Source organism: Perca flavescens, chromosome 6, assembly GCF_004354835.1.
Source record: "Perca flavescens isolate YP-PL-M2 chromosome 6, PFLA_1.0, whole genome shotgun sequence".
Lineage (NCBI taxonomy): Eukaryota > Metazoa > Chordata > Actinopteri > Perciformes > Percidae > Perca > Perca flavescens.
The window spans coordinates 38,645,237-38,708,975 of NC_041336.1; the positions used below are offsets into that span (position 1 = coordinate 38,645,237).

Below are 63,739 nucleotides of genomic sequence, written 5' to 3' on the forward strand. Positions count from 1 at the left end.
TTTGAGCTTTATATAGTAGATTTCTTGCATAAAAAAGTCTCCGAAGTGAATTTAGTAACGAAACATTGCAGTGTCTGAAATATGAGACCTGCTGTGTCGTCTCCAATGAATGTGTATGTCACCCAATCAGCGCGCAGCTCATCTAAATATTCATGAGCATACCATATTTGGAAGAAAAGCTCTCGTTCCAAATAGGGCCAAAACACAGGGATGCATAAGGGCCCATAAAATAGCAACCGGGCAATTTTCAGCCCAACAAATGTTGCATACCCTATTAAGAGACCTTAAGGAACAGTGTGAAATACTCTATATAATCATTCTATCACCCCTTTAAGATACCAAAACTCCTCCGGTAGCCCCTCAAATAAATAACGAACAGTTCCTTAAGCTTAAGAATTGCTACAAGTTGTGATGCGAACACAGTGTATGTTGTAACACTTGTAGCCTGTGAATGTCCACATTTTTACCTGGGTATAAGAAAAAAACACACTGTCCAGAGTGTTCTAGTATTATGAAAGGATTTGCAAGGTGATTTTATTTATTTTTTTAGTTCTGTTCACAGTCAACTGTGTAGACCACACACATATTCAAGTGGAAGTAGAAATTATTGAATAATGTATACTGATTTTCTGTGACCCGCTGTGTGCTCTGTTAAAGCCCCCGCATTTCTGTAGTTCATTGGTTTAAAAAAAATGAGTACATGTTGCCAGTTTATTTGGTACACCTGTAGAATCATACCTTCATAAAGGTCATAATGTTCTGTTTTTGTTTTAGAAAGACATTTGTCCACCTCTTTTATGTTAATGAGGGTAGACAAAATGTTAAAAACACCTCTCAGTATAATGCAATACAGTTTAACAGCACCACCAACTACATCCTCCAAAACAGTTTCTGTAAAAACTGATTACTATTTACAACTCATTACAACCTTCATGAAGGTAGGATTTGTATTATACTGCATTTGTTATAGTTAGGCATACCTAATAAAGTGGCTCCTCAGTCTATATGCATCTAAATTGAAACAAAATTAAACACAATTCTGGTCGGGATCAAATCACAAATTCCCCTGCCAAAAACAGGAACAATGCAACAAAACTGAGTATTATCATAAAAAGATTCTGTCAATTTAAACAGTTGACACAATACATGCTAAAACACCTGGGCCTCTTATATAATGGCAGCTGATTGATTATATTTTATGATCTCTTTACTTATTAAGAAAGTGCTGAAAACTATGGAGTCATAGGAGTGCCATAAAAAAGAATAATTCTGTAGAAGAATAAGAAAATAAATCTGGAAATATAAAGAGAAATAAATAAAAGAATAAACAAATGTTGAAAAAAAATGACAAATAACAAAATTAATAATTATAAGGATAATGTTCATTTAGTTGTACATTTATTTCTGTATATTCCATTATATTTCTTTTATTTCTTTATTTTTGCATAACTTACTCTTACTATTTTTTAAATATTTGTTAATGTATATTTTTAAATAATTTCAAATTTTATACATAATTTATTTGTGTTTATCCCTTTTCTTTAACCTTATTCTTTTCCCTATTGCTTTTGCTTTATTTATTCTTCTTTATATTTCCACATTTATTTTGTTATTATATTACAGATGTATTATTTTTTATGGCACTCCTATGACTCCATCGTTACCATGATGCATTCCTAATATACATACTTGCAGATGTCATTTTCAGTGTTTCAGGCATTTATATCACTTACATAAATGTTCTTCTGCCTACCCTAAAGTAAAGCCAACTGCATTTAAAGGACAGGAACTGTCATACTTATGTCATTTATACTACAGTGGACATGTTTGCAAATGTAATTGTTTTTAGAGCTTCAGTAATTCCATTCATATTAATCTCTGCCAACATCCAACATGCTCCATCTCTCATTTATGCCAGTTAGTCAGCAGATACCACACGGTAAGCTTTACGCTCATGATGTGTAGGATGAAGCTCCAGCTCCAGTGTGTGTGTGTGTGTGTGTGTGTGTGTGTGTGTGTGTGTGTGTGCCTGTGTGTGTGCGTGTGTGTTTCTCCGCCTCTGTATTTGTGCTCGCCACTGTTTGTGTTTGTTTGGGGGCTGTGCGGCAAGTGAAGGTGAATTGCTGTGATTATGTGGCAGTAATTGAACAGGGATGGTGTGTTTAATTGAGTTGTTGTTTCCTGATGTTTCTCTGTAGTAGCAGGAGCCGCCGCGCTGACAGGTGCCTTGTCTCACCTCGCCAAGATGAGGTTTTTTTTAAATATATACCGTCACGTAGGCTTTGTTGTGTCTTTTTTAGCCATGTTTCTGTGTGTTTTGCCTTCATGGTGTTTGTAAGGCTGAAGGATGTGTGTGTGGGGGTTTTACTGTTTCAGCAGGTGGATGCAAGTGTGGGGTGTGTGTTGGAGCCATTTCATTGGCAATCAGCGCGTGTTGCTGGGGGTGGAAAGGTTTGTTTAAATGTGGCCTAATTGTTTCAGCTGTGTTGCGCACAGCAAGGTCACAGTTTTTTTTGACCGTGGTTACGTGTATGATAACGTGGTGGTAAGATTAAAAGAAGAATTATTATTTTGTTCTATTATTTTGCTGTTTACTTATAAATAAACGGATTGCCATATCCAACTTTAAGTTTGAACTCTTGGACAAGTTATTCATTGGCAATTGTTAGTTCAAAAACAACGCATCTACACCGATGCCACGCGTTAATTACCGACAAAACAAAGGAACAAATGTGCGCCAACAGTGTGTAAGATAGTTCTCTGAGCTCTGACAACTTATACATAATGTTTATGGATGTTTAGTTTTAAATGTGTGTGTGTGTGTGTGTGTGTGTGTGTGTGTGTGTGTGTGTGTGTGTAGGGGTACGACGGTGGGATTTTGTGCAAATGCAGCTTGTGTGTGTGTGTGTGTGTCTGTGTGTGTGTGTGTGTGTCTTTCTGTGTCTCTACCTGTCTGTCAAAGTGTGTTACAAGGACATATACGATCAATTATACACATATATTACTAGATAATATTCTACACCATTATTGTGCAAATAAAATTCAAAACAAAGACTACCAGTCTGGTACTTTTGATGATTAATGCAACCCTTTTGCATTCATTTCATTCATTTGATGTGTTTTTGAAAGATGTGTATGCAGACTTACTTGCATGTATGTGTATGTGTAAGATGTGTGTGTGAGACTATGCATGAACCCTTTTGTGTTTTCTTTCCTGGTCAGAAACCTTGTATCCATTTAAATTCATCAAAAGTCAACGCTATTGGTCACCATTCACATCTGTCTGTCGGTTTTACAAAATAATTGACAATGATTTTGTCTGACTTTGTAGGTAAAGAGCTCAATAAAATGTTTTGAGTGTTTTCATTTCCTGAAAAAAGTTTTTCAAGGTTTTTACCCGATGAAATGTTTGTGAGTCTGTACACAGAATGAATGAGTGTGTTGTGCATGCTTGTTTGTATGCATTTGTGTTTACTTACATGTTCCTCTATATCAGAATCTGCGTGTGTGGCGTGCGTGCGTGCGTGCGTGCTCTGTCTGATCTACCTTCTAGGTTCTATAGCCCAAATCAAATGGCAGGAAACATCTTCCTCCTCCTCTCGTACAATTTCTCCTCTCTTGTTGCTCCCCCACTCCCCCCCCCCTTAGCTCCTCGCTCCTTCTCTCCCCCCTTTCCTCCTGTCTCGCTCTCTGCCGAGGTGTTGTTACGTTCCTCCTCTTGAGCTCCAGTGATCTAAAGGCTTCAGTGTGTGCGTCTATATGTGTGCATCTGTGTGTGTTTGGTGACTGGTTGCTGATCTGAGCAACCCGGCGCTGCGCATTGTGGCGCAATTCACGGACGACGTCTCCAGATGAATGCCTCCATTCACAATTACAGCCTCTCCATTAGCCGCAGCCCCCGCCGCCTTGTTGTTGTCTTTTCTTCTTCTCTGCAAAAAAAAGAAAAAAAAAAGCAATTAAAGCTGGACAAAAACAAGCTGGAACACAAGCAGTGTACCTGGAAAAAGAAGACAAAAACAGCAAGGGAAGGGGTGTGCGAGTGTGTGTGGGGCGGTGATTCTTCAGTTGGGCTTCACACTACACCCTATCTCTGTTTTATGCTTGAAAAAATCCTCCTGGATTTATTAGAACATTCACGCATGAATGCAATCTCCTCTAAGAAACTCACACAACTACTCAATGTCGGATATATATTTTTGATTTTCCCATTGTGTTGTAAGTGTGCCTGTCTTACACTTTCATTCTTAAAAGGATCAGATTACTTCACAAGCATAGAAAGCTGAGGAAAGCCCCTCTAAAGTGAGCACATTTTGGTGCAGATCTTCTTGAAAGGGGCTAGTTTAGGATTAACACTTTGATATATGGTAAAGGTAAAACGTAAGGTTAGATGTGTGATTAAAAAAGTTTTATCACGGAACGGACTGTTTCTATATTTATTTAATTAGCCAAATACATTATGCAATGCTATGAATTGGAAACACATTTGTCTTCTTATTAAAGATATACTTATATATACTTATATAAAGTATTCTTGACATGATTTGTCTGTAAAGTGATGGTGTTACATTGTAAATGTCCTGAAATATTTTTTCACCACAACCTTCGGATTGAATGACCACAGTTGGTTTGTCATAAAACTAACAAGTTTCACTTTTTTATTTTGGTCTTCAAACATTTTATTTTGAATCCTTCACGTGGGGGCCATGTTTCACTAGTTGAATGATTTTAATGTAAAGAAGCAGCAGTAGAAAATGTTTGGTTTGCATTAGCAAAGTATTAAGTCATAACAGTTTCTTACTATAACACTACAGCTCTGATACAGCTGTAGAGTTGACATTGAGAATAGCAATGACATAAAACTACAAATAATAAAACTGGATTGCATTGTTTTCCTGTCAATCCCTCGTGTCACCAGGCAATTTGAATCTCACGCAGAAATGGCAGACCCCGCCACTATCAACAAAAACTACCATATAGAGGCTAAATTACAGAATGTAAATGCATTAAACAGCTTCTGCTGATCAAAAATTGTGTAAAAATACTAACAAATTCAAGAATTTTACATCAAGAAAAGTGACCCAGAAAGACGTGTCTGTTCATTTATTTAAAATGTTTTATTACACTAGCCTAGTAAATGTGTTTGGCAATATTTCAAACATTTACGCAAAATTGACTTGACATTTGGATGGAAATGTAGCTATTGAGGCAAACAGTGCCATGCACCGCTTTAACTGTAGTTCAATGCTTTCTTTCTTCTTTTTTTGCTTCAGAGGGACCCCTGCAGAGCATTGTGTCCATGGGGTCGCGTCACCCCGTCCCTCACAGGGGGGTGTACCACAGGGACCGTTACCAACCTCTGGACCTGATTCAATGGGTCTACCAAATGGAGAGAGACAGGAAGGTGCGGGCTGCTGATATTACTGTGCCAGCCAGACACAAGGTACAGTACTGTACACAGAGCAGGATCACACATGTTTCACACATATCACACACTGTGATTTACTGTTCCAATAAATCACTGGTGCCGCCTAATTTCCTATGGATTTCAATTTCCCCCTGGACATATCTGCATTGATCAACTTCAGGTGTAAGGATGTGCCAGGCGTCGCTCACTGTGACACTGAAGAATGGCTCGCAGATCTCTGCCATATGCGTGTGTGTGTGTGTGTGTGTGTGTGTGTGTGTGTGTGTGTGTGTGTGTGCCTGTGTGTGTGCGTGTGTGTTTCTCCGCCTCTGTATTTGTAAGGGTACGACGGTGGGATTTTGTGCAAATGCAGCGTTTCTGTTCTACGCTGTCGTCACCGCCGAGTCTTTAGGATACAAATTCTTGAGTCTGAGTAATAACATCTGAAAATGTCAGAATCAAACAGACAGAGACAGTTGAATGGGGAACTTGAGATAACGTTATTCTGATCATATCTGCTCATACACTGAGTCTAGGCCTGACTATGAGGAACAATCAAATATCACCAACTTCACAATCAACTTCACCAACAGTTGTTACTGCAGAAACGAGCAGGGTATAACTCCCCTTTGAAATTAGAGGACATTTTGTGGTCTACTGAATCACCTGTGAGCACAGTATCTGAACCGAAACAAATATAATTCCCTTTCAGACTAATAATGCATCCTCTCACAAGCATTAAAGCCTTCTATCTATGTCCTTTACGCTGCATTATGAGGCCAATTACAGCTCTGACAAAAGTGTCCAACAGTGACAACAGGTAGTTCTGTTTGTGTGCATGTTGCTGCCTGACATGTCCTTGCAGGGGTACACGGCCCCCGGGCCTCTAGATGACTTTTGAGCCGGTCTTAGGAGGCAACGACGAGGCCTGACAACCCCGAGTTCCTCCCCTAGAGGCAGATCTGAATGGATTGTAGAGGCAAGGAGGAGAAATAAATTGGAGAAAGGATAAATCGATGCTTGGCGGAGAGGCAAACAGACCTTCCAACCCCCGGCCCAGACACACACACACAACACATATACACACACACGTACCCACGGCGTGGCTTTTTTTCCTTGGGCTGTATTGGATTGGTATGCAGAGCCGAGAAGAGAGGCGCTCAGAAAAAGACTTGGCCTACAAATGATGTCCTTTGTTTGATCCACTAGGTTGGGGGGAAGGGGGGGTGGATGAGGAGGGTCGTCCCACAGAGACGGTGGAAGGGCTGGGAAACAAACATCTATGGATGTGAGCCTCTCTCTCTCTCTCTCTCTCCCTCTCCTTCCCTATGTCTCTCCCTCTCTCCCTGCCTCACTAACAGCTTCTCATCTAAAAGAGGAGAGAGAGATCAGATCCGGGAAAAGCTGGTTGTCATCTGTTTCCGTTGATGACTTAGAGGACAGAAAGGATATGGTGTAGATGTGTGTGCATTCCTTTGCTTGAATATATTATATATTATTATGTATTATACCAATCTGAAGGATATTTCCAGTTAAGTAACACTTGAATGTTGTTTTGGTCATCAATTAATTGCTAACATTAACACAGTGACGTTAATCAAAATGAACAAATCAGACAATCAAACAGATTTGTTATCTTATCATAACCCAAAACAACACAAATAAGGCCCAAGGTTCTACTTCACGACTCATTTGAGCATCATGCAACAACATTTTTGTATTCTAATCCTAAATCTCTGTGAGGCTTACGTACGAGTGTTACAAGTTGGATTCACCAAACTCTCTTAACTGCACAGACTTGATGTAAATCACTTGTTTCAACTTCCTCCTGTTCATGAGGAGGTGCATGTTCATGAGGTGTGAACATTATAATCAGCGCTATATAAGGCTGCCCGTTCCAAGAAGTATAATTTACAAAAATATCATGCAAGAGTAAAAAGAAAAACGTAATACAACCGAGCTTGAAGCCATGTTGTTGAAAATCAGCTAAAAAAACAAATGAAGTTGGGACAGTAGTAGTGTTAAGGGATCAGAAAATATAGGGGAATATGTGTGCAGCTGTCAGTGCTGTGTCATGGCAGAGCGGTAACAGAAGGACCGAAATGAAGAAAGATTGGTCTGACATAATGTTAGATGCCAAAAAACTTCTTGTTTAAGCAAATTGATTCATGGCTTTAATGGGAGACGGTCAGGGCAGGGGATGTGACAGTGAAGGATGAATGAGATAGTATTACTCCATTATAGGTGATGTTGCTTGCATAAAGACTCTGAGGTTTTTTTCTATATCTCAACAACTATTGGATGGATTGTTGTGAAATTTTCTACAGGCATTCACAGTCCATGGAGGATGAATCCTAATGATTGTGGTGATTCCCTAACTTTTCGTCTAGCACCACCAGCACGTCAAATGTTTCACTTCTCCTCAAAAGATTCAAATAATTTGGGTCATTAAATGCTAACTTAAAGCACCTTTTTCTTGTTTCTAGTCATTCAATTACTTCAGCCAAGTTAATGTGCATGAAGACCGATATCGCATTTTATGTTTGGCAAAATTTCAAACATTTGTGCAAATGTACTTGACATTTTAATGGAAACATAGCTAGCAAGGCAGTGACATGCTACGCTTCAACAGTAGTTCTGATGTAGTCAGGATCAATTGTAACTATACTTTGTGTTTAGTGTTAATTAGCAAATGCTATGTCAAACATGTTAAACAACATAGCTACTAAACAGCATGTTAGCATTGTCATTGTGAGTATGTTAGCATACTGATGTTAGCATTTAGCTCAAAGCACCGCTGTGTAGTAAAGCATCGCAGAGCTGCTAGCATGGCTGTAGACTCATAGTCTTTTATTTGTTTTTAAGTTGATTTTGGAAACATATTTAGAATCCAAACTCACTTTTTGCTCCATCACTCTCACCGTGTCTACACTCCACCACACTATTTCTATTGCTCCTATTTGGGAGACATACACTGTTCAGCTCTTCACCAACAACAGCATACCATGCCATTTATTTTAGCTTGGGAGTTCTCTTTTCGCTCCATGTCTTTTTATAGTTTTGCTGTTCATACTGCACTCCCCGCTGTGCTACTATTTTCATGAATGCTGTGAGAAATAATTGAAAGCACCGTGTACGGTGCCGTCTGTTGCAACGCTCCCACTTCCTCATGCCTTGTAAATACTGTGTCACTGAAGCCCCCGCTGTAAGCTGCCCGCTCGGGATTCCTCAAAACTCGGAGACATCAACACTCGCTGAAAACTTGAGCCAAAATGAACTTGTAACCAACGTCTGAAACCCGTGGACAGAGCCAGTTTTTGATTGATTTCAAATTCAGCTGTTTGTCCTTGTCTTTTTCCTTGAGAAAACAGGGTCGAATCTGATTTCTTCTGTTGTTTTTCCACTCATGACATCCATAAGGAGCAGAGGGAGGGGGGGTCAAAGGACTCACTTCCCCTGCTGCAAGTGATGCTGGTGTGAAGTGCAACAGATGGAGGACTTAACAAGAGCAAATAATGTACCACAACAACTATAAATAAATCATCACGTTTAAGAATCAGATTAAAGGGCCACTTCACAGATTTTACACATACAGTACGTACACGTAAAGTTTTGCTTATTAGTCATAGGGATTACCACTCAGCCTGAGCAAACAGATGTAAAATGTCTTCTGTCACTCTGGAAGAATTTTGTCTAGTCAGAAAAGAAAACAACCCCTGATGATGTCATAAGATTTGGGGTAGCCAATTTTTAACAGAAAGGCTACGTTACAAGACATACGTTACATGAAGTTTGAAAGGCGCGGGTGTTTAACAGGAAGAAGGTTGAATGAAAAGATTCTATTGGTTGCATTATGGGAAATGTAGTGTGTTTCTGGGGCTTGCCTAAATGTCGGCCTCTGCTGCTGACTTTGACTATTCTTCTTTGTTTTAAATCTTTATCTTGTGTGTCACCAAACTTAATAAAATAAATGCTGTATTCCAGCATTTATTTTATTATGTGCCTCTTTAATTTAATTACTGCAATGAATCCTGAAATTGTCTTTTGTAATCTTGGGTTCTATCCTCAGAAACAGGATGAAATCCATCTCTATACTATAATAGCTCTATACTACCTTATCATTTATTTAACACTAAATAATTGTTCCATCACCCAGATTCCTGGAGACTTAATGTTGGATAAGAAGACCCCCAACAAGCCCCTAAAGTCCAGAATGGCTTTCCAGGTAAGCTGCAGCACCACTCAAGTCCAGATACTGCACTCAAGTTTCCATCCCTAAAATCGGTAAAATGAATGTGTCATGTAACTGTTATGCGAATACTAGGAGGTAGTTTATTGAAATCAACTGTTGGTGGCGCTAATTTTCTTAAACCACTGCAGAAGAAGAGGGCGCAACCATAGGACGTAGTTAGAAGAGCGCCAGTCAAACCTGAAATGGCAGGAAACTATGTAGGAAAAGTGATAGCAGTATGGCATTCATGTTTGTTTCGTGTATTAATTCAAAGAATGTTACAGTCCCATCGCTCAACGCAGATTTCATCTGCCGCTATTTTGGGTTTCTCCAGTGGAGCCAAAGTTTGAGTGACGTTTACTTCACATGCTTCGTGTACTTGATTCAATTTGTCCCTTTTATTTTTTTAATGCTAAAATGTTTTCTAAATTGATTAATTATTTGTTATCATAAGTGATTAGACAGAGAGATTAATCAACCTTAATTAACCTTTCATCCTGTCAGTTTTTTCAACAAAAATTAAAATTTTTGACAATTCCCTAGTTCCAGCCTCTCAGCTGTGAGGATTTGCTGTGTTCCTTTGACTTGTGTGATAGCTGAGTATTTTTAGGTTTCAGATTATTGGTTGGTGTACAAAACAAGTAATTTGACATCATCACAGTTGGGCTTCAGGAAACGATCCCAGGCATTTTTCATTTTTTATAGACAGAAGGATTAATCAATGAATTGGAAAAATAACAAGATCAGCTGATTTTGAAAGTAATAGTTAGTTGCAGCCCTTGTTGCTTTTACTGTATGCTTCTACATTTTATTTCCTTTATATTACGTTTTCTCATTCACACTCATATTACTGTAATACTGTATCCAATGGTTACACCAGACAGATGTTGGACAGAAGTCCTCCACGGGGTCAGGACCCTCTGCCGTGAAGGAGCTTCATGAGACAAAGACCATCAGGGATACTGTGGACGGAGACAACAGGTCCTTACCGTCACAGATTCTCCAGCATGTCGCCAACAGTCAGCCTCTTCCGATCCAGCAGGAGGAGAGCGTGTGAGCTGGAAGGCACAGGGCAGCAGGCAAGGAACTGAAGAAACAAACACAGTGTGAACCACGGTTAAATAAAGACTTATTTTCCACAGCGCAGCAAGCCAATTGATCACAAATCAATTCCATGTACAATACTATGACGGTGTGGCCTCAGTGTCGGCACTCATTATTTATTTGGATTCCTAGCTTGGCTTTAAACCTAATCACTCTCCACAGAAACACGCACAAACATATAAATCTTTCCCCTAAAAAACAAATAGTCTCAAAAGCGCAGAAGTCTCTACACTCATCTTCCCCTCTTTGCTTTTTGGATGTTGCAAAGGTTGGTGAAAGATATGTTTGTCTTTTTCCACTTCATTGAAGGGTGAATTCAGCTCAGTGCAATAAGAAATGGATTAACCATTCATTAAAGGGGCTGTGTCACTCCTCATTGAGTTGGACAAATAGCAAATTAATTTCTAGCCGCCTAATTTCTCTCTGTTCTCCACTGAATTTCCGATAACGTTGAATTACTGATCACAGCCATGTGAACTCCCTCAACTTTTTATCAATTCATTAAAAATGTGTCACAGCGGAGAGATGCCACAGAGGGAATTCTCTCTCTTATTTCTGCATGCTTCCGTTACCACCACAACACTGTGTGCAAACAGAAATCAACTCATGGGTTTAATTGAAATTAGGATATTAAAAACACCACAAACCATTACAGACAGTGTTGGTAGGCAGGGGGGGGGAGTTACTTTGTTGCCATTTCAGAATCAGCCAGAAACTTTTATTACCAGGGCATCCCATAATGAAACAAAGAGTCAGTATTTCCAAATCAAGTGCAGGTCTGTAGGTAATGGTGTTTTGTAAAGTAGCAGTAGTGTATTGACAGGGCGGTATTGATGTTTCAATTAGAGCAGCGTTACATAGTGCCGCAGCATGGTAACACGGTGCGTCTCCCGCCATCTGCTATGCCTCCACGTCTGACGAACGAGGCACGTGGGGCTAATCGAGCCGCACATGAGCAATGGGACCGCAAGATCTATCTCACACACACACACACACACACACACACACACACACACACACACACACACTTATCCTATACGCACGTCCTTATGCAGAAAAATGGGGGGAAAGTCGAGGGAGAGCTCCTCAGCCCTGCTGTTTAAACAGCCTTCAGAAAGCCTGTGATTCCTCCCCTTCTCCCTTCACATGAGCCACAGGAGCAGCCAGCAGGTTATTTCCCTGACAAGGAAACCAGCAAACACGCCAGATGCACGCGTTAAAATTCTTCAAAAGCTCATCTGACGGGGAAAGACAAAAAAAGGGAACGGCTTCTGCCAGGTTTTCTCGTGCTGGGACGGTCTGAAATAACAGTGTGCATTATGCCTGGCGTTATTGCCTGCCAAACCACACGAATCAAAGACCTCATTGTGTGGATTACCTCGTTAATCTGTTGATGCCATTGAGTAGTATTGCAGGTGTTAATGTGCCAGGTTTTTCTCTCTCTCTCTCTCTCTCTCTCTCTCTCTCTCTCTCTCTCTCTCTCTCTCTTATTTGGGAGGTGTAGCGTTAGGTTGGTAATCTGCTTTAAATGCTTTCTGGGGAATGAGACACGCTGAAACGCCGCCAAGAGAACTCTGCTATTTTAAAGAGCTTTCTCTTAATACAGCACACAGAGGGCTGGCTGGCTGGCTGACTGACTGACTGACTGACTGACTGACTGAGGCTGCGGCGCTAATGCCAACGGGGACAAGCTAGTGAGCTACACGCCCCGCGCCACTTGTTGAAATATATGACTGTATGAATAATGAAAGAGGAAGAGGGAAGTGATATTGCTAAAGCAGTCCCACAATGACATCCATCACAGCGATGCCTCGTTGCTCTTCTTCCTCTGTTTCCTTCTGCAAAAAAAACGCCCAAGTTGTGTCTCTTTGGAGGAACTAACCAAAGCTCAGCTCTGTGCCTGAGCTGATTTTAGAGGTGAACTCCTAAGCCAAAAGAGAGAGAGAGATAAAGAGACAGAAAGAGAGAAAGACAGAGGGAAAAAACAGAAAGAGAGGTAATCCTCCCATTTTTCTGCTCCCCAGGGTGGTCTCTTCATCCAGGGCCTCAAAGAGGGACAGAATACACCTCCCCGCTACAATGGAGGGGACCCACAGGGGCTGTTGCTATCTGTGTATGTGTGTGTGTGTGTGTGTGTGTGTGTGTGTGTGTGTGTGTGTGTGTGTGTGTGTGTGTGTGTGTGTGTGTGGAGGTGCAGCTTTAAGCAGGCCTTTGAGTGGCCTAATTGCATTGGAATACAGCAGTCTGAGAGCTGGCTCAGATCACGGCGGGCTGCTGGAGGGGTTAGCGCCCGCACCTCAACAGCTACACTCAGCAAAAGAGCCCCGGCACAATGCACACAATTAATGCTCTCCCTCTCGTTAACTCTCTCCCCACTTTTTGTCCTCTTCTACTTTTCTCTCATTCTACTCCTTCTCACCCCCATATCTTAGTCTCTCTCCTCTCTTCTTCCCCCCTCCCTCCCGACCCAGTATGTAGTCACTCACCCACTGTATTAATCCTCCCATACAGCCTGTCAATCTCCCTCCCTTTGATGCACACAACAATTACAGTAAGGATGAAATGCGTGGGTCGGCTCTCGTTATGTAAGACTTGAGCTGAGCCTGCACAAGAATTATTGATATCTGAACGGCTAATCTGAAATAAAACCTCAACAACATGACATCTCTGTTATTACACAGCAGCAATGGATCTGCGCATGATTTAAAAGTATTAAATGTTTTATGTTTCATACTGTATATCTTGAATGTATATATTCCGCAGTGTACAATGCAAACTACTTTGTTATAACCCAGGATATCTTTAATTTCCAGGATACAATCTTTTAGATGAAAGGAGATTGGTACAGTTCTTTTGGTTTTTTGATTTGGTATCTGGTCTGGAATGAGACAAACAAGTCAAAGTTGAAAAAAAAAAAAACATCCAGTTAGTAATAATTGTTCCCATTAGACTGTAATAAACCAATAATGTTCTAACAGGGACTATTTTGTGTCTTTGAGGCACTAAACGCTAAATTGTTAAACATGTTATTGTACCTCATTGGATTATATCTCCTATTGTTATAGTCCAGCTATTTAATAGGGGCAAATACCTATTCATATAGTTAATTAGAAATGAAACAATTAGTTGATCGACAGAATTTATCTGCAACAATTTTAATAATTAAGTCATTTTTTAGGTCTAAGATTCAAGCTTCTCAAATGTGAAAATTTGCTGATATATGAATATCTTTGGGTTTGGGACTGTTGGTTGGACGCAAGCAATTAAAGATCCCCTCCAGACATGTTTTAGAACAAAAATACTGTGCTTGGAATAATAAGTGGTGTCCCATGTGTTTTTTCCACACACAAAAAACATTGAATTACCTCGTTAAGAAATCTTAAAATTACATCTAGTCTTTCTCCATCATTGGAAAACATACAGAAGCTAAAAATATGCCAATAGGTTTTTTTATTTGCAAACTTTACCAACAGAATTAGACACAGTATGTCTCCAACTTCACTGAAAAGTCTGTTCTCAGTGTATATGCTTCACGTTTCCACATCACTTTTGTGTAAGTTGCATATTGGACCATGACTGGCTCCAAACTAGTTGTGATGTCACAAAAATCTTCTCGAACATCCAGGCATTAAACTGAGATTCAAGGTGAGTTGAGAGAAACTTCCCTTCGGCAGATAAAAGCCGGTCAGACTCTGCACAGTGAAGCTCAAACATCCAAGCCAGGTAACAATAAGTAAAACACATTTTTGACTGGAGGGGGGACTTTAAATGTGTCATCTTGGGTTCTGGGAAATATGGACTGGCAATGTTCTCTGATTATATGATTAATTTAGTTAGTTGCAGCATTACAGTAATTTTGCAGGGCATTTTGTATAGAATCCTTCTAAAGTTATAACAAATGGACTATATTTCATATATATATATATATATATATTCAACATAAGTTACTGTATCTTCCTCCTACAGTAGACAGTGGACAGTTCATTATATGGGTTAATATAGTCAGACGGATAGCAGCCTCTTTACTTCTAGTTTGGACTCAACTGTCCTTGTCTTTAAATGGGGCTCAGTGGACTGTGTGTGTGGAACAATCAATGATTTAAAAAAATATCATATTCAACCAGCCCCTCCTTTGATTTTCTTTATTACGCGAGTCGTGTCTTAATAAAATCTAATTATTTCCGCTCACAGGACGCTTTCTGGTGAGAAATTGGCAGAGGGATGTGAGCTGATGTATGGGGAGACTGTCGCCTAATTAAAGCGTTAGAAATTGAATCCTTACAGCACACGGGTCATATAATTATCCTACTGTTAATTTAACGCTTACATTCTCGGCTGTTCATTTTTATTCCCTTAAATGTAGTTTGGCAGCGGCCCTCGGTGCTCAGCACTGTGTTTTTACTGTATGAGAGGAGGCAGCATGGCCCCTAACATTGGCCCCTCTGAGTGATTGAATAACTGAGGACCGTGCAGTCCAAATAACAAGGCTCGCATCATTTATGCATTGTTAAGCCATGTAATTGAAACGAGCCATAGTTTGCATATTACACCATTAAAATAATGTGCTTTGCGTTTCTCCCAACACGACTATTTAAGCCTGTGTGGCGATGTGGTAATTCCTTGAATTACAGCCTAATTACCACAATGTTCTTTTGATTTGGCCGATTTCAATGTTACGCCACAATAATGTTCAATATTACCAGAATGAATTACTGAGCCGTGCCTGGAAACTTTTCCTCGTATGACTTAAATCCTGGCAGCTTCATGTGCTATCAGTGCAGCTGGATTCACATCCATAAAGGATTATTAGCCTATGAAATGAAATCCATTAAAGGCCCAATCAGTAATACTTAATTGGAGAGCTTGAGTTATACATGGATAATAAGCATTTTGGGTTTCTCAGCTGATCATCATAGGCCTGGTTTATATCACTGTTTACAGATGTTTTAATGTAAACAGACCAACAACATCAGAAAACATTGCAGACTTATAATTACTGTTAAAAAGACCTCTCTGTTAATAATAAGTCATAACTATTTCCAACCTTATATTTAAAATGTTGGTACATTTTGGTTGCCAATTGGGCCTTCAATGGATGAATATAACATATTTCTTTCATATTCTATGCGTTTGATATACACTTTTCTGTCCCTATATTTCAAGATGGTTGCATTTGATATTTTATTCATGTTTGTTAGTAACATCAGAGATAAATATTGTCTATTTCGGCTACTTAAGCAGCATCAAGACAAAAGAAAAGTTGAAGAACAACTTAAATCAGTGTCATTAAAAATCCAATTTGGGTCACATAAAGCAGGGTTCGAGAACATTTTGTAATTAGCACTTCCCTTTGTTGTGTGCTCCTGTATTGTTCACAGTCCTCAGTCCGTACACATGACATGTGTCCCTGTGTGAACTTTCCGAATAAATTAACATGGCTAAGAATGATTTGTGGGTGTATATTCAGCGTAGCCTTTTCTGTTTTTACTGCACAGTTTGAATATTTTTTGTGAAAATATTTCTTTGATAATTGCTTTTCTTATTGCCTTTTAATTTTACTACTAGGTCCAAGTTATTAAATAACATGTTTTAATTAGTTTGAGTAATTTGCATAGTTTAGAAGTTATAAATTGTGGATATTGAAGAACTGTCTCCATTGATTTATAGGTTTAATTTGTGGCCAGTATGTATTACTTTATTTCTGGTGGATTGAATTGTTATAGGCCATACAGCGACCAAAAGTGCTTTTTAATTGCATCTATACAGTAGGAATTATTAATGCCTTCTAGTATTCAAAATTAAGGGACTGCATCAGAAGTTAGCAAGTTGAACATTTTTGAAGTTTTGTTTGTATTTTTTGGTGTTCACACAGTTTGCTTTATTTCACTGCAGTGTGAGGAGCAGCTTTGAGGACAGACAGAATCTCTCTCATCTTTTTCACTTCTTCTAGTCCTTTCTCTCTCTCTCTCTCTCTCTCTCTCTCTCTCTCTCTCTCTCTCTCTCTCAGAGCCCTGTGCTCTTTACCCCTCCCTCCTTTATCCCTGCAAAGGCTTTGTCCCAGCAGCAGAGAGCCTCTCTAAATAGAGGCCTTTAGATAGTCTAGGAACAGGGGGTGGGGGGGGCGTGGGGGGGCAGCAGCGACGCGACTGCTGTTTTTTCATTTACCTCTCCCTATGGCAACCAGCAGCGGTCGGCCAGGAATGTCCCCTCTCTGGACAAAGTCCTGGTCCCTGAAGCTGACACTTGGGGGACGACAGCTGGGACGGGATGGAAAGCTGCCCTCCCTGCCCCGGACTGGAGGCCTGAGTCTGGGCTTAATCCTGCTTTTCACTTAGGTCTGTCCTCACTTTACAGCCAGAGGAGCTTTTCACACACCATAAACTCTAAAATAGTTGTATATATAGACCTGAAAATAACTTTGAAATCTCTTTGGGGGATGTAAAGAATCCTTAAAAGGCTTTCAATACCTTTACACCCTGTTCTAAGGATCCCACATAGATGCTTTACAGCACTGTAAACAGCTGCTTAGGAGCACATGAAATGCTTCAAACTTAAACAATTTGGGAACCATATAAATGGTGTGTTTCAGTGTTTAAAAAAGAAACTCTTTTAAGTCATTCAAGCTATATATAGAATCTTAACTTCAATCCAATGACCCTCCTTTTTCTGTGTGTAGCCACTCCTCCCAGTGCAGCCTTGTTAATTCACTTCACAGCCTGCTGGGACACAAAAGTGGATTTGTTTACTTTATGGGCTGTTAAAAGTTTTCAAGTCAAGACATATGAATTTAGACACATCTCCAAGCCTTCGCTGGGGAAAATGTACTAACTTACATCTTTATAACCACTGAGGAATGTTGATAAAATTGCAGGAGTCTGTCATTAATAGCTTTGATAAGCAACGGTTTGAAATAATCTAGGTAGCAGGAACATAATGGACTTTACACTGATGCAATCCAAGAAGGGTGTTTTTAAAATGATACACATTTCAATTTAAACTGCTATAACTTTTACTTGAATGCTGTTAGGACAGATAAGGTCATCAATGAGGTCCAACACGTTCCATTTCACTCACCATTAAATCCAATTTATTCACTTTTAATACAAGGAGATTTTCTTTTTCTAATAAAATCGATTTGATTGAAACGGGCCTGAGCTTTTTCCTTTACCAGATAACTCACTTTTTTTTAAACAAACTAGCATATTATATATATATATATATATATATATATACTGTATATATCCTACAACTCTATATCTCAATAACACAGTAAACCGTATGGGACATTATGTCAGCATGCCTGTTGTTTTAAGACCGGTTTGAATAAATTAGATTTCAAACTATTTTGCTTGTTTTTTATGTTAAAATGATGTTATCTCTACTTTTAAGTATTGGTTGATTGATAGACTATAACGATTCTTAATACTCAGTAGCTATATTTTTTTATATACACATACACACACACAACGCTGCAGAAATAACAGACATTAAAATACATACACCTACAACGTAAAACATGAAACAGACAGGCCTTGTCTATGTCTTTGCACATGTAATGTAGATATTTCATTTGAAATCTAACAATATTTGCTGCTGCAGTGAAAAGGTTTACATCGCCTAATTAAATTAGGATTTTACACACACGTCTCCATAATAATATTTAATATCATAAATGTGCGGAGAATTACACATTTGTATATCCTACACAACAGAGATTTGGTATTCATCTTGGTAAACACCCTGGTCCCCTGGATCTAAACTAGCCTGAGCCTGAGTCCTGATAGAACATGATTATCAAAGGAAATCCACTGGATCTTACAGTTGCATTGCTGATCCCGGTGCTCCGTCTCCCCATGCTGCACTCCGGCTCTCCGCTTCCGCGGCAGCCTCAACTCGCACCTCCAACAAAGAGTAGTGTTTGGTGAGACTTCCCCGCAGCCAATCACTGCGTCGTTGCCCTTGGTTACCACGTCCATCATCCTTTGGTGTCCAATGAGCGGCGGAGGCGTGGCGGAGTCCAGGTGCGCCTCTGCGTCCACTTGGCAGAGCGCCTGAGAGCCGCCTGTGGGCAGGAGAGGATCTGTCAAATGCGAGCTTCCTTTAATCCGAGCGACCAGTCCGGCTCCGAGAGTCATGGCGACCGCAGCGTCTAACCACTACAACATCCTCACCTCCAGCGCATCCATCGTGCACTCGGAGCCCGGCAGCATGCAGCAAGCCACAGCGTACCGGGACGCGCAAAGCCTGTTGCAGGGCGACTACCCGCTGCAGAGCAACAGCCACACGCTCAGCCACGCACACCAGTGGATCACGGCGCTGTCCCACGGAGAAGGAGCCCCGTGGTCCTCCAGCCCGCTCGGCGCGGAGCAGGACATCAAACCCGCGGTGCAGGGCGCCAGGGACGAGATGCACAACTCCAGCAGCAACCTTCAGCACCAGTCGCGGCCCCACCTGGTGCACCAGACGCACGGGAACCACCACGACGGCCGGGCGTGGAGAACCACCACCGCGGCGCACATACCGAGCATGGCCACTACGAACGGCCAAAGCCTTATCTACTCCCAGCCGGGCTTCGGCGTCAACGGGCTGATCCCGGGCAGCGGGCAGGGGATGCACCACCACAACCTAAGAGACAGCCACGACGAGCACCACAGCCCGCACCTCAGCGATCACGGCCACCCTCCGTCCCAGCATCAGCACCAGCACCGGCCGCAGAGCCACCACGACCACTCGGACGAGGATACGCCGACCTCGGACGACCTGGAGCAGTTCGCCAAGCAGTTCAAGCAGCGGAGGATCAAGCTGGGCTTCACGCAGGCGGACGTGGGACTCGCCCTGGGGACCCTGTACGGAAATGTGTTTTCCCAGACCACCATATGCAGGTTTGAGGCCCTGCAGCTCAGCTTCAAAAACATGTGCAAGCTGAAGCCTCTGTTGAACAAGTGGTTGGAGGAGGCGGACTCCACCTCGGGAAGCCCGACCAGCCTGGACAAAATCGCGGCGCAGGGGAGGAAAAGGAAAAAACGGACTTCAATCGAGGTAAGCGTAAAGGGAGCTCTGGAGAGCCATTTTTTGAAGTGTCCTAAACCGGCAGCGTCGGAAATAATCGGCCTGGCGGACAGTCTGCACCTGGAGAAAGAAGTGGTCAGGGTTTGGTTTTGTAACAGGAGACAGAAGGAGAAACGCATGACCCCTCCCGGAGGAGCTCTGCCGGGGAGCGAGGATGTGTACGGGGACACGCCGCCGCACCACGGGGTCCAGACCCCGGTCCAATGAACTCTGCCGGAGCGCTCCTCCAGGACATGTTTCTCCTTTTTATTTATCCCCAAGGTTATATATAAATCACTGAACTATGAAACGCTATAGTGGGTGTTTTATGTATAATAGATTGCAGTGAGTACTCACACAATATCTGCGGTGAATTTCTGAGGAATGGAAAATGAGTGAGCGGAGGACAGGACATTTTGGTTTTCCTCTCCCAGGCAGACTAAAGGAACAGAAGCCTGTGTTGTGTTCTCCGAGGATACATGACCAGCACTGTGACTCCAGTCGACGCAGTTTCAAGGTGTAGCCCCTATTGTGTATTGAAATTATACTTGAAAAAGAAGAAGAGGAGGGATACCTGGTTTTAGACACACAAAAAAAAGCATAGTTGAATGGTTTTCCATTCGCCACTTTTATATCAAATCACAAAACACGTTTTTTTCTTCTTCCTGTGCGTAAAAGGGAAAGCAAATACAAAGGCGTTTAGTTTTGTAGCCCTAAATTGTGCGTCCAGCAGTGATGGGTGGGTGGTGCAGGGGAGGGGGGTGGGTCAAAGGAGCTGCGTTAATGGAGTAAACTGGAGGCCAGTAAAGGCTGCAGTCCCAGTCCAGTGGAGTCCAGCTGAGGGTGAGCATCGCCTGAGTCCCATCTGTCTGCCAGGCAGCAGCACAGAGCCGCTCTGCATTCACAACACTGCAGGCCATTCAGCTCTTATTTATTCTGCGAGGACAGAGGTCAGGCTTTAGTTATGGACACAGAGTATTACTATTATAATTTGTATTATTATTATTATTATTATTATTATTATTATTATTATTATTAGGCTACATTTGTGCAGCTCACGGGCTAAACCATTCAGTAATTGGCCTTAGTGATGTGGTAAATAAAAAGTGCGTTATGACCTCTGTCATCAGTCAGGCGGCAGTATCAAAACTTTCATTATATTTTTCACAAAACAAGCGTCCAATAATATCCCCCCCCCCCTCAGAGTCTCCCAGCTTCAGGAAGGGCTCCGTGGCGATTGATTGGATTATCTGGCACTTTTCCACAGGATGGGCTATAGATATAGTTATCTATACAGAAAATATACGTCACCAACTCTCACAGAACATTTGGATCCACTTTTGTAAATATTGTATAACTTTAAAAGTCATGGCTTCATCTTTTTTCCGTTTTTCTTTCTTCACTGGGGCACTTTTTTGGATTGATGTTTTTAAAAACAGACAGGTTATGTTTTTAAAAAAAGAAATCCAGTCTCATTCATCATAGCCTACCTACTGCCTTGTATTTGTGTGCTATTTAAAGTTGATTTTGTTGCCGACATTATGCTCGTTTACGGTTTAATATTTTATTTTGTGGAGCATTCTATTTTCAGTCTAAATATTTTTGAATGAATGTGAAATCAATTTAATTTGTTTGAATTGTCTAAGGACTTCTGTTTTTGCCATTTGATGCCCGCTCTGAAATGACATTAGATTGTGTTTCAAATCGAAATATAGATGCTTCGAGGAGTGAATTTGGATTAATCGATTATATTATTGTAGACAATTTCCCACAATGAATCAGAGGATAGAAACGGAGATAAGCATCATGATTAGTGTTTGAGAAAAACAATAATATTAAGGCCTTTAGAATTCTTCCCAAAAACACATTTTAGTGACATTCCAAAAATTTCAGCATATGATCAAAATTATTATTATTATTATTATTATTATTATTATTATTATTATTATTATTATTATTATTATTCACAAGGTGTTATTTTAATTTGTTTGTAAGGTCGTTGCCATGCATTTCCTTTCAGCCATTTTGTTCCTCTTCGTCTGTTTTTCTATTACATGGGGGAAATTGCTCGTAGACATTTTTATTTTCTATTTTTCAGCATTCTTTATGAGATTGTAATTTATTATACGATGGGTTTTTTGTTTTTTTTATAGATGACACAAAGTGCGAGATATATATATGAAAGGACACCGAGGAGGCTTTTGTTTTGTAGGGAAGAAGAAAGACATATTTTGGATTTTTCAACGGGATTGCCACAGCCTAAAACCGTCACAGCTAAATGTATATAGTACATCTTTTCTCCGTACAGTAGCTTGCTTTTCGTTTTATGCAAAAACAGATATCCAGGGACTTGTTTTATTTTGTGTGTGTTCTCCTGTCATGAGGAAACATCTTTTCTTTTTTCCCTTCCTGATGTATGTTTTTCTCCTGCAAAAAAAACCCAACCCGCAGAAACCGCCATGGCGTTGAAATCTTTCCTCAGTAGCTTTAATGAATCGATCCAACTCATAATCCAACTCATAATTCACTGGAACTTCAAGTTGTGGGATGTAGACCTGTAGCAACCCGACGCTGTTTTCTTGTCATTTTGTTTAATTGCTTGTTAAACGAGTGGTTTTGGGGTTGTTGTTTTATTTTTATTTTCATTTTTTTATTTTCATTTTTTTTTGGGGCGGGCAGGGGGGGGTGCATAGGCTATATGTCATATTCACTGGATGAACTTGGGGTAGATAAAGCAGAGGTGATCAATGCCTGTAGGTGTTTCATCACTGGACACACAACGGACTTGCACATTTTTAAATAATGGGGTTGATATTAAACAGCTTTTTTCCAACGTCGAGGCTATATGGTTTTCCTCCCCCACACTTTACATCCAGCAAACCAAGACTGCTGCTGTGAGTTCACTATCTGCCCGACATCTGCGGTGTTAAAAAATCCCAATCCGCGTCTTGCTTTGAGCTCACTGGTCTGGCTGAGGCTTGATGAATGGAAGATTGTGAGCCGATGATGTGTTGTTTCTGCCCCAGGCTGCTTTCAAATCGACTGGCTTTGGCTGGGAGAAGCACAGCTTCCGTCTGCAGGGGTTAAATTAGGGGTTCCCAAAGTGGGGTTCGAGGACCAATAGTGGTCCTTAGGAGGGTTTGAAAGAGGTCCAACACGGTAATATTTTTATTTGGAGCGAGAGGTTTCACTTTCTCTGTTGCACACTCACACTGTTGTGGACAAAAAGAAGAAGAAAAAAAGAAGCATCTAGAGTATGTCTCCCATGGTATAAAAACAAAGATGTGTAGCATTTCAAAATGTAGCCTATAATCCCTAAAATTCACAAACTTGTTTTATTCACCATCATTTCACTGTTCCTGGTCCCAGACAAGTTTAAATATATGTTTTGGACATGTTTGGCTATTAATCTCGGTCACTTTAAACTGAAGGTTTGAACAAACCAGACTTTAAACGCATCATAGGCTGTGAGAGTTAAACACAGGTTTCCTGAATTTAAACAGAACTTATGGTTTTTATTTTGTCCCATCAAAACAAAAGGTTCTGGATCAATGGATTAAAAAAAAGTGCTTACCAGAAATCTCCACTCTAACGTTTCTGTAGGGACTGACAATGACAGTGATACTGACAGTGGTGACCCTGATGGTATGCTCCTATTCACTATGTTATGTCATTTCTCTATAATATTCCCACAGAAACCTGTGGTGTGATATTTGTAAATCTAAATCTAATGATTCTACTTCATTTTTATTTTGAAGTCGACAGCTAAAATGCAAAGATGCTATTTCCCTGCCGCTTCCTGCTTAACTCCAAAAAAAAAAAAAAAAAAAGTAAAATGTGTTGCCCTCTGTGGTTGTCATAATAATATTAATTACAATCGGTTTCTTCTCCATTTCACTCCACAAGCTGCAGCTCGATGTGTGCAGATGCGTGAACAGATGAGCCTGTATGGATGCACTGAGAGTGAGAGTTCCCTCGGCGTTACTGAGCAAACCAGGAGGATCGACTATAGGAATCTGTAGCTGATCGGTTATTGATGGCGTTGACCGATTCATCTGATCATAAACAAAAAAGCGTCTTTCCATTATGAAAAATGAACCGTAATATTTCCAGAATACCCAATGGAGTGGCGTCTGTGTTTTCTTATTCAAAAGTGAATTTTGACTGACCTTATTGGACTATTTAATCAACGGCCATATGGTTAATCGACTTCTATATGGGATAATGAGCCCAGTGGACATTATCCCTCTGAGATGCAGTAGCCTATATGTTACAGATCGCAAACCCAATGCTTGGAGTTGGTGCAGGGAAATAGAAGAAGTCCCTGTCTGCGTTATAGCTCTCATCGCTCGCCGTTTGACCTGCCATTTGGATGCCTGGCACGAAACGACCCCCGGAAATAAAGCCTTCTCTCTTCTGATCTCTGAAGTAGACTTTTGTGGAGCCCAGTAATCCAAAAAAAGTGCGCCCTCGTGCCCTTCATCCGCTCTCTAGCAGATGCAATTAATAGCTCGTCGCGTTAATTACACCTTCCTTTTTATTTAGGTGACTTGAAATTTCCCATTAGGCTCCCAGGGAAGAAAACACACACACACACACACACACACACACACACACACACACACACACACACACACACACACACACACACCACTGAGCTGAGCTGTGGATGCTCGGTGTTCTAGCGCCATCTAGCGACGGCAGCATCCATTCAACCTTTATTTCTCCGGGAGAGATCATTGAGGGGCGACCCTCCTTTTCAATGTCATCGAGACAAAAACAGAACAACAACACAGAAAATGCAATCGTAAGAAACATAGAAAGACAAGAAAACATTCAGAATTGGAAAAATAATTTGGTGATAATAAGGATGCAAAAGAAAGTACAATTATGTAAAGCAGTTACAGGTGACTAAATTGTCCTAAATTGTCCAAGAGGCACAATTGAGTTGATTCTAAGAAGGTGTTGTAATGTGTTCCAGGACTCTGAATAAGGTCAGCATGACCCGAGGGTGAGTCCCAGCTGAGTGTCTGTAAGGCTTGGGTCAAAACAATCTGTTAAATATGCAAATCTAGGCTATGATAAATCATGACCTTATGGCAGAAATATGTAATATAAGGTGAGGTTTGTTGTCAGATGGAAATGTAGACGCATTGTGTCATTATATACAGCAATACATGTGAGAAAGATAGTAGAGGCATTTACAACAAGACTAGTCAGTATACTTATTAGGATTATTATATTAGGATATTAAAAATAGCACACAATAAGATCAGGGTCATAGGTCTTTGTAGAACTAAATCACACTTGCTCATACTTCGTGCAACACACACACACACACACACACACACCACTTTCAGTCCCTGTAGATCATATTATAGTGGAAATTATTCATATTTCCATATTGATTTCTTTCTCATTATTGGCTCAAATAGTGCTGAGATAATGGATGAATTAATCCACAAGTTGAGAGTCAGACATTTGTCAACCATTTTTTATAACTGATTAATTGTTAAGCCCTTAAATGGTCCCACCCAATAGAAAAGACTATATATTTATAATATGTATTTAGTTCCTTCATTTACAGTAATATTACACTTTCAACAATTTTGGGAATATGAACTTATTAGTAGAGCATGTTTTCAGACTTATGGGGGTATTTATTTATATCATTCTGTTCAGTCAACCCTGTAAAATAAAAAAAATGAAATTTCCTGGATGGAGTTTTTTTTCCTTTCAACCATGTTGCATAAAGTACAAGACATTTTTCAACAAGGCATCCTAAGTCAACATGTGTTCTACCAACAGTAGCAAAGACCGTCAAAGGTTCAGTCATCTGTCGGACAAAAACATTTGCAGCTCCTGTTTCTCAAATCAGAAGGTTGTTTTTGGTCTTTTTTTTTTCTGGTTTTGGACCATTGGCCGGACAAATCAACCAATAGCCCTTTCTACAGAAGACATTTGACATGTCACTATGAATAATAAAAATGAATGATGGCTTAATTCCATGTAGCTGCTTCAGTTTCAGGGTCCTGGTACTGTCACACTGTCAGTGTCACTCAATTAGAACACAGTCAAAGTTAACACCTGGCATTTTAATAGACTAAACAATTCCAAGAAAAAAAATAATTGACAGATGAATCAATAACAAAAATGATTGTTATCAACAATAAAAATGTAGCTGTATCAAGATAATCACAATAAGCCATACGCTGGTTTTACAGACCTTTCACCAAACTCAACATCTCAGCCTTGCAGATGTGTGAGTATTGTTGCAAAGTGCTGCTGAGAAAATCAGAAGCTGAATGTTAAAAGGACATCTCAGCCTGTAAAGCCCGTTCAGGCAAGCTGGCAGCATCATGCAGGCTATCAGCTCCATCAGTTTCAAGTGTTTTTTAATCCCACTTTTATCAGGATTACTATACTCTTACCCTTTTTTCTCCCTATTCATCTGACATTTAAAAAAGCCTCCTCTGTGAGTCTTATTTTGGAGCTGATGATCGACAACTTTTTTGTTGTTGTCAGTGACAGAGGCGGCAAGTGCCTCCAGCAATAGGTAATGAAGTGGAACATACAGTATTCTTTCTGGTGTCAAGACATGGTTAAATGCTGACTCAGCACATTCAGCCCTGTCACTAAAAAAAAAGAAAAAAGAGAAAAGAATGAATGCGTCGTTGAACAACAGGCAGCTATATCCCTGTCTGTCTGAAGGAACAACATTAACACATTATCTTACTCAGATCACATAATGTCATTTAACATTGTGTGTAACAACATAACGTTTGAATATGATTTCCTAATTATTTAAAAAAAGGTTTCTGTGGCTAACTTTATTTACCCAGAGATCTTAATCTAATGTCTCTGTACAAAGTTTCCCTGACAAACATCACGTCCACCTCTGAATCGTGTGAAGATGAATCCGCCTTCAGTCGCTCCTTCAATGTGTCTTTCTATCTTTGCCCCCCCCTCCACCCTCCTCCCCGCAGCACACAGATAACAGTGATACAAACTCATGAGCAGAACATAATTCCACCATTTGACATTGTTGTTCTTCAATCTCGCTCAGATGCATCGCAGCTAATTACACTCTGCACACTTAAGTACACAAATGCGCGTGTGCGTTCATTTGTAAACGAGTTATTGTTTAATTATAACTTCACATGAACTTTGCTGATCAGTGGGGCGAATCGTGTCTCCCCTTCAGCGCATAATTATTCAGGCTATAATTGCTCGGCCTGTTTGTGAAACATGCTCGTCTCTCAGCAAGGCCGTCCCACACAGCGCCGGGGCCAGATCTTCTCTGACGACGGCCATGGGTCCCCAAACGGCTCTGCTCCGTTCAAGGCTGCTTCACATGGACAACACAGGTGGAAGAAGTATCAGATGCTTTACTTGGGTAAAAGTACTAATACCACACTGTAAACATACTCTGTTACTGCATTGAAAATGTTACTAAAGTAAAAGTATGTAAGTATCATCAGGGAAATGTACTTCAAGTATTAAATAAATGAGTCCTCAATGCAGAAAAATCCTCCCATTTTAGAAACTGGAAACGATCCAAAAACGTAAAAGTTGTCCGGGTAACGTGCTACTTCAAGTTAAAATGCATTGTAAACTTGGCAGGATAACTGACCAAAATAATGCTTTGTTCAACATTAATTTAACATACATTTCTTACACATGTGAACATTTTTTTCCCAATTTAAGGTCTAAGGCTATGTTCAGACTGCAGGCAGAAGTGGCCGAAATCAGATTTTTTTGGGGTCAAGTGACCAGGTCAGACTTCTTCAGAAGTAGTGTGAACACTCAAATCAGATATAGACCGCCTCCATATGTGGTCCTGAATCAGACCCAGGTCTGAGTGTTTTTCAATGAGGCCAACCTCCCTAACTTTAGTGCGACAGTGTGCTGCGTCTGATGTCATTGTTATTGGTCTTTTGATCATGCGGGTCAGTTCAAAACCGCAAACAGTTCCCACTGGAATCTGATCTAGGCCACATTTTAAAAGGTCATGTGAACAGCCAAACAAAAAATCTGATCTGAACAAAAAATCCGAATTAAGCGTAAACATTTGCGTTGTGAACGTAGCCTAAGTCTCTAGCTATTTAGAGCTTTCAACTGCATCTCATGATCTTCATGAATGGATGGAATTGATTTGATTTGAGCTGGTTCCATCTGATGCTGAAAACTGTGAGACGTGGTCGAAAGCTCAGAAGAAGCTCGTAAGTGGACCTTGAGTTACACAGTAGTCACACATACTGATCCTATGGTCAGAATTAGGCATGCTAATGCTGTTTTATACAAACTTGAAAATGAAAGTTTTATATACAAACATTCACTGCATATTATCTATTATAGAACATTATAAAAACATGAAACATTTGCCATCTTATTACTCTTACTATTAATAGAAAAAAGACATAAACAAACACATAAGAGCATAAAGCAGAATTCAAATACTTTAACTATAGTAAATAAAATCAAATGCAGTTCTGTTATATAAACAATAATAAAGAGCATACAGCATTTACTTTCTTATTTTTCATTAGTTTCAGGGATTTCATGGTATTTTAAAGATGCAACTAGACAAAGCATTTCCATGCTTGTGAAAGCTGAGAAGCTAAATTGCTAAAGCTAAACTGGATGGCTGGCATAATTGCATTAGAAGAAGGTGAAGTAGTGAGAATAGTTGGAAAAGTGTTGAATAATACCAATAATGTACTAAACAAAAGCAGAATATTTTAAGTTTAAAAAAAGAGAAAAACCATATTATAGTATGTCAAAACGTCATAGTATAGTATGTTGAAAAAGTCATATAAAAGTCATAGTATAGTATATAAAAGAAAGCCATTAAAAAGTCAGTATGATATGTTGAAAAAAGTCATAAAAAAATCATGATATAGTATGAAAAAAGTCCAAAAAATTCATTAAAGCCATTAAAAATTCATAGTATGGTATGTCAAAAAATATCATAGTATAGTAGTTGTGAAAAGTGATAAAAAAGGAGCTGACCTGGTAGAGAGTGCCCCCCATGTAGAGGTTCAGTATGTCCAAAAAAGTAATAAAAAGTCGTAGTATATTATGCCAAAGACTCTGGAAGAACATGCAAACTCCACACAAAATGCCTAGTCATAAAAAAGTCTTAGTATAGTATATCAAAAAAAGTCATAGTAGTAGTACTATGCCAAAGAAAGTCTAGAAGAACACACAAACTCTAACAGCATGGAACGGGACTCAAACCAGAGGTCAAGGTAGAGCCTACCTGCTGCTGCTACATGAAGCAGTCTTAACCACTGAGCTACTGTTCCATTCAAAAGAGCATGTTGAAAACAGAATGTAATACAGCATAGTATGGCGAAAAAAGCCATTAAAAAAGTTGTAGTATAGTATATTGAAAAAAGTCATAATACAGTATGTCGAAAACAGTGATCAAATTGTCATAGTATACTATGTAGAAAAAAGTCATAGTATAGTATGTTGAAAAAAGTGATAAAAAAATCATAGTATATTATGTCAAAGAAAGTCTGGAAGAACATGCAAACGCCACACAAAAAAAGACTCAGAGTCTGTAGTGTCTACTTGCTGGTCCAAGTTGCAGCTGAGCTGACCACAGAGCCACCAAACCACTGACCAAAGCATGTTGAGTATAGTTTATCGAAAAAAGTCATAGTATAGTAAGTTAAAAAAAGTGATTAAATAGTCATAGTATAGTATGTTGAAAAAAAGTAGAGGTTCAGTTTAAAGGGTCACATGCCAGAAAGGTAGGGAGTCTCTATAGAACAAATGACTGCAAAATGTATTCTTTGCCTTCAAAAAGAAAAACTTTTAAGCAAAAAGGACAAGCAAAGACTTGCTGGGAGTGTTATGAGACGCCCCGGTTTCATTTTGAGAAACACTGGCACTACTACTAGCACCACTAGCATAAGATCAGGGTGACCAACTCTCTGTAATTACACCAGGGTATCACAGTTCGAAAAAAGTTTACAAATGAAAATCCTCATGGATTCCGACTTGGCCAAAGAAACATCGCCCATCACTGTTGCTAGAAAAACCTACCTATGGATTATAGTATTCAGATGGATTTAAGGGACTCAGCGCTGACATTCTCAATATCCTCAAAAACATAAATAATAAGCTTTAGACACAGCAGTGCAGGGCCTGACAGGGATGTCTTCATTATTAGAGTCTGAGTGGAGAAACTAGAGAAGGAACACCAAGCCACATAATGATGGGTATCACAGTGAGGCCTCCCTGAGGCAGGTCTGGGACCTGTCGAGTTCCAGCCCGAGGACGCACACCACAACATGTGTCATACTGAACAGAAGACTGTTACTGCACCGGCGGGGCGCTGCCATATTTGTCAAGGTCTGTTCCAGTGTCACTCATGTGGTTTGCTGTGGTGGAATGTAACTAAGTACATTTACTCAGTTACTGTACTTAAAGTGCTCATATTATGCTTTTGGGCTTTTCCCCTTTCCTTTATTGTGTTATATATCTATTATTATAACATTATAGGTTTGCAAAGTGAAAAAGCCCAAAGTCCCCCCCAAAGGGACTTACCATCTCCAACAGAAAACACTGTTCCCAAACTGCTCCAAACAGCTCTGTTGTAGTCCAGCCTTTACTTCAGAGACAGATGTGGTCACTTTGGAACACACGTTATAATGCTCGCCTAGCTGCTAGCATGGCACGCCCTCATACTCTGCTTCTGACTGGTTGGTGTCCTTACCTAGGTACCTAGGTAAACTATTAATAACTATTTATAACAAAAAAAAAAAACTAAAACATACTTTGTGCCACACTATGCAGGACACAACACATACCTTCTAGACCTTGGGGGTGATCGCGTTTAACTTTACATATCTATCAAGATAACATTACGTGTATTTGTATGTGATATAGGCCTAATACTTTCCCCTTGGTAATGTAGCATATGAATTTTGATGAACACAATTCTAAAATGCACGAGACATAAATGCTTCTGCTATCGGTTGATAACTCAAAATTGCCGAGAACCTAGACACCCGTTTGATTACATGACTCATGCATTAGGCACGGTTACGGTCTTGTTCAGTTGTCTGGTGCATGGTCTCCTGGTGACAGTCTACCTATCACGTAACAAACATTTAACTTAACATAACTACTAAGATAACATGATGTGCATTTGTATGTGATATCCATCGATAATGTAATCTATTAATTTGTATGTACACAATCATCTAAGATGCACGAGACATAAAGGCTTCTGCTATCGGTTGATAACTCAACTTGCCGAGAACCTAGACACCGCTTGATTACATTAGAGTCGAGCGGCTGGCCGGTTGCACGGTTACATTCGGTCTCGTTCGGCATAGGGTCTAGGCATTAGTAGCTCATTTCCTGATTGATTCTAGCACCACCTCTCCAGTCCAGCGGAGGCGCTAATGAGCTAGATTACAACACACAGTAGCAGAAGAAAACCAGCTACACAACGGCCAACCATTGACATATATATAATGCCAACGGCACGAATGAAGTAAAAGAAAAAAACAGGAGTGAGTCGGTTCATTGACGTATGGCACTTGATTCTCCCGGCTCAGTGACACGAGTCGGGTTAATTAACCGGCTCTTCGGTCAGTTCGTCAACACTACAGCTCAGAGAGATGATGCAGCATATTGGCGCTCCACAGTGGGAGCGCTTGCTGGACGTCGGGGGCTCTAGCGGGGTGAAAACTAAACAGAAAAAGGTGGGGATAGTTTCATTGTGTAGGCAACAACCTGAGGAGAACAAACTTACCCAGCAACACAGTGCAGGGCAAGGAGAAATATATTATTTCAGACGGAACGAGATCGGCTAATGAAGTTATCAGACAGTTAGCAGAAAATTAGCATGGATTCTACAGGACAATATTCATAAACTGGATTAATTCTTTTGAAAAACCTTGTTATCCTTTTGATCTGTGGACACTTACGGACTAGAGGAATATAAATAAGCCAGGAATGGACGAGGATTGAGCGTTTAGGACAGCCTAAATGTAGGGAAGAGTCATTTATTTTTATTTTTATTTTTTTTCCCCAATAGTATGAGCACTAAGATCAATAATAATGCTTTGGTGCTTATGATTTCAGTAAAAAGAACTGAATGATTGAATACAGAGACTTTTACCAATCAAACGATGTACAGCATGTCCATATTGACAAAAGTTTTGAACTTTTGTGGTTAAATACTATTATGTAACATGTCAGAACATGTCCGTTAACACCCACCGGGTTAACAGGTAGTAGTCCTTACCTAGGTACTGTCAGGGCACTCCCTCATACTCTTCTTCTGACTGGCTAGTAGTCCTTACCTGGGTACTGTCAGGGCACTCCCTCATACTCTTCTTCTGACTGGCTAGTAGTCCTTACCTAGGTACTGTCAGGGCACTCCCTCATGCTCTGCTTCTGACTGGCTAGTAGTCCTTACCTAGGTACTGTCAGGGCACTCCCTCATGCTCTTCTTCTGACTGGCTAGTAGTCCTTACCTAGGTACTGTCAGGGCACTCCCTCATGCTCTGCTTCTGACTGGCTAGTAGTCCTTACCTGGGTACTGTCAGGGCACTCCCTCATACTCTTCTTCTGACTGGCTAGTAGTCCTTACCTAGGTACTGTCAGGGCACTCCCTCATGCTCTGCTTCTGACTGGCTAGTAGTCCTTACCTAGGTACTGTCAGGGCACTCCCTCATGCTCTTCTTCTGACTGGCTAGTAGTCCTTACCTAGGTACTGTCAGGGCACTCCCTCATGCTCTGCTTCTGACTGGCTAGTAGTCCTTACCTAGGTACTGTCAGGGCACTCCCTCATGCTCTGCTTCTGACTGGCTAGTAGTCCTTACCTAGGTACTGTCAGGGCACTCCCTCATGCTCTGCTTCTGACTGGCTAGTAGTCCTTACCTAGGTACTGTCAGGGCACTCCCTCATACTCTGCTTCTGACTGGCTAGTAGTCCTTACCTAGGTACTGTCAGGGCACTCCCTCATACTCTGCTTCTGACTGGCTAGTAGTCCTTACCTAGGTACTGTCAGGGCACTCCCTCATACTCTGCTTCTGACTGGCTAGTAGTCCTTACCTAGGTACTGTCAGGGCACTCCCTCATGCTCTGCTTCTGACTGGCTAGTAGTCCTTACCTAGGTACTGTCAGGGCACTCCCTCATGTTCTGCTTCTGACTGGCTAGTAGTCCTTACCTAGGTACTGTCAGGGCACTCCCTCATACTCTGCTTCTGACTGGCTAGTAGTCCTTACCTAGGTACTGTCAGGGCACTCCCTCATACTCTGCTTCTGACTGGCTAGTAGTGCTTACCTAGCTACTGTCAGGGCACGCCCTCATACTCTGCTTCTGACTGGCTAGTAGTCCTTACCTAGCTACTGTCAGGGCACGCCCTCATACTCTGCTTCTGACTGGCTAGTAGTCCTTACCTAGGTACTGTCAGGGCACTCCCTCATGCTCTGCTTCTGACTGGCTAGTAGTCCTTACCTAGGTACTGTCAGGGCACTCCATGTTCTGCTTCTGACTGGCTAGTAGTCCTTACCTAGGTACTGTCAGGGCACTCCCTCATACTCTGCTTCTGACTGGCTAGTAGTCCTTACCTAGGTACTGTCAGGGCACTCCCTCATACTCTGCTTCTGACTGGCTAGTAGTGCTTACCTAGCTACTGTCAGGGCACGCCCTCATACTCTGCTTCTGACTGGCTAGTAGTCCTTACCTAGGTACTGTCAGGGCACTCCCTCATACTCTGCTTCTGACTGGCTAGTAGTCCTTACCTAGGTACTGAGCATGTGCGACTCCCAACAAAGATGGAACAGAAGTGAGATGTCTCACTCTGTAGCTAAAACAGAGAGCTCAACACACAGGGTGAAAAGAGGAGCTGCAGCAATGTGCAGTACAACAAAAATACGGTGTTTTCTGAAAATTAAACCATGTAAACCTATTCTGTTACAAACTCTAAATACAATTATGAACTTGAAAATGAGCATAATATGAGCACTTTAAGTACTAATTTGAGGTACTTGTACTTTATTTGAGTCTTTTCTTTTCATGCCACTTTCTACTTCTACTACTATTTCAGAGAGAAATATTGTACTTTTTACTCCACTACATTCATCTGTTACAGCTTTAGTTACTAGTTACTTTACACATTAAGATTTTTGCACAAAAGAGAGAGGAAAAGAAAGAAACGGAAACGAAGGAAGCATAGGGCGACCTTGTGCCAGCCCCCTAACCCTTCTCATGTTTACATTTTAATGCTGGATTTATTATTCAGGCACAATATTTCCATCCATATATTCCCCTTGCAGATTCATCAAGCTTTGTTTGTCAGCTCTTGAAAGACAAATAAAAAGCTGAACTAATTGCTGTGGACCCCCCTGGATATATCACAGCCTTATAGAGTAGTGTGACAGCAAGAAATCAAGCCGTAGCACAAAGCGGAAAGCCTCCATGAATTACGTTTGTATCCGTACTCACGCACAGCAGCAACAGTGGTGTTGTTGGCTGAGGAATAATCACTGGGGAGGCCGTCCAAATTAATACTTCAGCCGAGGCCGCCTCGTTCTCCATCATTAGGGCACATTACAGGGCCACAATATACATCATTAAACTAGGCATAAACAATTCATTAAAAGGCCGTTAAGAAGACAAGCTAATGTCACTTCTCTCTGTGGTATTAATAGACTGTAAAATGGCAGAGGGTTAAGGCAAAACGGATCATTCCCCCACTACTATCCAGTCAGTCATCCTGACTAACGGCTTCGCCAGTTGTTGTGGATTCAGTAGACTTTTCTCCCTATCACACTGACACGACTCTTCTGATGAAGCGTCAGCATGATACAGTTACACAGTTTTCATTTCTTTTGTCAGTGATAGCTTGGAAAATGAAACATTAGCAAGTTAATTCTAGCAATGTTGTACTGTCACATTTATTATTATATCCATGTCCTTCCAGGATAACGAGGGCTGTAAGCACTAAAGGAGCCACACAGACACAGAGGCTGCTGTATCAGCCTTTTATAGCAGTTTATTTCAAATCTGGTGAAAGTGAAGCACCCAGTTTTATCATGACAGAGGCACATTCTTTTCACAGAACAGTGGCTGTCCCACTGCAGCACAGGGAGCATCACTGCATGTCCTACCAATGGCACAGATGTTGATCACACATCCAGAGTGGGAGCAGAGAGAATGCATATTCATTACAGAAAAACAGAGCCATCCCACCCACTCAAGGTAGGGAGCTGAAACTACACAAATATTTAAAGGTGCTGAACCAAACTGCTTCATTGTGTGACACTGTGACACTGATCAAATAGTCTGCATTTAACAAATAAAAGCTATCGATGATAGTTGCTGTACACACTATACACAGTGTTGGTGTTTCCATTGTGTTGGTATAGTCATTTGAGACGTACAGTAATTATCTCAAATACTTAAAATGACTGCCTGGATTTGGGTGGGACAGTAAAATGGCATGTGTGCACTTCTCGATTTCCAGTCAACCGGCTAGAATAAGATTGATTTCATCTTCAACTATCTGATTTCCACTGACTCACTAAAGTCAATTTTGCATCATCTGAATGGACGGGCTGGTGTGTCATTATTGCCACACCCACTATGTTTAAAATATAATTCAAGACTGAAAATAAACATATACATATATATATATATATATATATATACATACATATACATATACATATATATATATACATATATATATATATATATATATATATATATATCAATTTCAACATGAATGCAATTTTAATGGGACAGTCCCGCATTTTGGTGTTTCCCATCAAACCCATGATTAGATTAGAAGCTTGACATCTATTTCAAGTCTGGGCATCCAGGAGCGAGCTGAGTCTAGCTTAGCACAAAGACTGGAAAGCTAGCTATTTCTAAAACACTCTGCATTTGTTTCTGCCTTTGTTCAATAAGTAATGGATCATGTAGAGCGGGCCGGACATTATTGAGAATTAGAATCCCAACAGGGTGATGGAGGACGCTAATCGGAGGGGTCTTGAATCAGCCTGAAGGGGTTCTAATTAGCAATAATGACCAGCTCGCTCTACATTATTCCGCTTTTTTACACAGCTTATTACACAGCCTATTACACAGCTACTCATACAGAGGTCAGGACGGTTAACTTCACCGCTCTCTGGCGGAAGACAGGTCGCCCCGGTGACCGAGCTAACTTATGCTTTGTTTGTACTGTCGCCATTAGCGCTGTTAGCACTCACCACTGTACATTTCCTCCACCCTTTCTCTCCGTTTGCGATCTGCTGACCATCTGTATGAGCAGAAATATGGATTTAAAAAGGATTTAATTGATTTAAAAATAGTCCGCCAGAGTCTATGATCAGAACTCTGTCCAAGGCAACAGTCTGTTAAACTTAGCAACGGTCTGATTTACAGAAATAACAGGCCGTAGATCACGCTACTGACCAATCAGAATGAGTATTCAACTAGGCCGTTTAATAAACAAAATTTAATACAATTCTGGACTTGTTGGGAACATAGTTCTTATAGTTAAAGGTGCTGTAGGTAGGACTGTGAAGATCCAGGACTTAGCCAAAAAATTTTAACATCGACAACTTCTCAGTCCCTCCCCCTCTTTCTGCTAAAGCCCAAAAGTCTAAAGTCTCCTAAGCCCCTCCCCCCACAAGGGAGAATGAATGCGTGTGCATGAGCAGTGATTGACATGCAGTTAGACCCTCCCCCCGCCCCCGGCCCTGATTGGTGCATCTGAACAGGGAGAGGTGGTGCCAGAGGAGCCCGATTTTTTTTTTTTTTTTTTAATGACCTGCTTCATGTAGTTCTACTGGAACATAGGGTCAGTTTCAGCAGATATGACAGAAAGGTAGTTTATAAGACTTACCTACTGCACCTTTAATGTAAACCAAGACTAAACTTCAAACTAGCAGTGAAAACATTATTTCATTAACTAAAATAAACAATATTGAATGTCATGCGTTCTTCCACCCTAACCCTTTTCAGCTACTATAAACCAAGGCTTTTCTCAGAATACTTTAAAAATAACAAAAACTTCTCAAAATAAAACTAATGCACTGCAAAAACTGAAAGCAAAACCGAAATAAAAGTAAAAACCTAACAATAAAAACTAATTTCAAAACTCTAATAAGTGGTTTGGAAGCATATTTTCTTGATGGTGCATTTTCCCCCTGCTTCCATTCTTTGTGCTAAGCTAGGCTAAAGATGTTCTTCCATCTTTGTGTTCACCTTGGCTGAATGCAATGTTATTAAATTAATATTATTCCTCTCATTTGGGTACAAAAACAGTCTTTCCCAAAATGTGTATTACTGTTTATACATATAAGGATAACATGCTTAAATAATTTTTTTTTTTTTTTTTTTTTTTTTTTTTAAATCACAGAGGAAAGTATAAATAAATATTATTTTGCATATTAATTACCATGGCTGATATACAGTATATGGCATTTAAACTGGTCGGATATAGTTATGGGACATCAGACCAGGTTTCTGCGTATTACTTTGGTTGAAGGGCATAAAAGCAAAGCACTTCACTACAATCTAAACCACATGGACATCACACCACATTCAGAGAGTATAAGGCACAGATATTGACTAGTGCTTAAAAGAAACGTTTTTTCAAAAAAAGATATACGTTTTAAGCACTTCTGCAAACATTGAAACTGTAGTTTCACATTTTACAATAATTAAATAAATCAGGAACAGCAATATATTTTTCACAATCATACAATTACAGCAACATTCCACACCCGATAAGCTCTAGTGTTTCTCTGTCAGTGCTGACTGATCATTTGTGTCACGTGTGCTTGTTGTTTAAGAGCAACACTGCCGACAGATAACCTCAAAGAGACTCAGTCTGGCGTTACGCACTGTAAAGATTTCTGTTGTGCTGGTTTTTAGAGCAAAATATGTGTAAAGCAAAAAAAACAGAAGACATATTCAAACCCCTGAGTTTCAGGACAAATACTGAGGTCACAGAGTACTCTGTTTAACATACTATCCTCAACTTTACCCTCAGTACTCCTTCCCATTGGTGGAGCTTCAGTTTGGTAGGTAAATACATTAAGTAGGTGGTTGCAGCCAAACAGCAGTTCCAGACAGCTCAGTGTGAATGACAACAGGAAAAGCATGCAACATTATGAAAGCATTGTGAAACTGGTGGCTTTCAATCTTTATCATTCATGTTTGGTGACAAAACTCACTTATTATTGCCTTGAAATTACAAAGCCAAAACAATGGCTAATCAGACCTTCCAGAATAATGCGTTTTTTTGTGATTGTTGTGGGCAAAAATCCTTGATTATGCAGCACGTTTTCTTAAAAAATGCGATGGAATATGCGGAATATTTATGCAATTTTATGCGACAAAATTGTGGGAACTTGCAAAAACTGCGATTTGATGAAAGAGGAAAAAAAAGTGATTCCCCCAACACCCTGCTTTTCGATGATGTTCACGTCGCATAATTATGTCACTTCAAAACGTTCCCATGGCAACAGGGGAAAATGGCTGCTCTTGTGTGAAGTAAACGCAACATTTTTCAACTTTTGCAACAAAAATGCGGGGATTATGAAATCATACAAGCCCCGCATATTTTGCGCGGAAATTGGCAATTTATGCGGCGAAAGTGCGGCATATTCGAAAAAATGCGCCCCCCGCATAAATATGAGGACTTTGGCTGATTATGCATTGAATTATGCGATTGCATAATCGTGTTTTTCTGGAGGGACTGGCTAAAGAACGGTCTGTATGACCTAAGCATACACAATTAGCAATCCAATTATCTAATTGCTGTTAACTTTGGCCATGGTTTGTTTTTTCTTACTTGGCCAGAATGAATTGTTGAAAAGTCTAAAAAAAACATAGCAATAAAACACCCTGTTTATTTAGGTCTTGTATCATATGTTCGATAAAGAAGGCATTTACAACGCCACACAGCTCTTTTCTAATTAATCAGGGTTTATACCTTGCCGCAGCGCCTAAGCGTTTTTGTGCACAGTCTAAGTGTATGAACGTAAAAACAATGTGGAGAGCACGTGGATGCTAGTAAAGGCACGGGAAGGGGCGTCCGCGCGTGAATGGGCTCAAATAGAGAGCTAGCGGCAACTTCAGCACAGGCTAACTAACTTAAGGTGGGCTGACCTTTAAGGTGGTCCAGCTATTCTCATTTTAGTAATAAGAGTCTCCTTCAAGTTTTGCTTTAGTGATCACGCTCGCTGCAATGGACAACCACTAAGCTTTATGCAAATAATTGCACGATGATGTCACTTGAGCGTATGACGTCATCTGCACCTAAACGCCCTCAAAAAACAAAACAAAAACAAACAGGGAAAACCCTGTTAATACATCATTATCATATCTGTCTGTAGGGTAAATGTAGGGAAACTGGAATACATTTATTATGGTTGGAAACCTTATTTTATGCTATCAAAAAACATTTTGTTGACCTACCACTACTACTGGTTAGACCTGATTAGTCGATTGTTTAGTCCTGGTTAGACAACTTTGGACAATTCACTAATTGATTCAGTCATTTTGCAGCTTTTCTGGTTTTTATATCATTGTAAATTGTATATCTTTGGGTTTTAGACTGTTGAAATGTGTTACTTCTCAGTGCTTTTATTTCAAATGAGTTAGTCTGTCTGTGGCTGATTTGATGATCTGGGGGTTTTGACTACTTCTGTCATTTATACTGCACATTAAAATTAAAACAATTGTTGTTCCTGTCTGCTTTTTCACAAGTTCTCACATATGTGGTGCAAGGACAGTTGATGGTGTGTTTCTTTTCAACGTGAGGACCTTGCGTACAATTCTGCAGTCAGTTTGCAGCAACAGATACTGATACTTGCATTAAGGTTTGAGTTGACACAATTCACACAGTACACTGTGTGAAATAAGGCTGCGTTCACTCCTTTGTTATCACCTTTAACGCTACTGATTCCTTTTAACACACCAGCATCAAGTATGTATCAAGTGTTTCTTATAATTAAAACAAACTGGCTTGATGTCGACAGATGCCTTCAGAATGACCCTCATGAATTAAAACAGCCAGCATGAATGCTGCACATTCTGACAAGGCACTGACCACGCCCCTGATCTTTAATTAATTAAAAATAATTAATTGACTACCAAATCCTCCGCCAGCTTTTTTCAAATGTTTCTAAATAAGAGTAGGTTTCACACTTGTTTTTGTCCCTTTTCGTTGTCCTAACAAGATGTTCAAGGGAGCATTGCTCACAAATGTTTTGGTTCTGTGTTTAGCATCCAGTACCAAGGCATATTTCCTAGCCTTGTGTTGCTTGGCAATACTTAAGTGGTGATTCAGATTCTGGGAAGATGTAACAGCTTTACTGCAAGGACCCTGATTTCAAGTGTCCAAAAGAATAACAACAAAAAAGTCTCACGTTCTATAATCCTGTGACTGGGAGTCTGTCGTTGTTTCCGTTCAGCCAGTTAATCCAAAGAACCCCCTCACCCAGTACAACTGCTTTATTTACTGACACGCTAAAAGAAGATTGTGTCGGTGATACAGAAGCAGGCAGGTCGGCAATCTCCTACAGCTTCTGACCTGCCTCTCGTTGGCTTTGGGGCAGTGTCTGTTGGCGAGCACTTCACTCTTCTTACTTCCTCTGGACTGTGGCAATGAGACAATGCTGGGGTCACTGAGTGAAGCTCTTCTTGATGGCCACTTTGGGGAAGAGACCGGAGAGCTCTTGGACGACCCGGGTGTCTATCTGCGAACAGAAGGAGACGTCCAGGAGGAGAAGTCGTGGACAAGACTGGAGGAGTTTCTTCAGTGAGGCAGCACTCACCAACCGCGTACCTGATGGGTCACATAAGAAGATACATTACAAAATCATAATATAAATACAAGAGATAAAGCTACAAAAAGAGACTGCATCTGCAAATTTCTGAGTAAATTAAATTAAAAATGTCTATGTCATTTGTGAGGACTATGGTTAACTGCTCCTCAGATCTCTGCAGGGTAAATCCAGACAGCTTATGACCAGTCATTCATAAAATGTGTGTTTATCACAGAAGAGAGATCACTTTATAGGGCAGAGTAATAAGGGAGTGGTATGAATGAGAACTGATCATACTGTACCAACATGTACCTTTCAAATTGTATATTTAAAAGACTATAATTGAATGCGGGCAAAGTATCACATGTAGTTGTAAGGAACAAATTGCTATAATAATGAAAAGGAAAAATGTATACATTACTGTCTTAAAGTAATAATCTCGAAGATTTCAATTTAAACTGATGAAAGCCTTTGCATTTGCAGTAAGAGTATAAACTGGGTGTCTGTGGTGACATTCCAGGGAAAAATCACAAGTTAGTGGCGCGTTTTCCCATCACCCAGTAGTGATTGGTCTGCCAGAAAAGGAAGGCGGAGATAACGCAGTACAGACTCGCTCTTCAACTCACTTGTGTGTGTGTGATGCGGCGTACTGTTTTTTTTTTTCTGGTCTCTGCTATCTTTGCGAGTTAATGGTAACTATGGTCAAACAAACAAAGAAAAGAGCGATGACTACAGACTATGAAACTTCAAAAACAAGTGAAGTGAGATCCAAAAACACACCTGCAATTACCGCTTTTTGCTATAGGTGCCGGCAAAGAGAACAAAACAGGGACCTTTGAGATTGTACCTTGAGAAAAAAAATGTAATGCATGGAAAAACTAAATCCCAGAACATGTACACATGAAGTGCACTTGTGAGAATGCAAAAATATTTCCATGCTTCTATGACACAGTCTCTTATTTGCAGATGTGATGACGGCCATGTGTAAAGAACAAGGCAACATTGTTGACATGAAGCCACTCTACGTATGGCATTGTTTGCATATTAATGTGGCTTTGATTCTGTCGTCAGAGGCTAGCTGCTCTGGGTCTGTTTACAATGACATCTGACCACGTCCCTCTTAATAATGCTCTGCTAAACAGAGCTGCAAAGATCAACTCATTAGTGTCAACTATTACATTAACTGCCACCTATTTGAATGATCGCTTAATTGGTATGAGTCAATTTTTATGAAAGAAAAAGAGTCCAGCTTCCTAAATGTAAATATTTTTTTTGGTTTCTTCACTCCTCTATGACAGTACACTGAATATCTTTGAATTATGGACAAAACAAGACACTTGAGGATGTTATCTTGAGCTTTGGTAAACACTGATCAACAATTTCCTGACATTTTATAGAGCAAACAAGTAATCGATTAATCACGAAAATAATCAACAATGAAAATATTCGTTAGTTGAAGCCATGCCGCTAAATATCAAGTTTATATGAAAAACATAGTAGCAGCTAATTAAATATTAACAAATTAATAATAAAAATAAATAAATGACAAAGGTTTATGCCAACAGACATCCACATGGGTGTGAGGTCAGAGCTTACCCAGTATGTCGAGGTGCTGCAGCGAGGGGCAGCTGGCGGCCAACTCCTCTATGTCTGAGTCGCAGACCGTGCGGTTGGCGGTGAGGAAGAGTTTGCGCAGGCGGGGCAGGCTGCGAGCGAGGTACTCAAAACATCCGGTGCTGCTCTGCAGTGTGGGACACCAGCCCAGGTCCAACTCCTCCAGCATCCTGAGCAACCACAGACCGTGCAGAAGAGCACTGGAGTTACTCCGTCCACAAATTCACACATTCACTCAAAACAGATAAGCTCTGCTTTGCCTCTGTGGTCTACAGCTGCAAGTTGTTTACGGTGATAATGTGTTCATTGCATTAATAATTGTTGGCATGATTTTATAAATGATGTTTTAAAGATTTAGAGCGTAACATTTTGATATTAATGAACATAATATAATTACAAAGCTAATTAAGACTATCAGCTCCACACAACTCTCTCTGGATTTCTCAGTATGACTATCTTCAGAAGATTGTGGCATCCGGCAACTTTCCCGCACAGAAACTAGAGTGAAGATAATGACCTCTTCTGAAGAGTCCATCATGTTTTTTTAATCCTCCTGTCCTCCTTGCATACTATCAACTGCGTTGAGGAGGGGTGGTGGCGCGTGTGCGATCACAGAAGGCTTGTATCATGTGGGGGCGCTGACAGTGTTGTTGTCATTACTTAGAATTCCTCATGGGGGAGACAGAAACTACGCACTACAGCTTTAATGTTGAACGTACATGTGGCCATAGATATAAAACATGTTTTATATCTATGCATGTGGCATAGTGAATCTTCAGGATTAACTGTATGTGTGGATGGCTACCTTAAAGACTACCTTACCTACAGTATGGGCCAGTAAGCCTGTCATCAATGTGTTTTTCACAAATAGGCTGATTTATATGATATATACATTTTCGAAAAACTTTCAAAAATGTAACAATAATTTGTGTTTAATGGGTCAGTATTGCCTACCTGCAGCCAGAGACGAGCTCGGCCAGGCCTCGATCCGTCAGGTTTTTGCAGCGCCACAGGTCCAGTGAGCGGAGTGAGTGACAGCGAGCAGCCAGCATACTGGCAACACCGTCATAGTCATCAATCTACAGGACACAGGCAACAGTTAACATGCATGGAGGGCCTTCGGGGGGTCCACATCAGCTTTGAAATGGACCCTCTGAATATGAAACTCTGCAGCAGCCTCCTCAAATGTTGTAGTTAATTCAGAGGATATTATTTGTTAGGGGTGGGGGGAATCAAAAAATCGTATAATTCCTCTGTGGCATGTCATATAGTCACAGAATTCAATCATTTGCCTTCAGGATGTCATACAGGACTGAGAAAGTTATGCTGCTAGAAGTAGTGAGTGAGTTTGTAGCCCATTTCCTCCAATTGTCTTGTGTATTTTGAGCAAGAAATTGAAATGTAACTTACTGTATTTATTTATTTATTATCACAAAAAACTGATTAGCTGCATCGACTGGTTTGAGGGACATAACATGACTTTCTCAAGAGAGAACAAAGCAACAGTGAACACCTCGACCAGAAAGAACTGATTTGTGTTTGCAAAGCTGTTATTGTTCTTTGGTGTCAGTTAATGTTGGCCATATTTCATCCTTTCATCCAAAGATGAAAGCAAAAAAATGCAATTTAATAGCCACACAGCCAGTGCAGGCACTTTACCTATCAAAATGACAGCATGCAGAACATTTGTCTGAGATAGCACTGGATGGATATTACAACTTATGGCTCAAAGAGTTGCTGTCATTTTGTAGTTCCATTGCCAACTGTTCCATAGCTTCATTTCCAATGATGACACTAAAGCCTTAAGAAAGAGCACAAGAGAAAACTTTACTGATATTTTGATGCATGTACCTTCCGCTTTCTTTGTGTTGGCGTTCTAACCTCCAGTGGATTTATGAGGACTATGGTTAACTGCTCCTCAGATCTCTGCAGGGTAAATCCAGACATCTGTCCAATATAAGTTTTCTCTCACACAACTATTTTGCAGCGGCTCCGTGCGGAGCTTAGTGCCGTCCATGACGACGTGATTGGTTTAAAAAAATGCCGATAAACCAGAGCACGTTTTTCTCCCATCCCGGCATGCTGTGTGGACTAGCCAGACCTTCCTCCGCTCCACAGCGATGTGGATGGTCTGGCAAAGTGAGACTAGGGAGAGAGTTACTCAGTCAGCCAGGGACCAGGGAAATTTGGAATCAGAATGTCAGTAAAAGGAAAATATGTTTGTGTGACTTTTCCTTTCTTTTTTAATTATCTTCTTAGAAAAGTGTATATATAAAGGATCTAATTATACATTATAATACATTAATCTAATTCATGTATGATATAAAAAAGATGCTGTATTTTAATGTCCACATAATTGTCTGTCCATGACTGCCACATCATGTATACAATGAACCATGGTGGACAAATCCACTGAGCATAACGTCATTAAAGGAGTAGTTTGACATTTTTGGGGAATTTACACATTTGCTTTTGGGCGGAGAGTTAGATGAGAAGATCAATACCACTCATATTTCCGTCTTAAGGCCACAGCCTAAGCTTAGCTTAGCATTAAAATCTGGAATAAGCAAGCCTGGCTCTGTCCAACAGTAACTAAATCCACCTGCCATCGCCACTAAAACGCACTAATTACCACACTAGAGCTTGTTTAATGTGTACAAAAACCAAAGTGATAAAAAAAACTATTTGCTGTTTGCTTTACACTTCAGTGCAGGTTAAACAAACAAGATATAATGGGTTACATATACCCCATTTCCAGCACATATATGCAGTTTTTTTACATTACTGTATGTGTACATTTCCCTAATGTTTTAACTGTGTTGTGAAAGTCAAAAGTCAAATTTAGAGCTAAGGATGGAATAAAGTATTCACTTAAATTGTGTTAAGTGCCATTATCTCTGCCCTTTGTCTACTTTACAACCAACCAGTTTATTGTTAGCAGCTCAATTACTGCTACACTACTCAAGCCGTCTTTTGGACAAGCTGCTATCCAACAAGGCCACATGGTGGGTTTACAGACTGTGCTTTATTTGGACTTTTTCTGTGTGTGTGTGTGTGTGTGTGTGTGTGTGTGTGTGTGTGTGTGTGTGTGTGTGTGTGTGTGTGTGTGTGTGTGCGCGCACACACACACACACACACACACACACACACACATTCTCACCCTCACACAGCTCCCTAGGCTGAGGTGTCTCAGCTCTATGCAGAAAGTCAGGATGCTCAGAATAGCTGTTTGCTGCAGAGACAACAAAGAGAAAGACAAGATGCAGAGTTGTCATATACAGCATATATTTCTTTAATCTCATCCATTCTGGGTTTGGCACACTGGTAATATCTAAGAACCTACAGCTTGCAATCCTGACATCACAACAAACCTGGAAACAATGGAACAACACAGAAAAGTCAGAAAAAAGGAAACATCACTAGAATAACTGCTGTATTGGAGCTACATGTTCACCAACAAACTAAACCCCAGACACACTTATCTGAGTGAAAACCTAAAAGGTATACATTGAAATAACAATATACCAGGAGTGGGAAAATTGAAAATAATTGATACTTTTGCCTAGAATCAATATTTTTTATTTATTTATTTTTACCTGCCACCTAAATATTTTCGGTTTATATGGTACCGCTGACGGCGACTACATCATATCCATTTCCAGCTATGTACTTCTTTGTTTCATGATATAATATAATGTTTCTAGAAGTGTATTATTCAACTTTTTGGTTTTTGTTAAAGAAGGAAAAGAAAATCGCAATACTCAATACTATCGAATCGCAATACTTCTAGAATCGCAATGAAACGCAATACAAATCCAATCGGCACCCATGTATCGCAAAAGCATGTTGTCCCTACCTTTAAATAACAGTAACATGTCCAGCCATGTCATCCAAATTTCCTCTTAAGTGATTTGATCAGTCTGCTGCCTGGGGCACTCAGGTAACGCTTATTGTATTTAAGGGAATATAATACGCCGCAACAGCTAGTTTTTACGTCTCCTCCACAAAGTCAAGCATAGTAAGGAAATAGACCTCTCCAGTGGCCCTGCAGCTTGGAGATATGGGAATTCAACACTACGACTGCCAACACATGTACCTCAGTGGTAAGAGAAAGTGTCAGACATGAAAGTGAAAGCCTTTGGTTTTTGTGTGCGTTTGGTGTGTGTGCTCGAGCCTGTGGCTGGCATCTTTATAAACGCCTCTCTCCGGTGAGCTAGCCATTTAATTAGAGCAGTGACAGGGTAATGACAGCTGAGATGTCGGAGCCTCAAACAGACACACAGCTCGCTCTGTCTGCCTGAGCATAAACAACCTGCAGCATGCTGCCTGGCTCCACCGCAGAAACTCTACACCGGCTCCTGCATACAAGGCCGCTCTGAAACATGACAAATACTGGAGAAACGCTGAGGTGTAACACCAAAACAAAATACAGTGGTTTTACACGTCAGACAGGCCTGAACCTGAACCTGGGTCTTAAAGACCCCCTGGGCTCCAAGTTGACTCGGTTCATCTCAAAAGACAACTACATAGAATGAGGTACGGTAAACCCAAAACATGCACCATCAAATATGCAGCTTGTGGAGATCATTAGTCCGACTCTGACATTAGGGCAGTTCTTCTGAAATTACAGTTCCTTTACTAAACATTTATTGTCTTATTATCTATTTTATTAATGAAGCCATGTAAAGAATAAACTGCAGCCAACCTGCCTGGGGTTTAGGATCAGCTAAGGGGGCAAAAATAAGTCTCAAGGGTTATTTTGATTATTTCTTGGATTCAATCTTTGTTTTCTACCTCAGGTGTTTCAAAACTATCGAAATGAACAATCTGAAAGGGGAACATTACTCTTTGGTTGACTACCCACAGCTCATAGACCTACTTTAGGCAACGTGTGCCAGGGGCTTGTGACTTGGTTATAAAGGGTCACAAACTAGAAAGGTTGGAAGACTAGGCTTACTTTATTATCTTTAATTCTGACTCCAGATGATTGTAGCTTCTTGTGCTCTTGGCGATAGTAGCGAAAGAAGACGGACATACAGTACATGGGAAATGTACTGTTTCTATTGTAAATTAATTGTTACAGTAGAAACAAGAAAGCAAAAACAAACCTTAAAAAAAAAATACAAGACTGTTGACTCTCAACTTAGTGCTTTCAACTGTATAACACGGTCTTCATCTGCAGATGAAGTTTGCTTACGGTCATGAAAACGTATATTTCAGCTTCTAAGCAAATTCCATACTGTCTATGGAACTGTTTGCAAAATTCCCAATATTCAAGTTTCCCAGAAAATGAATCAAATTTCCTGACCTTTTCCCTCTGTGAATTACACCTCTCATTATTCTATTATATTCCAATAATCCAATGACAAGTGGAAATGTTCCATGAAATGTTCAACTTCTTCAAAGATTACAGACCACTGCTATAACTTCCCAGCATGATATATCCTCTATATTAAGTAATACTGGCAAATGACTGTGGAAAAATTGAAGAAATGTAGCCTAGCATGTCTAATAGGTAACTAAGCAACTTGTATATCCGATGTTACAAACAGCCACGGCAGCCATTTGGGATACATGAAAATATCATTAAAGGTCCCATGACATGATGCTCTTTGGATGCTTTTATATAGACCTTAGTGGTCCCCTAATACTGTATCTAAAGTCTCTTATTTAGACCTTAGTGGTCCCCTAATACTGTATCTAAAGTCTCTTATTTAGACCTTAGTGGTCCCCTAATACTGTATCTAAAGTATCTTTTATATAGACCTTAGTGGTCCCCTAATACTGTATCTGAAGTCTCTTTTATATAGACCTTAGTGGTCCCCTAATACTGTATCTGAAGTAGGGCTGGGCGATAAAACGATAACGATATGTATCGCGATAGACACATAATCAATATCAATAGAAAATGCGGTCGATAAAACGTTCGATAACTTGTTTTTCTTCATCAGAAGAAACCAGAGGTTGTGAATCAAGTTTGGTTGCATGAACAAAGGCCCTCACTCTCTGGCAACCTAGCAACGTGGGGAGTGACACTCTAACAGCCAATCATGTAACAGTATTAAGTTTGGTTGCGCCACATCGCTGTCTCGTGTTCTTCAATAACAGAACCGGCGTGGAGTGGAAAGTGAGTGCCGCAGCGAGCGAGGAAATCGTTGATAAAACAGGAAAAGTCAGTATGGCAGTTTTGGGGATTTTATAAGTCTGACCGTAGTCAGACCAACACTGGTAATACCATAAACTTGTTTTACCACTTTAGCCGCGCTCACACTTTGGAGCACAGCCGTATTCGCCATCAACATCCAACAACATCTGCAGCTGCTACACCGCACAAGCAGCAGACCACCATGGAGAGGTACTCTGCATCAGCGCCTTACTAAACACTACAAGCAGCAGACCACCATGGAGAGGTACTCTGCATCAGCGCCTTACTAAACACTACAAAGAAATAACGGAGGCAGACATGCTGAGCACTGTCCAGAAGCCAGGTTACCAACCTAGCACTAAACCTGCAGAAAATAGTTCCTTCTCAGGTTTCTTATATTTAGCTAACACTTGGCACTATTTTATGACACTTTATTAAGCATTTCTTACTTATTCTTTAATTTTGCACCTTAATGTTAAGAGATAATTGTTAAGTGTTCATTGTGATTTTAGACCTTTTTACATTTTAATTATTTGAGTGTTTTCCATGGTTGTGTTGACATTTCTGCTTTTATAACTGAGGGGATTATAATCAGAGCAGGGTTAAGTTTAAAATAAAAATGTTTAAATTTAATATATTTTTCTCCTGGTCCTTATTTTAAATAGGTCATAAAAAATATCAATAATTATCGATATCGACTGATATGAAAAACTTATATCGTGATACAGTTTTCAACCATATCGCCCAGCCCTAATCTGAAGTCTCTTTTATATAGACCTTAGTGGTCCCCTAATACTGTATCTGAAGTCTCTTTTATATAGGCCTTAGTGGTCCCCTAATACTGTATCTGAAGTCTCTTTTATATAGGCCTTAGTGGTCCCCTAATAATGTATCTGAAGTCTCTTTCCCGAAATTCAGCCTTGGTGCAGAATTACAGCCACTAGAGCCAGTCCCACAATGAGCTTTCCTTAGGATGTGCCATTTCTGTGTCTGTAGCTATGTTTGAAAGCCATGATGTCTCTCTCTCTCTCTCATGGGTGGGCCAAATTCTCTGGGTGGGCAAAGCAGAGAAAGGGGAGGTAACCTTGCTCCTTATGACCTCATAAGGAGAAGATTCCAGATCGGCCCATCTGAGCTTTCATTTTCTCAAAGGCAGAGCAGGATACCCAGGGCTTGGTTTACACCTATCGCCTTTTCTAGCCACTGGGGGACCATAGGCAGGCTGTGGGAACTCATATTAATGTTGAAAAACCTCATAAAGTGAAATGTTCATGCCATGGGACCTTTAACTAATCTATAGTCTATCTGCTGTATTTGGACAGAACAGATGCAAGTGCACAGGTAAAAAATGCCATTTTGATTGTGGTTTCCCAGATACACCGTTGACCGTGCCCACCTCTATCTTGGTGCGGTAGAGCACAAGCCTGCGGAGGCGTGTTAGTTTGGAGATGTGTGCGAAGGCCTGGGGGTGGAGACGGTCGCAGGAGGACAGGTTGAGCTCCTGCAGCCCGGGACAAGTCTGAGAGATGACCTCCAGACAGGCCTCGTTCAGGAAGTGGCAGCACGATAGCTCCAAGCAGCAAAGGCTGAGACCACACGCCTTCAGGAAGCTGAGGGGAAGAATAAATGGAGAGGGAAAGACATAAGAGGAACTGGAGATTCATATATTCTAAGGCTGGGTTTAAAAAATAGATTTTCCGATTTTAAATCGATTTTCATTTGAATGATCAAAAATCGATTCAGAAAATCCAAGAATCGATCTTTGTCTGTATCATATGAAACATATGTCATGTTTGCTTGTCAGGAAGGAGGTTAAATAACCCTCCAAAGTTAGGCTCAATTTTGTGCTCAATTGTGTGTTCATGTTAAATAAAAAGTACATTAATGTAACTGCTTTGGGGTCAATTCTTAACGTAAACATTGATACTTTTAAGAATGCTCCAGGTTAGAGGGAACCTTGTACAATTGTAGAATCTCTTTCATATCTAAGCTAAATTGGCATTGTAACTAAAATGTTCCAATCCTAATTGATATCGAATCGGGAATAAAATCGATTTGGGACCTTGTGAATCGGAATTGAATCGGAAAATACCCAGCCCTAATAATTTCATCAGCAACCTACTACTCCACCTGTCTGTATTTTAGACAATAATGCTAACATCCTTTTTATGATCTCTTATTTTCTTTTTGTCATGGATTACAGAAAAACGTTTCAATCAATTTTCTTTGTCTTAGCATGTCTTAGCATGTCCCTACCCCCCGCAAAAAAAAAAAATAAATGCTTGTGAGAATTTGCTAGTTTCCCAAAGTCATCTCTCTGTTTTCTTGCTGACAGTCTGACCTGCTGAAGCCGGTCAGGGTGAGCGCTCCACGGTTTCCCGTCCAGGAAAGGTTGATCCTCTGGAGGAGGGTGCAGCGGCTCTGCAGGTGTCCCAAGGAGGCGTCACTCAGCCGGGCCCAGTAGGGCTGCAGACTCAGCTGGGTGTACTGCAGCGGGTCGCAGCAGTGCTGGTGCAGCAGCTTACAGCTCTGGGCCAGACGGCAGAGGTCTGGCAGGGTCAGGTGGCTCAATATCAGCTGGATGAGCTATGGACAGAAGATGGGGAGAAGGGGTAGGATAAGAGAGAGGATAAGGGGGAGGGGGGAAAGACAGACAAAACATAATGCTGTTACTGTAGGTTGGATTAGAGATGGGCATCGTTTTGATTTTAACAATTCTGATTCCTATTCCGACTCTTCCTTTCCATTCCGGTTCCTATCGATTCCAATTCTTTGAGGGTTGAGTTGCAACGGGTCACGTGGTTATTTCACAGATAAGAGGAACATTTTATTTAGATTAAAATGGTGATTTACAGTTTCATCTGGCTTTTTCAATGCAAAATAAAGCTACACTTTAGAGTGCCGCTTACTGTGCTCCATGGCTACAACACAACAAGTGCCTGGAAGTAATGCGGCCACTAACGGAAACCAAAACTTGCGCGTGTTAAATTTGGAACCCATGATCGGATTCGATAACCAAATTTCCCAAACGATTCAGTAGAACCTAGTAGAGAACGTAGAATAACAGAGTAGTCTAGAGAATGTTAATTGCGTCCCCTCTGTCAGGCAGATCTGAATAGTGTTTATCTGGGACACAAAGCACTGATAGCAGGATCAGTGGAGAGGTGAGCCGGCTTGTTTTGCACTGTGTTCGTGTTCCTCTCAAAGAGAAAGAATGACTGTGCTCGTGTAAGTGCGTGTTGCAGTGAATTAACAATACACGGTGTTCAAGCGGGTATCAGCTGACAGATAATAGCTATATTGTGTTTCTGAAACAAACACACGGCGGTTGTGAAGACTGCTGTTAATGGCAGCGGTTTGGAGAGGAGATAAGAGAATGAATATCAAGAGCAGTGCTGGTATTTTGAAGCTTGCTTCAGACAACGTGATACGTCTGCATGTCATGAAAATGACTTTGTGTCCGTGAGTGCATACGAGATCAAGTGTCAGGATGGGTCCAAGCCACACTGTTCATGTGTCTGTGTGGAATACTGGTTAATACAGTGTACATATATACACTCAAGGGCACATATGGTGATTTTAGCTGCAGCTATCGGCCTCCGGGTGTATTATAAGTTATGATCATCATCAGCAGTCAATTTATACAGATCTACGTTTGGCTGCTACTTAATGACTTTACAGAGACTGAAATATTGCAAAAATAGTCAACAGATTAAATGATTATAACAAAACAATTGTTAGTTTCAGGCCTACAGTGCACCATAATAATAATAATAATAATAATAATAATAATAATAATAACAACTAGAAATGTGAAAACCTCTGACTGAAGGTTGTGTAGTTACTACATCTGTAAATCTGAAATGTTCATTGCGTCTTTTCATGCTTAAATGCAAAAAGCACTCTCACACTTAAGATTTACTGGCTTAAAAAGGTATCCGGCAGAGTTTTTGACCTTTAGTGACGCAGTGGAGCAGTGTTTTTATGAGTGGGTTCCCTGTTTGTCCCATGCACAAGGACGCACGTTATGCAATACACAAGCAGGAGCTTATAGTTTCACACTATTCCACTGATACTAGTGGCGGTGATGTGCCAAGAAAGGCTACAATGCACCAACAAAAGGCAGTGAAGACTGCCCTCTTGTAAACATGAATGTAAACAACGCAGAACTTAAAACACCGGCTTTGCAAATGATTTATGAGGAAGGAAAAGCACTCGACATGTCTCTTAGAGCTGAAAGAGTGGTGAGTAACGCCAAATGTAAACATAACTTACAAGAAAACACTCGTAGAGGGGTGGGACCTCCATACTTCTCAAAGTGATTACTGGTGGGACAGCTTAACCAAATATTTATTGGTTCAACATATCCTTATCCCAATTTCCCAACCATAAACTGTAAAACAAAGTTCCTTCCTCCCACTGTACAAAAGTGAAGCCAAAATGTCCCAGATATGTGTGCCACCACCTTGTAAATTTAGAGCTAGAGTATGCACAGTAGTGATCGGGCGGTGGAGCTGTGATATCAAAATCCCGCCCATACACCTGCCCGACCAATCGTGAGTCAATCACAGCTGTCAATCATGACGTTTCACCCTGTTTTTATAGCATCAGATAACCACAACTTATCCAAAAAAGTAACACTTGAACAAACATCAGCGTGATAAGAACAACCTAAAATGACGGAAACCTTTGGAAAAAAATTTGTGTACTTTGATTTTTTTGTTTGGCGTCCACTAACATGGAGGGGGCGGGGTTTATGATCTATACTATAGCTACGACCAGGCGTCGATAGAAATGTTTTGGCCTCACTATACAGACTATTCGACCAACCTCTAATCCCTAAGGAGTTACAGAATCATTTTTGAGTAGCAAGCAAAACTTGAATTGTGTGGTCCTGGTGTGTATCTACTCCTTCAGTCAGGCCTGAATGATTCAGTGTACATATCTGTAATCACCTCATAGGGCAGTTTGTCAAAGTAGCCATTGCCTGTCCTCTGATGCTTGCTGTCTCCTCCTTGTCTGAATGAACATCCCACATCGGACAGCTCATCCTCGCTGTCACTAAGGTCATTGATATCAATGAGAGGCATCTTGTAGAGCGCCAACATGGGCCTCTCTTTTACCCCACGCAGAATAACAGCGTCCAGCTCGGTGTAGTAGTCCAGCAGAGAGCTGTTGACCTCCAGGCGCAGCAGGTTGGTGGGGAAGTTGATATGCTTGATGTTAGGGGAAAACTGACGCGCCTGGGGTGTCAGCACCTTGGTCGGCTCCCCTGACCACAGCACCTCCCACCTGGACAAAAGAAAGAGCTGTGTAAAGCCACAACAGGAGGGTATTTCTTTTAACCTAAAAATGGGCCTATGGTTTCTGGGCTCCAGTCTACCTGTAGTATTGTGCACACCATCCACTGGATCTGTGCAGTCTTTTATTTCCACTCAACAGTGGCATTGTGATGCTTAATATGGCTCATAACAACACATAATGCATTAGGATGGCATTCCTTGACTTTTGTCTTTTTCTAAGCTTGCTCGGTGAGCCTCATGCACTGAATCCAATGTACAATGAACTCTGAGGAAAAAAATTACAATGACTAATAAAGGATGATGGATGGGCAGTAATGAACTATTGTAGCTCCCTTCTGCTGACCACACTGCTTACAGAGAATAGGAGTTATACCATGATTACAGCAGGATTATAAAGTAGGATTCTAATAGACTGTTGGGAGTTTTAAATTTCTGACAACTGGTAAAGGTCCCAATATGTTCATTTTGACACTGGTTACAAATCCATGCTCTTTTGGCACTGTGGAATGGTCTAAACAATGAAATTAAACACAGGCATAATATTATACAGTTCAAAAATAGATTCAAGAAAACAATACTTGGTAAGTTATTGTATGACTTCATATGAATTGTTGTATGTTGTATGTATATGCATTGCTATTTGTTTTGTTCTGTAATAATATGATATTGTAAAGTAGTGGCAGGACTTTAAAAGTTTTTCAGGACGTTAGGTTTCGGCCTGCTCCTTCTCCAACTCATCCTTTTTATGTTCTATGATGGAATCGGATTTGTATGTGATTGTGTTTTATCTTTGTGATTTGATTTTCTTCTCTTTTAAAGCATGCCGATTGTTCTAATGATTAATTGATTAATACAAAATTAAACTACTCTTAAGAAGGCTCTCTCCACGGACACCAGACCAGCCAATCACATTTGAAAAATAATTTCTATGTAGGATGATGACATTGTTTTAAAAAGGAGCTGACACATCAAGCAGATTATCTGCCGTGGGACAGTCTGGCGAGGTCAGTGACTCAAATCTGTTGGGTGTGTCCCGTGCCGTCGTCCGTCTGGGGGGCTGTCGCCGTTCATTTTGGCCGACCTGACATGTTCGGTCGGCGGCAGGGCAGTCGGGACTCACCCGGAAATGGTGAGCGGAATGAGGGGACTAGAATCTCTCAAAATTTGACGAAAATCTTTTAAACTGACATTTGTTGATCTGAAAAGAAGACAGATTCAGGAACTGCACGGCCTATTTCTTGCTTAAAATGTTTTCAGAAACATGTTTCAGTGAACTATTTTAGTACAATAGGAGATCGTATTCTGAACGGCCGCCATGACAGTCTGGCTTTGAATACAGATTAGCGCCGCCTGCTGTTATGGAGATGTATTACGTCTCGTCTCCTCTCGTCTTTTTGGTCTGTTCTGTGGCAGTTTTTTGGACCTCGGGGACGCGACTGATCATATCGACGGGGTTTTCTGTCAACAGTCGGCCGTCGGCTATATGTTTCTACATCTGTGTTACGGTTGCAAGACAAACAAGCCTAATGTTTAAAAAAATTATATGTAATCTATATTTTTCCAAATCACACAAGGAACTGGAGTTCATTATAATTATATGATTGTCTAATGAATATGTTATGATTTATGATATAAAAAAAGAGATTGCTGAAAATTCATTTATTACTTATCCAAAAACATATTCAAATATAAATCATTTTTACTTGGCAACTTGGCAGCTGTGCCCTAAAAAAATACTATATCTTAGTCACTTACTGTAAACCTTATTCTCTGTGGAATACAAAGATGTGGCACAATTCCACAAACTACAAATTGGGATATCTTGGGATTTGTCATTTCAGTGTTGTGCATGAATACTGTATGCACCTCTGGGCTTGTTAGAGAGTGCGTCTCTGCCAGAGTAATAAACGTTGAATTACTTCTGAACTTCCCTTCTGGTTCATAGCTAATACAGATTTGATGAGGTTGGTTCCACTTTTCCCACAGCACCTCACAGGGTCATCAGAAGCTAAAAATCAGTCTGCTTATCAATCAAATACCACATTCTCATGTGAGACAGAATGTTCACCTTACAGATATCAGCTTTAATATGCTGTATATATAACAGAGTCAAATACTACCCTGCTTACAGTTTTCTCATTAGACTATAATCACTAAAACTTCAGGCTTACATTTGTGCCTTATGGTTTCACTGTGGAATAGCAGAAACTTGAGTGTGGTTCTCCTTGGATGCTTTTGGAATTTAAACAATATTCCTAAGAAACCATACACATTATAGAGGACTTTTCCATAACAATACAGCAACGTGTTTTACAAACAAAGGAAAATAATAAAGCAAAGACAATTTGATAAAAAAAACAAATGTCAGGTATTAATTTGTAAGAGCAGGATTCATTCCAAAAACTAGAAGACTGGCTTCTACTTCAAAGTTGCACACAACTGCTCGTATTTCATGATTTTCTTAGTAGTGTTAATCAACTACAAACTTCAGAGCAGCTTTTTTCCTCCAGCTGTAAGACTTCTAAACTAATCCTCTGTACTCCACCATAAAAAAAATAGTTTTGTTTTTAGCTTGAAATAAAAAGGACTACAACTTGCATTTTGTTGTGCAACCCTGTGTTGTATAATGACAAAAAAATGAACCTTGAACTAATTGGATCACTGAGAATGTCTAGTGGTGGCATTTTGGACAGATGGTTGTCCTTACCTGACATCAGTAGGTGGGTTCTGGGAGAAGGGATTGTGAGAGCAGGCCAGAATCTGGACGATGGCTCCAGGGTAATAAGTCTCAAGCACATCTACTGCTGTAGGGTAGACAGGCTCCTCAAAGCCCAGTTCGATATAATCCCGGCTATTGAAGCCTTTAGGGGTGCGGCGGAAAGGTGGCGGAGCACTGGCACATTGTTCCCACCATGTCCCGTAAGCTCTAAATACAGCCGTCTGAGTGAAGTCCCCTGAGCTGGGGAAGACGTTGGGTACCCCAGCCAGGTTCCACATGGTGTAGGACATGCTATTCTCACTGCCATAGTGGGAGCTGAAATCCAGGACCTCCTTGGCATACTGCTCCACCTCCACAGTGACCGGCATCACGGCCCGCTGCCCGGATTCCACAGCCCGCCGGCTGGTCAGAGCCTCGCCTCGAGTCCCACTCCTGGAGCGTCGCCGCAGACAGATATAGTAAAACATGCTCAAGAGGGTTAACATAAGGAACTCTGGGGCTGACGGGGGCAGTGGAGAGAACAGAGGCTAGAAGGAGGAAGAGCCTCCACCTACTGGAAGGACAGTGGCTCAAGGGCTGGGGGTGCACAAAGCGCAGGCTAGAGGCCCGGCTGCATGCATGACCTGTATGTTAGGCAGAGACAAGCACAAGTCAGCAGGTCAAGGAATACAACTCAACAAAATTCTTTCTTTTGTCATAATAGGTTAAAGGTGAGGAATGTGTGCTACCTAGATTAGTAGCTGAACATGAATGGAAGCTTTCCCAAATAATATACCACATCTGGGAAATCAGCTGAAACTGGTTAAAATGCATTTAAACTTAATTTTAATTTGTTGACCAGTTATTCCCAGTACAAGTCAAACAGGTAACGTTACACAGCCGTAGGCTGCAACAAGCAATGCAAATGTGCAAGGCCTTAAGGGACAACCTGTTGTCCAGATGTAAACAAAAGAACAGGGCCATCAGCAATATTCAAAACAGGACTGGAACCACTGTGATCAATCCCAAATGGGTTGGCAGGTCTTTTACAGTTTTTCTCAATCGATTTGGCAAATTTACTAAAAAAAAAAAAAACGTACAATTGTCAAAACTCTAAGTACAATCCTCACACCACGTGGTACCTTCAACACATCACTCTATTTGTGACCTGCAAAAGGAGATTACTCAATCAAAAATAACTGTAATAATTGTTTCAAATGTAAATAAATCTATCAATAAGTAAATAATTGTCATTAAAACAAAATGTTCTTTTATCATTGCTTGGACCAAGACAGTCAAAATGCAGACATCTTGTCAAATGACAGTCTACTCTGACAGGGTGATAGTTACCCATTCTGTAATATTGTCTAGTTGCTAACATTGCTAACAGTTGTATATTTAAGCAGCTGAGTAATATTGATGCCAGCCATGACACTCACCTGACACCTGTTTGCGTTTGGTTCCTCTAGCGTAAATTGTAAGGAAACTGTAGTGTTCCCATCTAGCCTAAGTCTATTCACCTGAAAACTATTACAACAAAACCACATACCTATTGTGTGACAGTTTATTTGGATTGTTGGTTGCTTTATTTTGCATGTAAGGATTTAGCTACATAATGAACATGTAATGTGTATAACTGCATTTGAGAATATTATTATTCTATAGCAAATAAATGCAAACTATTTTCACCTGCAAGGGTTACTCAATGCATGTAGTGCCAAAGCAATGATAACATGTGAACAACTGATCTAATGTTTATATTAATAGCTAGTCATATAGTTTGACGAAGTTTCATAGTCATTCGATGATTGTGCCAAAGCGATTGAGAAAAACTGTAAATACTGGGCCAACACACGAATAAAAGTTAATCAAAGTTGTTAATGTAGCTAATGTTACTGTTGTACTGGTTAAACTTTAGCATGCATGCTTTAATGACCATTGAAATAACGTTAAAACAATAGTTAATGGTACAGTTACACATACGGTAAAATCAGCACCTATTCGTACTAGTCGGTAAGTATAAGGCTATGCTGTTTAGCATTAGCTAAGTCTGTCCCTTCTCTGTGTGACGAGGACAATTAGCTAGCTAATTTTGCAAATGTAGGTAGCAGCCCATGGTAGCAGCTAGCTAACATACGTTAACGTTAGACTGTCCAAAAACATTGGCTTAAGGTTTACTGACTAGCTAGGAGTTTCATAAAACGTTTACCCCCTCCCACCACCATTAACGTTAACGTCACATAACATAAACTACCACGGAGAAACTGTTGCTTTCTGAAGACCATAGTTCAATAAAAACAAAAAAATGACTATTAGGAAATTGACATTAGTCAGAGAGTTGAGCTGCCCCCCCACCTTGTTGTGTTCCTAAAAAAAAAAAAAAAGCTAGTGTTACTTAGCTAGCTAACGTTAGCTAGCCTACAGACAAGCTGAGCTGTCAAAACACAACTTTTAGCTTCCGTAGCTAGCTTTGCGAAATCGAGCAATCAAAGAGGACGAGACATAATTTCAATTTACGGTAAACGTAGATCGATACATCCATTCATGAGGATCACTCATAGGGATCACTCCTCTTCTTCCCTTTAACGGTACATTTCAACCACCAAACCACATTCCTGCTGCATTTACCTCGTGATGCCTTCCAGTACAGTCGGACAATGCATTAACCAACCATATAATCTGGAAGATAATGCTGTGAATACCGACATTTTGTATGCTATGGAGATTTTGAGACGTTGTGTTTACTAAAACAACAAAATGCATTTGGCAAAGGTCGTGTCGTCTGCTGAAAATAAACGCGATTACATATGCAGAACTGCAATTTTGCCGCACTAACTAGCGGAATGTCACATAATTATCAAAATTATGGACCAAAGACCAAAGAGAAACTATAAAACATACATTTTGACAGTCTTGTTCAAGATAAGTGACTGAATTGAAGGATTTTAAGACGTCTGGTGAAAGCTAAGCATGGATGTGTAATACGTAAGAAGGAGCTACGTAGGAGTATTAAAGCCGCATAACTTCCGTACAGCAAAGTATCAACATCCGGACGGTTTTATTGCTAATTTATTGCTAAACTTGCGAACGGAATCAAACTGTTCAACATGTACTTTTGGACTGTCTTCAATACAAAAATGAAAGCGAACAGTTGTTCACTGCGCTATGTCACATGGGAATACAGAACATGACATTGAGATCCTTACTAAATACCCCTGAATATCAATTTATAGATAGTGGAAGCCGTCATGGACATAGACAGTATATAAACAGCATATACTATATAGACCATATATACATATATAGCAGTATATACAAACAGCTGTCTGTCAAGCAAGTGTAGTTTCAAGCAAAGCTTCAAGTTTACCTAAATCCATTCTGAGTTGATAGACAAACACCCTGGTTGCAGAATTTATCTCAGTGCAGGTCTTTGAGGTTATTCTTGGTGGTAGCTTTGGCACATTTTTACATTTCAGTTGGAGCCAGCAAAAGAAGAGATCATGAAGCAAAATCTATAATCTCTCAAGAAAAAAAACAGTGGGTCCTTCTCACTGTGCCTAAATTGCATCCCCGGCTGTTTGGCTTTGAGACGGCCTTCGTGGAAGAGGGACGGAAAAACTTTCGGTTCAGCCGAGGAACGAGGAGCTTACAAATAAGGGACATGAGATGCAGCCAGTGTTGTCTCTTTGCTGATGTCGAAATTTGATTTGAAAAAGATTCCTGGAAACAGATCTTTTCATTCAAACAAAAGATCTGTGGTACATCTGCAAAAGTAACTGAAGGCTTTCTAGGCTTTTGCCTGCTGCTTTTATACATTGAAGAAAAGGACTGCGTCATGTCTCAACCAATCACAATACTTGGTACCACATCACATATCATGCTGACCTCAAGCGATTACATCAGATATCACATTCCGTTGGAGTTAGTGGTGGCTTAAGAAGAATTTTGTTTTCCTGGGATCGTAAAGGTAACATCCTTTGTCATATGGATGTTTCACAAAGTACACAGATCTTGGCTTTCATGAATCTTAAACTCATCCAGCTTGACACACCATGAGAGAATACTTGTGTACAGGAATTGGGAAGGACCATTTGCGGCTGGATTTCTCTTCAAACATATTCACATACAGTATCTATATATCTTATTTTAATTGTGTTGCAATTGGAAAACATTTCTTACTTGCCAAATAGTTCATTAAAGGTCCCATGACATGATGCTTTTTGGATGCTTTTATATAGGCCTTAGTGGTCCCCTAATACTGTATCTGAAGTCTCTTTTATATAGACCTTAGTTGTCCCCTAATACTGTATCTGAAGTCTCTTTTATATAGACCTTAGTGGTCCACTAATACTGTATCTGAAGTCTCTTTTATATAGACCTTAGTGGTCCCCTAATACTGTATCTGAAGTCTCTTATATAGACCTTAGTGGTCCCCTAATACTGTATCTGAAGTGTCTTTTATATAGGCCTTAGTGGCCCCCTAATACTGTATCTGAAGTCTCTTTTATATAGACCTTAGTTAGTGGTCCCCTAATACTGTATCTGAAGTGTCTTTTATATAGGCCTTAGTGGTCCCCTAATACTGTATCTGAAGTGTCTTTTATATAGGCCTTAGTGGTCCCCTAATACTGTATCTGAAGTGTCTTTTATATAGGCCTTAGTGGCCCCCTAATACTGTATCTGAAGTCTCTTTTATATAGACCTTAGTGGTCCCCTAATACTGTATCTGAAGTCTCTTTTATATAGGCCTTAGTGGTCCCCTAATACTGTATCTGAAGTCTCTTTTATAAAGGCCTTAGTGGTCCCCTAATACTGTATCTGAAGTGTCTTTTATATAGACCTTAGTGGTCCCCTAATACTGTATCTGAAGTCTCTTTTATATAGACCTTAGTGGTCCCCTAATACTGTATCTGAAGTCTCTTTTATATAGATCTTAGTGGTCCTCTAATACTGTATCTGAAGTCTCTTTTATATAGACCTTAGTGGTCCCCTAATACTGTATCTGAAGTCTCTTTTATATAGACCTTAGTGGTCCTCTAATACTGTATCTGAAGTCTCTTTTATATAGACCTTAGTGGTCCCCTAATACTGTATCTGAAGTCTCTTTTATATAGACCTTAGTGGTCCCCTAATACTGTATCTGAAGTCTCTTTTATATAGACCATAGTGGTCCCCTAATACTGTATCTGAAGTCTTTTTTATATAGACCTTAGTGGTCCCCTAATACTGTATCTGAAGTCTCTTTTATATAGACCTTAGTGGTCCCCTAATACTGTATCTGAAGTCTCTTTTATATAGACCTTAGTGGTCCCCTAATACTGTATCTGAAGTGTCTTTTATATAGGCCTTAGTGGCCCCCTAATACTGTATCTGAAGTCTCTTTTATATAGACCTTAGTGGTCCCCTAATACTGTATCTGAAGTCTCTTTTATACCTGTATCTGAAGTATCTTTTTTATATAGGCCTTAGTGGTCCCCTAATACTGTATCTGAAGTGTCTTTTATATAGGCCTTAGTGGTCCCCTAATACTGTATCTGAAGTCTCTTTTATATAGACCTTAGTGGTCCCCTAATACTGTATCTGAAGTGTCTTTTATATAGGCTTTAGTGGTCCCCTAATACTGTATCTGAAGTCTCTTTTATATAGGCCTTAGTGGTCCCCTAATACTGTATCTGAAGTCTCTTTTATATAGACCTTAGTGGTCCCCTAATACTGTATCTGAAGTGTCTTTTATATAGGCCTTAGTGGTCCCCTAATACTGTATCTGAAGTCTCTTTTATATAGACCTTAGTGGTCCCCTAATACTGTATCTGAAGTCTCTTTTTATATAGAGAGTGGTCCCCTAATTATCTGAAGTCCCTTAGTGGTCCCCTAATACTGTATCTGAAGTCTCTTTTATATAGACCTTAGTGGTCCCCTAATACTGTATCTGAAGTCTCTTTTATATAGGCCTTAGTGGTCCCCTAATACTGTATCTGAAGTCTCTTTTATATAGGCCTTAGTGGTCCCCTAATACTGTATCTGAAGTCTCTTTTATATAGGCCTTAGTGGTCCCCTAATACTGTATCTGAAGTCTCTTTTATATAGGCCTTAGTGGTCCCCTAATACTGTATCTGAAGTCTCTTTTATATAGGCCTTAGTGGTCCCCTAATACTGTATCTGAAGTCTCTTTTATATAGGCCTTAGTGGTCCCCTAATACTGTATCTGAAGTCTCTTTTATATAGACCTTAGTGGTCCCCTAATAATACTGTATCTGAAGTCTCTTTTATATAGGCCTTAGTGGTCCCCTAATACTGTATCTGAAGTCTCTTTTATATAGGCCTTAGTGGTCCCCTAATACTGTATCTGAAGTCTCTTTTATATAGACCTTAGTGGTCCCCTAATACTGTATCTGAAGTCTCTTTTATATAGACCTTAGTGGTCCCCTAATACTGTATCTGAAGTGTCTTTTATATAGGCCTTAGTGGTCCCCCTAATACTGTATCTGAAGTCTCTTTTATATAGGCCTTAGTGGTCCCCCTAATACTGTATCTGAAGTCTGAAGTGGTCCCCTTTATCTGAAGTCTATAGACCTTAGTGGTCCCCTAATACTGTATCTGAAGTCTCTTTTATATAGACCTTAGTGGTCCCCTAATACTGTATCTGAAGTCTCTTTTATATAGGCCTTAGTGGTCCCCTAATACTGTATCTGAAGTCTCTTTTATATAGGCCTTTGGTCCCCTAATACTGTATCTGAAGTCTTTTTATATAGGCCTTAGTGGTCCCCTAATACTGTATCTGAAGTCTCTTTTATATAGGCCTTAGTGGTCCCCTAATACTGTATCTGAAGTGTCTTTTATATAGACCTTAGTGGTCCCCTAATACTGTATCTGAAGTCTCTTTTATATAGGCCTTAGTGGTCCCCCTAATACTGTATCTGAAGTCTCTTTTATATAGACCTTAGTGGTCCCCTAATACTGTATCTGAAGTCTCTTTATAGGCCTTAGTGGTCCCCTATATATAGGCCTTAGTGGTCCCCTAATACTGTATCTGAAGTCTCTTTTATATAGACCTTAGTGGTCCCCTAATACTGTATCTGAAGTCTCTTTTATATAGACCTTAGTGGTCCCCTAATACTGTATCTGAAGTGTCTTTTATATAGACCTTAGTGGTCCCCTAATACTGTATCTGAAGTCTCTTTTATATAGACCTTAGTGGTCCCCCTAATACTGTATCTGAAGTCTCTTTTATATAGACCTTTAGTGGTCCCCTAATACTGTATCTGAAGTCTCTTTTATATAGACCTTAGTGGTCCCCTAATACTGTATCTGAAGTCTCTTTTATATAGGCCTTAGTGGTCCCCTAATACTGTATCTGAAGTGTCTTTTATAT

At 40.3% G+C, this 63,739-nt stretch overlaps 3 protein-coding genes across 8 annotated transcripts in view; 2 read left to right on the forward strand and 1 right to left on the reverse strand.

The window, feature by feature from the left end:
• Positions 1-10,709, forward strand: part of LOC114557388 (proprotein convertase subtilisin/kexin type 4) — a 256,104-nt gene extending 245,395 nt beyond the window's left edge. The window contains exons 18-20 of the mRNA XM_028580817.1: positions 5,271-5,440; positions 9,561-9,629; positions 10,516-10,709. Of these exons, the coding sequence (XP_028436618.1) occupies positions 5,271-5,440; positions 9,561-9,629; positions 10,516-10,692 (416 nt within the window). The 3' untranslated portion in view covers positions 10,693-10,709. The remainder of the gene's footprint in view (positions 1-5,270; positions 5,441-9,560; positions 9,630-10,515) is intronic.
• An 8,163-nt stretch (positions 10,710-18,872) lies between these two features.
• Positions 18,873-20,015, forward strand: pou3f2b (POU class 3 homeobox 2b). Its single transcript, XM_028581430.1, has one exon. It carries the CDS (start codon positions 18,873-18,875, stop codon positions 20,013-20,015), a length of 1,143 nt encoding a protein of 380 aa, XP_028437231.1.
• An 18,449-nt stretch (positions 20,016-38,464) lies between these two features.
• On the reverse strand, positions 38,465-59,820 carry fbxl4 (F-box and leucine-rich repeat protein 4). 6 transcript variants are annotated; one of them, XM_028581268.1, is made up of 9 exons: positions 59,735-59,820; positions 56,377-57,011; positions 53,322-53,658; positions 50,708-50,952; positions 49,763-49,976; positions 45,382-45,453; positions 43,176-43,300; positions 42,204-42,391; positions 38,465-40,627 (listed from the first exon to the last, which is right to left on the reverse strand). In XM_028581268.1, the coding sequence occupies exons 2-9, from the start codon at positions 56,871-56,873 to the stop codon at positions 40,464-40,466; spliced, it is 1,842 nt and encodes a 613-aa protein (XP_028437069.1). In that variant the 5' UTR covers positions 56,874-57,011; positions 59,735-59,820; the 3' UTR covers positions 38,465-40,463. The 6 variants fall into 6 exon arrangements, with proteins under 6 accessions (XP_028437069.1, XP_028437070.1, XP_028437068.1 ...); XM_028581269.1 differs by lacking the exon at positions 59,735-59,820 and adding an exon at positions 59,269-59,376; XM_028581267.1 differs by lacking the exon at positions 59,735-59,820 and adding an exon at positions 58,996-59,042.
• Positions 59,821-63,739: the final 3,919 nt, after the last annotated feature.

Coding starts and splice junctions, on each gene's coding strand:
- pou3f2b (XM_028581430.1), top strand. CDS start 18,873: ATGGCGACCGCAGCGTCTAACCACTACAACATCCTCACCTCCAGCGCA.
- fbxl4 (XM_028581268.1), bottom strand. CDS start 56,873: ATGTTAACCCTCTTGAGCATGTTTTACTATATCTGTCTGCGGCGACGC. Junction 45,454..49,762: donor TCTACCGCACCAAGATAGAG/GTGGGCACGGTC, acceptor TTGTCTCTGCAG/CAAACAGCTATTCTGAGCAT. Junction 40,628..42,203: donor GCAGCACCTCGACATACTGG/GTAAGCTCTGAC, acceptor GTGACCCATCAG/GTACGCGGTTGGTGAGTGCT.